The following is a 72,089-nucleotide window of genomic DNA, read 5'->3' as shown; positions in this document are numbered from 1 at the left end:
TCAGGTCCCGTGTTCAATCGTCCAGGCTTTACAACAACTTCAAAATCATACTCTTGGAACAATAAAAGCCATTTACAAATTCACCCCCCAACATAGGCTTATTGACTAGGTACTTCAGCTTAGAGTGGTTCGTATACATCTTAAAGTGGCCTCCTAGTAAGTAGTGTCAATACTTTTGGAGCGCATACACCATAGGTAACCCTTCACGCTCAGTGGTAGAGTAGTTCTTCTCTACTTTGGCCAACTACGTGTCGGGATCATTCTACCCATCGTACTTATTTGTCAGTCACATCTGATGCTTCCCAAACCATGCTCTCATCATTCTCCTACATTCGCGCCAATCGTCAAAGCTTCCCTTGTGCATACCCCACCATCTTGCAGGCGTAGCGTGCAATACCTAGTCCAAGGCCTAGAAGCATTGCTTCTCTGGTACTTCCCTTTCAAGTGCATCCAGAAAGGTATCTACCTCAATTAAAAAATCATAAGTAGGCACATTTATTTCCTCTGATGAGACACAACACAGTGACTGGGTCATCATATTGCAATTCAGCATAGTTACTTCATGTAACCGATTCTACCAGCATTCTATTTCTTCGTCGAAATCCGAAGTGTAGGAACGCTCATGCTCCCATGTAATCCATCCATCCACAGTGGGATTCACCTAGTCTTGGTCTCATGTTATTATCTTATAGATGCAGTCGATATCATCATCACTTTCATAGTCACAGCCTGGTTCCTTATAGCGCGATCCCTGAGTAGGATCCAGGGGTATTATTACGCGTAGTGATTTCTTCTCAAAGATCATATTCTGCTTCTTCATATTGATTGCCCCATTCATATCAGTAGCCCAATCAATTCACAGGAGCGTAGGGTAGGGATTGTTGTCATCCAAAATCTCTATTAATTCAAAATCTGCCAGCACTCTCGCTCCCTCAATATCCATGGTCACCCCTTGCAGCTCCCCATGGGTATAAGTTCTACTGATTCACCATCCTTAGCTGAATCATAGACCATTACAGTGCAGGTCACCCCATTCTCTCTCAAGTCTGCTTTGGTAGTACATTCGCATTTGATCCCAAATCCAGAATGACTTGATCCATTTCATATTCTCTGACCTATGCAGTGAGTCTCATTTCATGCCCCGTACTTGTCTTATGCTTTTTGATCTTGCAGACTACATGTGGTTCACTTAGTGAAGCCCCAATACATCTATTGATAAGTTCCTATAACCCTTTCACAGCCTTACTATCACTTAGTAACTTCATACAGGTTTCTAGGAAAGTAGTGAGCATAGAGGGGTCCATCTCTGGATCTGGTTTATCCTTTCTTCCTAACGTGGAGGCCTCGACAATGCTCTTCTTAGCTTCCATGAATGCTTCATAGGCGCACTCCAAATCGAACTTGGGCTCTTTCACCGAGGCTTTTCAAACCCATGTGTCATCTTCCAGTTGTTTCCCCTTGTCATATCCCATCGTGGTTCCACTTCGGAACACTATATTAATGTTCGGATCTTCCTCGCACAACTGAGACCTCATCATCTACAAGTTTTGAGTTGGGGGAGGTGGTAGAACTCCTTTTTCATGTATCCTAGCTATTAGCGTAGGACAATCTTCTATTTCATTATCAAACAACGTGCAATACTTGCACTACGGGCGCATTGGATTAGTGCAATCATGGGCATAGTGTCCTGGCCCTTTGCAATTGTAAAAAATTAGTTGTCTATGACCTCTACCAGGTCCTCCTCTGCCTCGTCCTTGTCTAGACCCATAAAATCCTATCTGCACCATCCCTGCATTCTGGTCAAGGGGCCGGATTTCAGCCTGAACTTTGTAGGTGGGCGTTCTATCCATCATTAATTCATAGCTCCTACAAGTATTCTCACCATGTCCCACCAATCTACAAAAGTTGTAGAACAACTATTGCAGAGTTTGTATATACTTCTGTAACAAGTGATAGTTGTCCATGGCATGTTTTCCAGCTATTTGACACATAGCGCACCACAAACTAGGCGTCACACTAGGTCCTGCTTGATCTTCCTTCCTTAAAGGCATCAATATTCCTCCTGCAAGGCAATCTGTAAAGACTGGGCAGTGGTCTTTGTCATGACCCTGACTCTTGCATTTCACGCACCATACCTCTTCGCATACCTCTAGCTGAGCTGTCCTATCCTACTTCAAGCTTTGCATATCAAGGCACAAATTCTTTAGGTGCACATGGATCTGTTGAAATCCTAGATTAGGATCTTGCATCGAGGTCTCATGTAGTCTCATGGAAATCTCCAAGGCCTCTGCCGGAATTTTTATTTTCTGCTATGACAATGCACTTCTTGAGTGTGGTAGTAGCGAAGCCACAAACCACTTGCGATGCTCTCCATCTATCAAATTCATGTTGGCTTCAGAGATTGTAAATTTTAGCTTTTCATCTAGTTCACAAGGAATCTCACCTAGTAGCATCATGATCTCTTTGAATCCCATAATCGACTGCGCTTCAGATTTAGGCTTGCTAAATTCCCTATTCAGTGTTGCTTGGATGTCTGCTACTCTAGAATTCTGGTTATTGTTGGAGTACTTAATATACCAGGTTAGTGCGCGATCTTGCACAACACTAACCAGTGTTGCCTTCTTTTTATGATCACCTGTAACACCTTTAGCTTCCCATACATCCCTCACAATGAACCAAAATTGGTCTGGGTTCTCATTTCCCAAGCCTCTGAACAGAGGCAACTTCACCTTGTTTGCCATACTGAATCATGGTGGAGGTGGAGGGGGTACGGGTGAAGTTGGAGGTGATGGTGGTGAAGCTGGTGGTGGTGTGGGTAGAGGTGGTATTCGCGGGAATCCTTGTTTTATCAACTGAATAGCACTTCGCGAAGAGACCTTCGCGATCCCTTCTTCACCTCCTCGTGGAGGTGAAATCAAGGGGCTATGCCCTAGGCCCTAATTTCCTTCATTTCTATAAAATATTCTGCTTTGTGTAGTCCCAAACATTAAGGTAGTTGCATAACCCATTTTTCGCACAACAACATTTTAATCCAAGTATTCAAAGATTTTACGTACTTACCTTGCGGTCCTTTCAAAAAGCATCACTCTGCCTTGCTATAGATGACTGAGGTTTCGACCATGAATTTAGTTACGAATCCTCCTATGATGTGATCGAGCCAATGATCGACAACACTGGAGATCTTATCCTTTGATTCTTCCAACCTTTGCACTAGCTCTGGAGTTCACACAATAGGACCGTCAAGTTTCCACTTTCCTTAGCTATTTGCTAGCTTTGTGATCCACTCGTATAGCTAAGTAGGAAAGGATGTGGAAAATATTTCGTGGATCTCCATATATAGGTATTGGTCCAACCACTGTTCTTTTGACAGTTGTGGGTTTCTGTTTTCTTGTGCCCCGAAATCGTGAATCCTTCTGTCCAAGCAGCCTTCGATTTCTTTTTTAGTTGGATTCTAGTGATATTACATCACACATCTCTATGTAGATTCTGGTCCCAGCAACGGAACCATTTGTTGGCTTATGGGGGCCTGACCCATGTTCAACGTTAGTTAGCTAAACAATCCCTACACTACTGGCCCATTTAGCATCAGCACGTAGAGCGTGGACTAAAGTCTTACCTAAAGCAGTATGGGGAAATGCTAGAACCAAGTTTTTACACCCTTGAGATGGTTGTGATGTCAGTTTATTTCAGCTATACCTGCCTGCGGACAGGTTTCTTAGCCCTTTGTTCCATCCTTTAGTACCCTCACAAAAGGATACAATCGGTTTTTGTATAGCCCTAACCAGGGGCAGATTCACACTGCTAGGGCAGAAAACTGTAATATTTCCTAAACCAGGCTAAGTGTCTTACTTATCTTATTAACAGATCTTAGTTATCTTCGCATAAACGGATGTTCTTACTTGCGTTCACTTAACCAATATATTTACATATATTCATGCACCATATAAGCATTACAAGTAAAATTCATACCCAATATAACAGATACATAAACATTAAATAAAGATGTAGAAATTGTAGAATACTTCTCTTTATTGATAATTCTAAACAATTACAGACTTGACCCGCCCTGTGCACTCAGCTTCCGACTTCTATGCCTCTGCGTACTCAGCTCCAGAGCCTCTACCTACGCTATGACCCAAAACTTAGACTTCCACTTTGGATTTATCTCTCATACATGTTCGATCTTAATTTCTTCCATTTTTCCTCTAACTACTTAGAGATTAGCTCTATTTATACAATCCATGGTCTGCAGACCATGGGTAGATCTTTTACAGCTGACATTACATTTCCAAAATAAGGGCAGACAACCCTATGGCTCTTTAACAACTACGCGCTCTGTGACCACAAAATGCGGAGTCTTTACATTTGGATTAGAAAATTGGACTAAAATATGGGCTTTAAGCCCCAAAACTTCCCTTCAGGGATCCCATGCCCAATAGTGGGGGATTTTGCAATATGTCATATCAGCATAGAATTATGTGATATCGCAATTGGTAGGGACATGTTTATTGCAATCGGCGGGGAAAAGTTTATCATAATCAGCGGGGAGGAACATGCGATATGCAATATCAATGAAGGGGTTCAATCAGTGAGTGAGACGATATTGCAATCGACGAGTGGAAGGGTTCTGTGATATCGGTGGGAGGAGAATTTGCGGTATACGATATTGCAATCACAATCGGGAAGGGTGATGGGTGAAGAATCTATATTTCAAAGGAAAAAGGGGAGGGCCGATAGCGATATGATTTACAGTTTTCAACCTTATAAAAGGATTGTGAAATATTTATAGTGTTTTGAAGTATTACAAAGGAAAATGAGGAAAACATGGCTAGAGTTGGAAATGGGTCTGTGGTTAGAGTTGGAATGGGTGAATGTAGTTAGAGTTAGAAAGGAAAAGGATGAAATGGGATGAGTGAGAGAAAATGATTTTAGGGAATTTCTCCAAAACAAATAAACCGGACTTGTTCCTCCTCCTTAAATCTTCAAATATAAAACACAACAACCTCTTTCAGAAAAATAGCAGATAGATGTAATGATCAGTGGTGGAAAACCTTGACTAATAAAACTAAAAATTATTTTTAGTGGTTATCATGGATAACATTGGCTCCAATGGCGATGTTGTGTCCCTATGGTGTAGCAAAGAACCAACAGACCAGTTGCCTGACCATTAGGCTTATCCTAATCTAAAGACTACATTCAAACACACTTCATGAAACTAAAAAGAAAATTGCATACTGTAACCTAAAACTGAAGGAAATGCTTGTTCAACAAGCTTATTTACGTACCTACTCTAATATTTGAAATTCCACCTGCTTAATTCAAGCAATATAAAATCTCCAGTATAACCACATAAAGAGCTGATCCGACACCTGGGCTTCTTGACTATGTTTGAAAAAAGTAAGTAGTGGATCAAATATGGGCAACTCAGAATAAAAATTGAATCCATCACTTGAGCTTTTAAATGGAAGAAACTTCACCTTCACTTATGACTAGAATAGACTTGCAGTAGAACTCATCTTGAAAATTCTCAAGCTACTGATCTGTAAGCAGTGGAGTCAGCATGAAGCTTTGATCTTTAGAATATTTTAAGAGTGGAGTCACTAGGGTAATGTCACAACCTTCGAAACTTCTAATTTCCTGTTACCCTTAGGAATCACAAAGAAGAGACTCTAAGAGAATCCCAGAAAGAGGAGCTTTTTGGCTCCCAGCAGATGCACCAAAATGTTATCAACCGGGCTGATGGAGATTGGGCTGTGTCAACCCTTCAACCCAACATAACTATTTCAAACCAGCTTTTGATTTGAAGTTAGCCCTTCCAATCTGAGATGGCTCTCTAAATATTTTTTAAAAATTTAGATGGCTAACTATGGTTTTCTAAGTGATTATTCGGGTGAAAGAGTGTGAGAACAAGCACCATTTGGCATGGGGTAAATTAAAGGAAAACAACAACAAACGACATTATTTTATGGACGCTGGGGCATATTTGGTTTACTAATGTTGATAGGACATTCACAGTAATCACAACAAATTGAAGGAATTTGGAGCAATGTAACATTGAAATCCAATTAATCAAATAAGGTATGAAAACTAATAACAACAGACGAGCATAATAGGATGGGACTGAAATGGAAATGAATCTTAGGTTAAAAATAGAGGATTGTTGCAACACTATTTTATATTAACTGAAAACAATACAACAATGGTTTTCTCACATCATCGATCCTTCTGTGAAGAGTCGAGAATCTACATATTTATAGAGAAATATCTCTTTTACAAAATCTACCACCTCGGCAAGATTCCATCGATATCTATGAGATCTAATCCTATCTGATTAATACAACTTTGAGCCTTCATAGGAATTTCTGCTACAATATAATTCGAACAAAAATGGGAGTCATATGAACAAAACCTATCTAATAGTTACAATTAATTACGAAAATCAAATTTTTGTAGCATGGCACTATATTTGTGGAAACTCGAACATCTAGCTCTTCAAAATCTTGTTGTGTTGTTTTTGGTAGAAATGTGCTGAGAGTCCCTTGCTATCCTCTATATTTTTCTTCCCTCTATGTCTTGCTTCCCTCTTTTCTCAGATTTCATTTAAAGACCATGCTAATGAAGAAATGCCAAAAAACACCCTCGCTGTCTCACAGAGCATAAGAGGAATAAATATTTTAATATTCATGATCTGGGCTGTTGATTTGAGTTGATTTAACTTGGGTCATTGATCCAAGCCTTTTTACATCATAATCACAACACAGGAGAAGGTAATTTTAACATTGATTCATGGTAATTCCTTGATTTTCCAGACGTGATGGTTTATAGAATGCATCACATAAAATATTGCATCTGGGAGAGTTCTCGCACATCGCAATGGCAAGTCGGAAAGGACTTTGGGGAGGACAAACTTATGCTTGTGCGTATCACAATAGGCAGAGGAAGGAGCGATCACAATCAACAGAGGAAGGAGTGATCTCAATCAGTGGGCAAAATGGATATTGTGATTAGTGAGATTTATCGCAATAAAAAAGGGAAGAGATATTTACGATATCACAATTGGCGGGGAATTTTGCGATATGAGATATCGGCGTAGACTTATGTGATATCACAATAAGTAGGGACAGTTTTATCGTAATCGGTAGGGATAGGTTTATCGCAATCGGTGTGAAGGAACATGCAATATGCAATATCGGTGAAGGGGGCCAAATAATAAGTAGGATGATATCGCAATAGGTTGGAAGAAGGGTTCTGCGATATTGGTGGGTGGATAATTTGCGGTGTGTGATGTCACAATCAAAATTGGGAAGGGGGATGTGTGGAGATGTATTTCAAAGGAAAAATGGGAGGTCCAATAGCGATATGATCTGCGGGTGTTGGCTTAGTGGTTCCTGACCCAGGTTTAGAGTTAAGTTTGCCAAACAAATCCCTACACTACTGGCTCTTTCGACATCAATCTGTGAAGTGCGGACTGAAGTATCACTCGAAGCAGTATGGGGGGATGTTGGAACCACGTTTCTGGACCCATAGATGACTGTGATGTCATTTTATGCTCTTAATCCTATCTTCGTGCAGGTCATTAAGCCCTTAATTCTTATCGATATTACTTCCTCTTACCAGCCTTTAGACCTTCACGAAGGTCGATGACTATATTTCATGGACCTTAAACAGATGAATCAACCGCTTACGTGCCTCTGTAAGTGTTCCTACCTTTTTATTTACCTAGATCAACCTAATTATTTTATATCTTTAACATGCATTAAGATGATCTTCACATAAATAGATATTAATACTTGTGTTCATATGACAATGTAAACCATGCAGAATCATGCATCAATACAATATTAAATCATAATCCCATCATTTATCATAACATAAATGCAATCATTAATAACAGAAGTAAATGGACAAAACACAGATATTTAGAGAATGATATCTTTATTAATGCTTTTGTTCTTCTTACAGACTCAAGGCTACCCTGTGTACTCAACTGCAGGGGTCCACGCACTCAGCTGCGGACTCTACTCTAGGCCTCTGCGCACATAGTTGCGAAGCCTCTCTCCTACTTTAAGACTCTTTTCTGTTTACTTGACCCATTACATTCATTTATCTCTTCGTTACCATCCTTAGACTTTCTAAGACTCTCCTTTTTATACAATCCCATGGTCCGCGGATGATGGGTAGATATACTAAAGTCGACACAACTTACATAAAAGAAGGGAAAATCGATCTATGAAACTTACTATCTATGCACTCTGCAACCACAAATTGCAGAGACTTTACACTTTACATAACAAAAACTTCGGCTTTCTGCCCCAAAACTTGGTCTTTTTCCCAAAAAATGAACATAGAGGACCCTGTCCCAATAGGCCCCCAATACAAATATCATGACTCACCCTCGAGTTACTTTGCTGGTGTGGAGATCTTCCTACGGAGAACTCCCAGCTCAAGTCACACTACTACTACCTTGGTCGTGTTCTGTGTGGCTGCCTGCTTGATCTACTCCACCAGTTGCTCAGTTGTTGGTCCTACACTATCTTCCTTTACCTTTTGTTGTGTCTCTGTAGGCTCACTAGCTTCTCATCAATGGTGGTAGACATAACATATGCCTCATCCAACCAAGGCCCCAGTCTAGCCTTGAGGACTTCCATTGCGCTACCTCCACTTGTTCAAGCAACTACTTTGCCTCATGTATCTTAGACAATCGCTGTGATATAGCGATGGTGCGTGCCATTGCTTTTGCTTCGTCATATAGCTGGTGTAATTCCTGGGCCTCTGTGTTCAACCTCTACAAGTTAGGATCCTCCTAAATATTCATAACAACCTCCATAGACTGCTCTAAGAGTGCGGTGCAATCTGCTACCATGACATCTACTGTCGCGACTGCATATTTTACAGCTGCCTCACGCTATTCTCTAACCTTTGGTGGAGTTGAAGGCTATGACTTCAACTCAAGCTCTGCGATTTTAAGGTTCAGTTCAAACTAAACCTTGGCCACCTTCATCCTTGTATCACACACACCTGTAGCCAACTTCCTAATCTTGGCCTCCACTAGCGCTTCTTTTAGGATATGGAGTTCTGGAACAATTCTTCATGCTTCGGCTACAATGGCTACGATGTGCTAGTTCTTCTCCTCAACCTTCTTCCATGCTTCTAGCGCGACTGTCTTCTCAATGAATATCTATTCATTGTTGACTTTCTGCTCGCTGATCATGCTCAGTGCACACTGCTCTTGGGCATTAAGCTCTGTAATCACAACTGCTTGTAGCATGTGAAGGAATTCACTAGGGAGCGCAGCCAAGTTCAAACCAATATTATTTAAAGCATTGACAGTAGCCTTGTCAGCTTCCGCCTCCATGCTCAGAGCTCCATCTGGCAGCATGACTACCCAGAGATCCAAGGATTGAACCAACTCTCTGGCTTGAGTGGTCCCTGATGCCAAACTAGTGGATTCTATGCTGCTCTGCCCTGCACCTGCTTGCAATCTAGTTGTTTGGGTCTGCAGCTCGTGCCATCCCGTCTGGATGGAAATTAGTGCCTACTTCTACTGCTACTCAAACTACTACAGAAGTTCTGCTATCATATCCCTTACCTTATCTCCAATATCATCCAAGTCACCCTCCATCAAGGTGATTGGATCTAGCGATGATTTGGAGGCTTTGGTCTTATTTCATTGTCCCTCCTTTTCCTATTCCCTATGTCACTTTACGTGAAAAGGAGTGCTCTCCAGATCTCTGCCACCCTGTTCCAACTATTCTTCTTCCTCCATTTGGGGCGAAGGAGATTTCTGATATCAGAGCCACACTCTTCCTATTCTGATTGTCCCTTTGTAGTGCGCTCCAATTCTGCACATGCCTTCTCCTTAGTCTCCTTCCTCTTTCCTACCAACTGCTGCACCTTTAGTTAGGTCGCTTCCTTTTTCTACTTTTCCATGGACTTGCTAGTCCTGGCAACCAAATCTGATGGTGTGTGCCAATTAGCTAGAAATCGCTTGAGGACCTCTGCGATGGCATCATCCATAGCCAAGTAGGGGAAATCATACCACTTCTAGTCTAGATCCTTCAACGCCTGGATGTAAATGTGGTGGAAGTCTGCTTTGAACTCCACATACCTAGATAACTGCTCAAAAATAGTTGGCGACAACCACGGCTTTCAGTTGATGGCCATATGAATTCTCATCTCCATTAGTAGCCAAAAATATTTAGTTTCTCAAACCCACGCAACATCCTTTGGGCCCATAGTGAAGCAAACTTCGCTATTTCTAGTAAATCCATCTGAATCGGAGGAAACTAGATTTCCTACGACAACTCCCATGTGACCAGCACAATTGATAGTACGATCCATGAGTAATGAAAGGTTTTAATCTGGTCTTGTGCCTCTCTATAGTTCGCGGGGAACTCGCTGCACAGGTAGCATGCCCAGTTGAACTGTATGCCCTCTGTGCACTAAGTCGCTAACGAAACTACTGGTGCCGCACCTCGTACGTGTGACACTTCCTCATCACTTTGCCAGCTAGAATTTGGGTGGCCACCTTCACTGCAGGGTTAGTAATACTGGAAATAGAATACCCATACACTTTCCTGACAAGTTTGAACTTGTCCTTCATCTTCTCAGTGAGGTCACACTCGCCCATCTCGCCATCAAATTCCTTTGCTAGATTCAGTCCTGAGTGAGAGAGTAATGTGATCCTATGGATCAACATATCGGTGATTGGTATCAGCTTAGTCAACCACAACCACCCGTCATGCACAAGACACAACAACTACTTAATGACTATCAAATTTATAGGGGTGCGCATGGGGGCTTCACTCAATGAACCTCTAACATAGCACATGCATTCATGGCATACTAAACAATACCCTTAATTTGATTATATATTGGAAAATACCTCTAAAAATCACATTATTTTACCCCCTACCAATACAAACCCAATACAACTTCTCAATTTAAAAAACCACTACTTTCATTAGATATTGTAGGTTTCAATTTTTTCTTTAGCATTTTTTCTACCCCTTTATATTTTTCATTAACTTTGAGCACCATTTTTTATACCTACCAATATTAAAACCCTTTACCCCTATTATATGCTCAATATATTTTGTCATTTTTCCTTCAATATACATCCCCCAATATGAATCCACGTGGTATCATATTTCTCCCACAGTGATGCCCCCATGGGGGTGTGGTGGTAGTGAGGCACCCATAAGAGGTTCAACAACCTTGCCTTGTTTACCCTGTGAATCCATTCCACCAGCTTCAAGGCGGTGACACCAGATTCCTTGTAAAACACACTTCATAAAGGTATCTGTGGCTAGGTGGGGAAACTTCTCAACATCTCCTAATCTTCAAGTTTTATATGTGGGATGCATGCCAAGCGCAGACCTTCGAAAGTGATTTTTTCTAGTAGTAGGGGTGTGGTCAGGGGGAACTGTCGCTCATATGGGTCCTTCGGGACCTTCACCTTGCCTTGGCATAGAGGGATGTACTTTGGTAGCTTCGAAATAGGGTCTACGCACTCAATATCTATGTCTTTTTTGCCCTTGTTGGCCTCCAGGTCTACCAGTTTTCCTTTCTCCTATGTGGTTGGCTTTTCTTTCCACTACACCTATGTATTGCATGTTTCCTTGGTGACCTACACACTGGCAGTGTCTTCTTTTGTTTATCATTCTTCAGCTTGGGAACCTCTCTTGGTGGCGTAGGCTTCGGCCTAGGTGACCTCAACACCTTAGGCACTACTGTGGGAACCTTCATACTCATGACCTCAGGGGCAGCTCCCTCGGAGGCGACAATGCCCCCAAGACTAGCGGTCTCAGCTGGAGTAGACATGACATTGTTAATGAAGTTCTCATCAGACTCAGACACACGGCCTGCAATCAAATTCTGAGAGAGCTCACGCAACAGACAACAAAACTCAGAAATTCTCAGAATTAAAAGTGTTTCTCGCTAGATGTCCATCTTTAATTTATAGGAAATTTCGAGTTCAAATTCGACCGTTCCCCCAAAATCTTTCCACAAATACGATATTGGTGGCATATTTCCAAAGATTTCACATTTGATTTCAGCCTTAAATTCCTTAACCGTCTTCTGGCAGTCAAATCATGAATAGTGACAGTAACGGTCACTTTGTGGCTACACTACACGGTCTCTCGTCCTATAGCGTAGTTCCCTTCACACTTCTGCTAATACTGTGACACCCTTCTATTCCACGTAGACCCCTCATCATGTAGTTTTACAACCCATGCAGTGTAGTTTATAGTCCTGCGCCTCCTTACAGCTGCTTGGAGTGCTAAGACTGTGATACCATCATATAGTCATCTGCCAGATCCCTAGTGTATGGCTTCAATCAGCTTCCATTTACCTTTCTAAGAAATGGATCTCCATTCAATTTCACAAGCTAAACTATTCCACCATTGATAATCTCCTTGATCACATATGGCCCCAACCAATGCATCTGAAATTTTCCTGGAAATTTATTAAACTTGTTGTCATATAATAAAACTAAATTGTTTACCTTAAAGGTGCGCAGTTTGATGTGCCGATCGTGCCATGCCTTTTCGTTCTCCTTATGAACTTGTTGATGGAATCTAGCCAAGAATATATCTTCCTCTAGCTCTCTTAGCTGCACGAGCATCTCTTCTAAGGCTCTGCGATCTGCCATACCTGTGAACGTCACTATGCATAGACTAGGCATAGTTTATTCCATCATCATCATTGCTTCTATGCCATAGACTAGCCTAAATGGTGTTTGTCCAGTTAGTTTTTTACAAGTAGTTCTATAAGCCCATAGCATTGATGGTATGCGCACGTCCCAATCATTCCTCTGTGCATTGCAAACCTTTGTAAGTGCATTCTCCAATATCTTATTAAACACTTCCATCGTCCCATTAGCCTAAGGATGATATGGCATGCTCTTTTGATGATACACTTGGAAAGAAGAAAATTTTGTGTATCTATGTGTATAGATACCTGTCCAACCACTGTTCTTTCATCAATCATGGATTTTTGTTTAATTGTGCCACGAATTCGTTGATATTTCTGTCCAACCAATCTTCAATTTCCTTCTTTGTTGGATTCTAGTGATGTGACATCACACATCTCTTTATGCAGATCCCAGTCTCGGCAACGGAACCATTTGTTGGCTTAGTGGGTCTTGACCCAAGTTTAGAGTTAATTTTTCCAAACAAATCCCTACACTGCTAGCCCTTTCGGCATCAATCCATGGAGTGCGGACTGAAGTCTGACCCGAAGCAGTATGGGGGGATTTTGGAGCCAAGTTTTCACACCCAGAGATGACTATTATGTCATTTTATGCTCTTAATCATATCTTCGCATAGGTCGATAAGCCCTTAAGGCTTATCGATATTACTTCCTCTTACCAACCTCTAGACCTTCGCGAAAATCGACGACTATCTTTCACAGACCTTAAAGAGGCGAATCAGCTGCTTACATGCCTCTGTAATTGTTCCTATCTCTGTATTTACCCAGATCAACCTAATTATATGATGTATTTAATATGAATTAAATGTAGGTTTTAACCCCATACATAAATTTCCTGCATACGAATTCTAAAACATAGAAAATAAACATTGCGAGAGCATAACACATAAAACACATATACATAGAGATTTTCCCCTGGCTCCTAAAACCGGGACTACCAGCTTGATTTTTCATTATGTTCCTTTCAATGTTACAATACATATTTATACATGCCAAAGCATCCAATACCATGGACCGAAAACCATCACGTCCAAAACCATGTGCAAAAATCATGGAAAAAAACCATAGGTAGGTCCACCGAACCTAATATAGGGTCCAAAAAAAATTTCTTGGGGCACTGCCCCAGACCCCGTAGAGGGGCCCTACCCATCCCCCTCAAACCCCACTATGACCCCCCACCTTTCTGCCCCCCCTCTAACCCCCCGTTAACTATGGAGGCTAGTCATTGAAAGAATAAAACAACCCAAAATTCTCCCATTTGTTGTTTTCTTTCCACAAGGGGCCATAGGAGAGCTTAGTCATTTATCTAGCCTTGCAATGCCCATTGTTTCTTTACACCAAGAGAACTTCTCAGAGTTCACAGATTTTTTCAAGGCATCTGCAGTATTCTTCAAAGTGTCCACCTTTACCAGCAACACCTTTTTGGCTTCTATCATATCCCTCACAAAGTGATACTGAACATCAATATGCTTTTTCTTTGAATGGTAAGCAGGGTTCTCTGCCAACAAAATTGCACTTTGCACGTCACAGTCTATCCTTATAGCTCCTTGTAATAACCCCATACTTGAACACAATCTCTGCAACCAAACAGCTTCCTTGCTTGCATGAGTGGTTACCATGTATTCTTCCTTTATAGTTGATAGTGCCACTATAGATGTTTCTTACTCATCCAACTAAATGCACCTCCAAATAATTTAAACACATAGCCACTTGTAGATCTTCTCTGATCCAGATCTCTAGCCTAGTCTGCATCAACAAAGCCATGAATATCCAAAACTCTATCTAATCCTGGTCTCCCTTGGTAGCACAAACCATAATCACTAGTGCCATGCAAATACTTGAAAATCGGCTTCACTGTTGTCTAATGCTCCTTCCCTATTTTTGATATAAACCTGCTCAATACTCCACTGCATGTGCAATGTTTGATCTAGTACAGATGATTGCATATATTAGGCTACCGACTGCACTTGCATACGGAACATGGGACATGTCCTCTTCCTCTTCTTGTGTCTTGGGACACTGTTCAACAGATAACTTCACACCTACAGGAATAGGAACCTTCACCGATATACTATCCTACATATTAAACCTCTATAGTATTGTCTCAACATACTTCCTTTGGTTTAACAAGAGCTTCCTCTTTGCCTGATCTATTTTAATTTCCATGCCCAAAATATAGTTTGCAGCACTAAGATCTTTCATGTTGAATTTGGAGGACAATTGGGTCTTGTTATGAAACCAGCTCACATAAATATAGAAAAGATAGATCAACGCCTTAGAATTCAGCCTCTTCGAGGGGGAGACCTCCTTTACATTACACAAATGAAAAATTCTTCGATGATACAAATGACAAGACCTCCTTTCTATATATAGGAGTCTAAGGGGTCATAATATAATCAGAGCTGACATAAAATTAATAATGTAAGGGAAAAATAATAACAATAGTGGGCTTCTATGGGGCACAATAATAACAATATGGGGACTACATTGGTAAAACAATATAATAAGGGGGTTGTACTAATAATAATAAGGGGTTACACTAGTAGTATAGGGGTCTAACATGCCCCTCTCCTTCCAAAAGTTTTGTCCTTGACGCTTGAGTAGTTCTTGCTGTTTCTATATAAAATTATTGTCCTCCCATGTGGAATCTTCAGCGGGTAAGTTCTTCCACTTGATGAGATACTCTAAAATTGATCGATTTCATAGCTGTAAGGTTCTTGTTTCTGTGACTGCTTCAAGTTCCAATATGATTTTTCCTTCCTCTTTAAGTTCTGGAAATATTATTTGAACTGGGATATTTTGCAACTTTTCAATGAGTGGCCACACTTCTTTGTCCTTCTTCCATTCATCCCTTACTTCGTTTATCCAATCTGGTTGGATAATAGAAATAGCACAAAACAATTCTTCCACATCGTCATTCTTTCTTGAGAGTGCATCTGCAACAAAAATTTTCTTCCCATCAAACTTCCTCATATCACCTTTTCTTGATTTTAGGAGCTCGATCTTGAAATGACTATAACTCTGTGATTTTGGTTCTTCTAGTTTTGAAATTGCAAACTACAGTAGCCCTCTACATCCTCTTTCTAATGCCACCAGTCTGATCAAATTTATATTTTCCAAGAAAGAGTTAGGAACAATCTCTTAAGATCACCTGATTATATACCTTTTCAGAAGACAAAAATTGTATGAAGTGCCATGTGTCACTGTGTTAACCTTAGGATCTGAAAAATATAAACAGGAAACTACAGTTTGTTCTCTTTCTGCAACTTCTTATGAAATTTCAATCCGATGTTCAAAGAGAAAGTTATGATGATTTTCCCCAGGTCACTTGTTTGGAATGTAATTCAGAAGTCTAAAAGAAGACCAACTTCCTTAGATCATATCTCTGCAAATATAACACGAAAAGCTCTGAAATTTGGACCCAAGGTTCAGTGTGATTTTATCTCAAATGGTTTTTTCTTTTATCTTCTGAAACATTGCATAAAAAAAAGTTATAGCGAAAATGCCACGCTGACCTATTTGGAGTAGCGAAACCCTAGAATCCAAAGCTCTAATACCAAATGTTATGAATCCAACTCACAAAAAGATAGAAAAGATAGATAAATGCCTTAGAATTCAGCCTCTTCGAGGGGGAAACCTCCTTTACATTACCTAAATTAATGATTCTTAGATGATACAAATGAAAAGACCTCCTTTCTATATATAGGAGTCTAAGGGGTCATAATATAATAAGAGCCGACATAACAATAATAATGTAAGAGCACAATAATAACAATAGTGGACTTCTATGGGGCACAATAGTAACAATATGGGCACTACATGGTACATCAATATAATAAGGGGGTTGTACTAATAACAATAAGGGGTTACACTAGTAGTATAGGGGCCTAACATCTTGAACATTTTTCTTCTTGATATGTCCTTCTGTCTTAATAGTTTGAGGAGCGGTAATTCCATCCAATGCATTACAAGATGTGGTTGGATTCATTTCTTCTTTCTCAATGTGATCTTTCACTTCTTGAACATTTTTCTTCTTGATATGTCCTTCTATCTTGAGATTTTGAGGAGTGGTAATTCTTGCCAATGCTTTACAAGATATTTTCAGATTCATTTCTTCTTTCTCTAGGGTTGGGTCCTAGCGTATATCCTCTTCTTTTGATGTTTCTTGATCCTTTTCTTCCTCCTCTTCATACTCTATGTAAAATAATTTCTTCTTAGCACACTTATGACCTTTAGTAAATTTGCTATCACAATTGTAACAAAGTCCTTTTTCTCTTTTTTTCTTCCAATTGTTGTGGTGTAAACCTTGTAGGTTGTGGAAGGCTAGGAGAAGAAACACTTTCATGATTATAGTTGTGAGTGGCGGGATTCATTGTTTCCATAATTTCACTTTTAATTTTTATTGCCCACCTAAATGCCTTATTTAATGAATTAGGTTCCTAAAGAAAAACCTCATGTTGAATGTTATCCTTTAAATTACCTATGAAGACATCAATCCTTTTCTTCTCTGGAATATCATTTACCGTTATATTCAATTTTTGAATGTCCTCAATGTGATTTTCCATTGAACACTCTTGTTTGAGATTTATCAATTGGCTAAAGGAGGTGTTTCTCTTCATATCCTCATAATGTGTTATCATTTCCCCCGTGAAAATTGACCACGTGACAAGCGGTTTATGAGAACAAAGCCCTTTATACCATAAAAATTGATTCAGTTCTAAATAATTAGATGCAATACGTACCTTTTGTAACAGTGGTACACTATGTACATCAAAATATTTTTCCATCTATAGTATCCAATTTACTGGATCCTTGCCATCAAACTTCCTCATCTCACTTTTTCTTGATTTTAGGAGCTCAATCATGAAACTACTGTAACTCTGTAATTTTTTATCTTCTAGTTCTTAAATCAAAATCTGCAGTAGCCCTCTGTGTCCTCTTTCCAATTCCACCAATCTAATCAAAATTGGATTCTCCAAGAAAGAGTTATGCACAATCTCCGAAGATGACCTGATTATATACCTTTTTAGAAGAGTGTACTTGTATGAAGTGCCACTTGTCACTGTTTTTCCCTCTGGATCTCAAAAATATACACAAGAAACTATAGTCCATCCTCCTTCTGTAACTTCTGATGAAATTTCAATCTGATGCTTAGAGAGAGTTATGATGATTTCCCCAAGGTGACCAGTTTGGAATGTAATTAGGGGGTCTGAACAACCCTAACTTCCTCAGACTATATCTTCGAAACTATAGTGAGACAGGATCTAAAATTTGGGGAAGAGGTTCCAACTGAGCTCTCCTCAAATGGGCTTTTGTTTTAGCTTCTGAAACTTTGTAGAAAAAATCCCACGATGACCTGTTTTAATTGAAATTCCGGAGATTGAAAAAACTCTCAAATTATATATCATAAAATATAGCGAGACAAGATCTGAAATTTAGACCTGAGGTTCAACAAGATTTTGTCTGAAATGTGTTTTGTTTTTAGCTTCTAAAAAATCACAGAAATTTTTTTATAGTGAAAAGTCCACGATGACCTATTTGGAGCAATGAAATCCTAGAATCCAAAGCTCTAATACCAAATGTTATGAAACCAACTCACAAAAAGATAGAAAAGATAGATCAACACCTCAGAATTCAGCCTCTTCAAGGGGGCAACCTCCTTTACATTACACAAATGAACAATTCTTTGATGATACAAATGACAAGACCTCCTTTCTATATATAGGAGTCTAAGGGGTCATAATATAATCAGAGCCAACACAAGAATAATAATGTAAGGGCACAATAATAACAATATGGGGACTACATGGGTACAACAATATAATAAGGGGGTTGTACTAATAACAATAAGGGGTTACACTAGTAGTATAGTAGCCTAACAGGTCTTCAAATCCTAGATAATCTCTTTGTCATTTCTAACCAACAACATATCATCCACATACAAGACCAGATAAACAACACAGTCACCAATTAATTTAAAATACACATAGTGATCTTCTTTGCTTCTGGTGAAACCAAGTCCCCATATAAATGTATCAATTCTGATACCACATCCTTGGTGATTGTTTTAACCCATACAAAGACTTCTTTAACTTGCATACTAGTTCTTTCTTACCCTTCACCACAAAGCCTTCAAGTTGCTTCATGTGGATCTCCCCTTCCAGATCCCCGTGAAGAAATGTTGTCTTCACATCCATCTGTTCTACCTCAAAATCAAAAGCAGCAACAATAGATAAAAGTAATCTAATAGAAGCTAGCTTGGCAACAGGAGAAAAAATATCACCAAAATCAATTCACAGCACTTGTGAATAACATTTTGCTACCAACCGAGCTTTGTATTTCTCCACCTTTCCTTCTGCATTTGTCTTATTCTTGAACACCCATTTGCTGCCAATGGGTTTCCTTCTAGACAACTCCACCAGATCCCAAGCCTCATTTTTCTGCAAAGATGCCATTTCATCAACCATGGCCTCTTTCCAAAGTTTGCCATCCTCTAAATCTACTACTTCCTTCAAAGTTATGGGATCATCATCTATAATAGATAAAGAAAAATTTGAACAGAAAGCAGATGGACTATACATTTCTAGTTTCCTTCTTTCTTGAACTGATCTTCTCACACCCAAAGTTTGTGGCTCTTCATCTCTTAATTCCTCTTCTGATGTAGAGTCTGATTCTTTCTCCTTTAGCTCAAACTCTATCTTCTCAGGTTCCTTTGGTTGGACTTCATGTTTAATAACATATTTAACCTCTTTGAACACCACATCTTGGCTATACACATCCTTCCTTGTTACTGGGTTCCAAAGCTTATAACTCTTTAAGCCATCCTTATACCCAATAAAGATGCACTTTTCAAATTTACTATCCAACTTGGTTCTTTTATCCTTTGGAACATGTACATATGCATCACATCCAAATACACACAGATGTGAAAGAGAAGGTTTCTTACCAGTCCATACCTCTTGTGGAGTCTTATCCTCCAATGCTGATGAAGGTGATCTGTTGACCAGGGAACATGTTTTCTCCATCACCTCTGCCCAGAATTCCTGTCCTAACCCGGCACCACTGAGCATGCTTCTTGCCCTTTCCATCAACATGTTGTTCATTCTTTCTACAACTCCATTTTTCTCAGGTGTATGGAGTAGTCTTCTGACATGTGGTGGGCCCCAGTATTGTAGAAATAATGCTACAACTCCTGGAACTCCCTTCTTTAATTTTATCAACCCGGTAGTTCGGAACAAACTTGGAAGCGACGGTGCTGTATGCACAAGTACTAGCTCTTGCCGTAGCTGTCACTTGGTCAGCTGGCACAAGTCTGCTAGGAGCTTAAGCCAACTTCTATGAGCTCTTCGAAGAAGCTTTTTAATTGATGGATGAAATCTAACTCGAAGGAAGCTAATCTAATTGCGAAAAGAAAATGAAAGCCAAAAAGGAACGCAAACCCTAGCAAACCGTAATTCTACCAGCTAGTCCTACTGACGCAAAGGAGAGAATGCAAACTACTGAAAGAGATGCCATTACTTCTAGGAAGGTAAAATGCATGTGTCTAAGTTATCACTATCTGAAGAAAACATCTTTTTTTATTTTTGATTAAGTTATTAGAATTATCATGCATGTGCTTTTAACTAGCTTTTCACTGTGCAGAGGTGGATCAAGGAGGAGAAGCGCTTGGGAAAGGTTGGGAAGGTTCAGAGAGGGTTTAAAGGGTCCCTAACACCCTTCTAGAGAGTCTCACAAAGTTTGGCTGCCAAGAAACCGTGTTTATGAGCTTCTACAGGAAGTCTGCAGGGGTTCTACAGGATGTTCAGGATTTCTACAGGATGTTTTGTAATTCTTCTACAGGATGTTTCGAAATGGGATTTTGGAGCATGGATGGAGGGGAAAAGATGGAGGAATGAGTATGGAGGTGAAATAGGGGTGTGAAGAGGCCTAGGACTTGGTGGATGAGGCTACGGAGTGATTGGATTTGTTCAAGGATGGAGGAAGCGATGATGCACAAGAATGTAGGAATTAGGGCAAGGTGGGGAAAGTATGGCAAATGAAGGGTACGAATCATGGACTAAGGGTTGGAGCAGATTATCAGATGGATTATGGGTAGATAGAGAAGGATAAAAGGTACTCTGCAAGTGGTTTTTCAAACTGAACAAACAAAGACATGCAAGAAAACAAAGATCTAGTTATGCTACCCTAATATGATCTAGCTAACAGTAACAAGAATGGACAACAACTTTATTTATAACAAGAACCACGTACAACACGTGAGCAAGAACATTCCAAAATATATGAATGCATGACTAACTCCTACCAATCTATTCTAAACATAAAAAGCTACTTTAACCATCAAGAGCAACCTAAATAACAAAGCAAGACTTAAATTTAAAGAGAAGATTTTATTTTAAGAACGCAGCAAACACACATAAAGATAAACAAAGGAGGTACTGGGCACTTGAGATGGGCCCAACCCCAAGAGCTACAGCCTCCTAAGAGAGATTTATTGCTGGTGCAAAGCTAGATTCATCTTTATTGATCAAGAAATGAAGAGTTACATCAAAATTGTCCACAAGGAGAGCTTGAGAATGAGCTGAAAGCAAAGCTAATCTATTGCCTAAAAATCAAACTACAAAATGACTACAACAAGACTATGAAATGACTAAATACCAGCTAAAAAATGACTAACCACTAGCTAAACAAAATGAGGCCCTAAGCCTTCTTATTAATACAAATTGAGGACCCCAACAGTCCTCCTAAAATTTAGGGACTCGGCTGCCCAAAACTTGTAGTTAACAGCAGTCCTACTTGACTTGCTTGGCTCCCCTTGTGCTAATTGATTTGGTGGCCTTTGAACTCTGAGCTGATGGTGGAGAATTCGAGGTAAGGGCCCATAAATGAAGGGGACACCTTCCTACAAATCCTCTACCTTGTTCTCCCACGAATTTGGCTGCCAAGTGCTCATTAAGACCTTCAATTTTGTCTCCAAATTGACCAAAAAGGCTACACAAAGCACCCATTAGACTTGTTGGCATAATGACTAACCAAATTCACTCTATTAGCATAAATATAATAAAAAACATGCAATAAACTAATGAGAATGGTGGATTAAGTCAAATTAGGAGGATGAATGAGCCCAAATAATTATCCATTTTTGGGGCTCATCAACATGCTATACCACACTTCTTACAGAATTCTTCAAATTCCTTGCTGCAAAACTCTCCACTGTTATCTGATCTCAACACCTTTATCTTCTTCTCTGTCTGGTTCTAGAGCCTTAAATTCTTTAAACCTAACAAAGACTTCAGATTTCTTCTTAAGGAAATATATCCATGTATTCCTTGAGAAGTCATCTATAAATGGTACATAGTACACAAACTTTCCTAGTGATGGAACCTTCACAGGTCCAAACACATCACTGTGCACAAGTTCTAATATCTGTTTCGCCCTCTTACCACCAGAGGGGAAACTGACCCGATTATACTTCCCATATACACAATTTTCACAGAAATCAAAATCCAGAGAGCTATTAGTCATACCTTCTACCATACCTTTACCATGAAGTATTCGAAGGCCCTTCTCCCCAATATGTCCAAGCCTTTGATGCCACAGCATGGTCTTATCTCTAGAGCCCACTAGATTTTCTACTCCACTTTCAGGAACCACAAAACTGTTGCACCCATCAACAATAGTTCTACCTTGCAGTTTGCACAAACTTCCAATCGAACTCCTCGCATCAATACTAGTGCTCCCCAAACCATCTTGCAGGTATCCTTCTCGAACACTGTTTTTACACTTGCATCATCCAGCTTGCTTACGGAAATAAGATTTGTAGCCAATGGAAGAATATGCATAAGACCTGGAAGTGTTCTAACCCTTCCACCTTGCAACTTCAACTTTACTTTTCCACGACCAATGATTCTAGCCTTCCTATCATCCCCTAAGAAGACATCACCACCATCATATTTCTCATACTCGTAGAACCACTCTCTATGGGGAGTGAAGTGAAAGGATGCACATGAGTCAACCAACCATGCCTCATGATCTACATGTGTACTTGAAGAACACAAGTACACATTCCCAGATTCAACTAAGGTGTTTTTGCCTCTACAAAAGGAGCATCATCAGATCCCTTTCCTTGTCAGGAGCTTTAGATTTACAGTCCCTTTTGTAGTGCCCTTCCTTTTTGCATTTCTAGCCCACCACCTTTACAGGTTTTCCTGGAGATTTAGATCTCCCTCTAGATTTAAATCTCCCACTCGATGACTTATTTTTGTTTCTGTTCTAAGACCATCCTCATACAGACAAGGTATCACAATTTTGGTTCTCCATATTTTTCCTTCTCATCTCCTCTATCAGAAAGGATGAGACTATTTCATCAAAATACAAGGATGTTGCATTGCTACCTATTGCAATAACGAGACTATCCTACGAATCTAGTAGAGAACACAACAAACTGATGCACTTATCTTCATCTGAAATTTTAATATCAATAGATAATAACTAACTTACCATAGTATTAAATGCATTCATATGCTCTGTCACCGAGTCTCCATCTTTCATCCTCACGTTATACAACTTTTTCCGTAGGAATAGTTTATTCCCCAGAGACTTAGATTGGTACAAAATCCCCAACTTGTCCCACAAAGTATTAGCCATAGCTTCCCCTGATACATTCAGCAATACTGAATTTGAGACACACAATCGTATTGTGCTCTTTGCCTTCCGACCCAACTTCTTCCATTCTTCATCGGACACTCTCATTGGTTTAGTACCTGGATCTACAATGATCCACTGATCTTTATCCACCAATAGATCCTCCATCTTGAGTTTCCACAACTCAAAACTTTGACCATTAAATTTCTCGATCTCTATCTTTCCACTGCTTGCCATCTTCTTTCACCACCAGAATCGATCTCATAGATCTCCCACTAAACAGGGTCTACCACAGGCCCGAGCGAAACTCCTCAGCAACAAATGCATCCCCTTAAGCCAAAACTACTCTGGTACCAAATGTAGGTTTTAACCCCATACAGAAATTACTTGCATACGAATTCTAAAACACCGAAAATAAACAACGTGAGAGCATAACACATAAAACACATATACACAGACATTTTCCCTTGGATCCCAAAACCAGGACTACCAGGTTGATTTTTCATTATGTTCCTTTCAATGTTACAATACATATTTATACATGCTGACGCATCCAATACCATCGACCGAAAACCATCGCATCCAAAACCATGGATTGAAAACCATCACGTCCAAAACCATGTGTGAAAATCATGCACAAAACCATAGGTAGGTCTGCCCAATCTAATATAGTGTCCAAAAAAAAATTGCTAGGGCACTGCCCCGAAGCCCATAGAGGGGGCCTACCCGCCCCTCTCAAACCCCCCGAATAGGGGGGCTGCCGCCCCCTTGTGACCCCCCCACTGTGCAATCAAAGCAACGAAGGGGGGGCTCTGCCCCCCCTCTAACCCCCCAGTTAACTACATCAGCTAGTCATGGAAAGAATATAACACAACCCAAAATTAAGATCAGGAAAAATATTAGGGGTTAACATTCGCAGGTGGGCTAATTTTCCATGCTTTTTCGAAAAAAATATTCATCAATTTCCATTTTTTTCTAAAATGATTTGCCCAAATTTTATAGTACACCATTATTTTACCTTAAAAATTGCCAAAATATTATATTGACTAATATAAAATCATTGGAAATCTAAATATTTCTACAAAAATATCACCAAAAATTTTACAATTTGCATATTAGAGGCTGGTAAGATTCACCAAGGTTTCTAAAATTTAAGATAAAATTTCATCCTTAAAATTTTCCCTGATTAAGATGTTCTTCGCATAAACATATATAAATACTTGCATTCATATGACAATGTAAACCATGAAGAATCGCTCATCAATACAATATTAAATCATAAACCCATCATTTATCATAACATAAACACAATTATTCGTAATATAAGTAAATGGACAAAACACAGATATTTCCAGGAAAAACTCTTTGTTAATTCTTATGTTCTTCTCACAGACTCATGACTACCCTACGCACTCAGCTACATGGGTCTGCACACTCAGTTGTGGTCTCTACTCTAGGCCTTTGCGCACACAGCTGCAAATCCTCTATTCTACTCTGAGACTCTTCACTCTTTACTTCTAATGACCCATTACATTTGTTGATCTCTTTGTTACCATCCTTAGACTTTCTAAGACTCTCCTTTTTATACAAGCCCATGGTCTGCGGACCATGGATAGATCTACTAAAGCCGATACAAATTACATAAAGGAAGGGAAAATCCCCTTATGACACTTACTATCTACACACTTTGTGACCACAACTTGTGGAGACTTTACACTTTACACAACAAAAAATTGGGCTTTCTGCCCCAAAACTTGGGCTTTTCCCCCAAAACTGACCGTAGGGGATCCTGTCCCAACAATGGGTTTCAGCCTTATCAAATGACTGTGACATATTTATGGTGTTTTGAAGTATTACAAAGGAAAATGAGGAAAACACGGCTAGAGTTGGAAATGGGTCTGTGGTTAGAGTTGGAATGGGTGAATGCGGTTAGAGTTAGAAAGACAAAGGATGAAATGGGATGAGTGAGAGAAATGGGTTTAGAGAGTTTCTCCAAAACAAATAAAATTGGACCTATTCCTCCTCCTTAAATCTTCAAATATAAAACAAAACAACCTCTTTCAGAAAAACAACAGATAGATGTAAGGATCAGTGGTGGAAAAACTTGACTAATAAAACTAAAAATTATTTTTATTGGTTATCATGGATAACAAGATCTTAAAATTCATTCCAAGTCAATTCTCCCTCAATAATGCCTCTAACATTTTTCAAATCTTCGAACTGTATGTCTGCTTTTCCTTTCAAGTTGTAGGTGGAAATATTAGCTTTCAAATTTTTAGAATAATCATGAATTTTGAAAAACTTCTTAATGCCAAGCAACAAAGGTTTTTCTTCTTTTGATTTCTTCATATTCCCATCAAATATGGGTGGCTTTTCTTTTATGAATTCCTTGGGCATGCAATCCTTTTCCTTTCTTCCCCGATGATGACAGTGATGGTGGTGCCTCCTAGTATTAGGCCTGCTAGAATGGTGCACATAAGTGTTGGTTCTTCCTCTTAGGGTGCTTACTGATTCATTTCCCTACACAATATCCTCACTTTATTGCATATGCCTCTTTTTGGACCTGGTACCATCTACCCCAATAGTTTTCTCTTCTAGATCCCGAAGGCTCCTCCTGTCTCTATGGCTAGCCCTCATCTAAAGTTTCCTTTGTCTCTGTAAACATGAGAGACTTTGCAGGATGACTGCATTTATCTCGGCTTGTTTCTCTTCAGCTCTCACTAATCTCTCATTATCTTCCTTGAAGCTTCTAACTTTAGTGCTTAGGCTTCTCAAAGTATCCATCAAATTTGGAGAGTCATCCCCTCCCCCTTGGTCAATCAATCTTTCTTCTTCATTGGCCCTAACCTATTCACTTCCATTCTTGTGACTGATTGGAACTATATTGCACCATTCTGGTCCTCATTTTTGTGTTTTTCTTTGTCTTATGTTGCTTGTGGTGTGTTTTGAATCACACACATTAGTTAGAATATAATAAATAAATAAACAATAGAACTATACCCATGGTCCTTCTCTCACAGATATGCTATAATGGACTGTCTACAACGAAACAATGCATCAATCATAATATACAGGCATACAAAATTCACATAGGTTTTAACTGTAAATTACAATTGTTAATTCATTCATGACACCAAAATATGTCAACTTCTCAGTTGTTTTGTATTTAAATAAATCAAATTAGCTCAGACCAACTTTTAAAACCTAATTAATTATTTAGTTATTTTTCTAAAAGTCAATGTGAGATTCTCTTGAGGGTATTCCTATCAACGCTTACTCATTATAGAGACCATACATTCCAAGTGTTGAACCTGGATGCTTTGGTACCACCTATAACACCACCTTGCTTACCCCATTCGGGTGGTTACTGCTAATCCTATTCCTCTTTGATGTTAGAAGAATGGGATATTTTTTTTACTCTTTTATCTTTTGTCCCTTCAAGGGTTTGGATTATTTAATTATTATTTCCACTCTTCTTATACTCTCGAGTGTTATAACTCAACTACATGTATGTATAGATAACATAGTATTCATCACCTACATATATATATATATATATATATATATATATATATATATATAGATATATTATCTGGAGTTGTGCCCTTCACAATTTTTTATATTTACCATACTCCTTATTGGTGGTTATAATATGTCCCCATTGTCACCCATGCCGTGCCACAGTTACACCTCATGAAAAATTCACATCAATTGATGACATATGATACACATGCTCTAGATAAATGTAATCTGACAAGCCAACGTGCTTAGATGCTAACAAGGGTAGAGGTGGCACACAAAGTGGTTTATCAAAATTGCCCACGTCCAGATCTATTTTTGGTATCAATTTCGACACACTCCATCGCCTTTTTTGAACCCATTATAGGGGGTATCAGAGAAGGTGGTATTGGGTTTTCAAAAGCCAGTTATGGGTTGCTGGCAGGTGCATAAAGGCAATATGGGCCCCATTGTAGGAATTTACAGGGTAAGTTCCTCAGATAGAACACCAGAGAACACCGCTCAAAAATAGAACAAAGATCAATACACCAATATTCTTGACGTGGTTAAAACCCTCAAAGAGGGAAACATTCCACAGCCTGAACCAACACGGCCACATCAGGCAATTTATTAATTAAAAAATGAAAATTTACATAAGCTTCTCTCATGAATGGTTACCCTACAAATGACCCTCCATGCTCTTTAAATAGAGATCATGGATCAATTGGGTGTTAACCATAGATCAAGTGTCAGTAATACCGAGGAGAGAATGAACCATCAGATCACTACATATCCTGACTGTTGGAATGTAAGTTACAAAAGTACAGAGTAAAGAAACACACTTTGCCTAACTCTACACTAGACCAAGTTATACTTCACTATTTCATATGTGTCGGAATATCCTAACATCCCCCCTTAAGAACAGCCTGGGATAGGATTGAAGGATGTACAAATATGACACAATAGGAGAACGAAGGAGGAATTAGAGACTATCCCCCCTTAGTGGCAACTTCCTGAACTCCAAACATAAATCGAAGTTTAGTAAACTTTGCCTTTGTGAGAGCCTCTGTAAAGATGTCTACAACTTCATCATCTGTTGAACAATATTGCACTTCAAGAACATGGTCATGAATCAGATTTCTGATGAAGTGCATGTGCAGTTCAATGTGTTTGCTATGCTGATGTTGGACTGGATCTTTGCATAGTTGAATGGCACTTTGATTATCACACCAAAGTGTAGTCAGATGATGTTGCTGAAAGCCAAACTCTAACAAGATCTGACGAAGCCACATGGCTTCCTTACTAGCTTCTACGACACCACGATAATCGGCTTCTGCCGAAGAAAGAGAAATGGAACTTTATTTCTTGCAAGCCCATGTAATAGGTCCACATCCAAGAGTGAAGACATAACCTGCAGTAGACTTCTGATCATCAGGGTCACCAGCCCAATCAGAATCAGTGAAACCAACCAATAGAGGAGATGCTTCTGCACTGTAATGAATCCCAAATTGAATTTTACCTCAAACATAATGAAGTGTTCTTTTAGTTTCTTTCTAATGACTTTCATGTCGGTTTTGCATAAACCGAGCAATAAGGCCAACAACAAAGGAAAGGTCAAGAAAGGTATGGATCAGATACAAACGTTTTCCTACAAGTTGATGGTATAAGGTAGCATCAACTTCAGGGGAAGTACAAGTGACTAAAATTTTGGCTCCAGAATAAAAGGGAGAAGGGGCTGGCTTACAGTATTCCATGTGAAAATGGCTTAGAAGATCACAAACATACTTGGACTAGGAAATGGAAATACCTTCCTTTGATTGCAAGACTTGAAGACTGAGAAAATAATGCAAGTGTCCTAAGTCTATCATTTCAAACTTATTTTTAAGGTTGGACTTCACATGGTTTATAAGGTTGGGATCACTACTAGTAAGGATAAGATCATCAACATAAAGAACAAGAATCATAAGAGACTTTTCCACATTCTTGGTGTAGACAATATTGTCAGAATGACACCTAGAAAAGCCAATTTCTAAAAGAAAGCTATCCATTTTTGCATACCAAACCCGAGGGGCTTGCTTGAGACCATAAATGGATTCCTTAAGCTGACATACAAGACTAGAGTCTGTTTGGATAAAGCCAGTAGGTTGTTCCATATAGATTTCTTCATGCAAGTCCCCATGCAACAATATCATCAACATAAAGAACAAGAATCATACGAGACTTTTCCACTTTCTTGGTGTAGACAGTATTGTAAGAATGACACCTAGAAAATCCAGTTTCTAAAAGAAAGCTATCCATTTTGGCATACCAAGCCCGAGGGGCTTGCTTGAGACCATAAAGGGATTTCTTAAGCTGACATACAAGACTAGAGTCTGTTTGAATAAAGCCAGTAGGTTGTTCCATATAGATTTCTTCATGCAAGTCCCCATGCAAGAAGGAAGATTTAACATCCATCTGATGGACTTCCCATTTGAAAGAGGTAGCAAGGGAAATGACAAGGTGGATAGATTTCATTTTGGCAATGTGGGAGAAGGTTTCAGTATAGTCAATGCCTTCAACTTATGAAAATCCCTTAGCAACAAGACGAGCTTTATGTTTATCAACTTTTCCATCTGGTCCATACTTGGTTCTGTAAACCCATTTGTATCTAACAAGTTTTCATCCCTTTGGGAGAGGAACAAGATCCCATGTATCATTTGCCAATAATTAATGATATTCTTCATTCATAGTTGCATCCCAATCTAGATGGCCTGAATCTTCTGCAAAGGTGTCAGGATCATAATTCGCTAAAGCTTGAGCCAGTAAAGAAGAGGCTCTATCGAACTGAGAATGTGTACATCACTAATCTGTAGGATCACCAGCAAGAGCACCTGCTACATCCCGAGTAGCAAGGACCCATTTTGGAAGATGAGGAGCTAAAGGAGGATCCTGAGAAGGTAGGGGAGGATTGTCATCCTCAATGTCATCATCTGAAGAAGAAATATTTTTAGAAGTAGAAGGGATAGAGAGAGGTGGTACATCCGCCGAACTAGGCTCGTAGGCTGATATATTTTTAGAAAATTTTACATCTCTTCTAATGATAACATTTTTGGACTTCAGTGGAATAAGTCTATATCCTTTGACATCTTCAGAATATCCAACAAAAATACATTTTTCACTCTTAGGTTCTAGGGCTTTATGTTTCTCATTTGGAATATGGGCCCATGCTTCACTTCCAAAAACATGGAAGTGACTTACACCTGGTTTAATTGAGCTCCATGCTTCTTCTGGAGTGATATTATTTAAAACCTTAGTAGGAGTACGATTTACTATGTAATTTTCACAGTTAATTGCTTCTGCCCAAAAATTAAGACTAAGTCCTTTAGATTGAATCATACAATTAACCATTTCCTTTAAGGTGTGATTCTTCCTTTCAGCTACACCATTTGGATGTGGAGTATATGGAATAGTATGTTGCATTTGAATTCCATTCTCAGTGCAAAAGTTGATGAATTTGTTGTTAACATATTCTCCGCCATTATCAGATCTTAGCTTAAGTATTTGATGTCTAGATTGTTTTTCAACAAAGGCCTTAAAGGCCAAGAACATGTTAAATACTTCACTCCTGAGTTTTAAGAAGTATACCCAAGTGCGTCTAGAGAAATCATCAATGAAAGTTAAGAAATACTTGCAGCCAAAGAATGAAACAACTGGAAGTGGACCACATAAATCACTATGCACAAGCTGTAAACTGGTTGAGGCGTACCAAGAGGCATGTTTTTTAAAACTGTCCTAATAATTTTTTCTAAGTACACATCCGGAACAAACACCATCTCTACAAGATACCATTGGAAGACTTGTCACCATATTTTCTTTACATAGATTCTGAAGGGAGCGATAGTTTAAGTGACCAAATTGCTCATGCCAAAGTTTGCTCACTTCATCATTATGAGCAACAAATACCGAGGGAATATTTGATGACCCAAATTTGTTAAAATTATACAACCTTGTAGAATCTTCAGTAATTCTAGTAGCTAAAATCTATCTGGGATCTCTTAGGTCCTTAATTACAACACCGTGAGGTGAAAATTCAACGATTTTACGTTCACCTGAATGAGTTATTTGATATACAGATAGAAGTTTGTAGGATAAGGTTGGAACACATAATACATCATTAAATTGACCATTGTCTATATGAATAGTTCCAGTCCCTACAACACTAAGAGATCTATCATCACCAACATATATATTTTTGGTGTTACAATCATTTAAAGAAGAAAACATGGCTTTGTTTTTGGCCATGTGACAAGAAGCTCCAGAATCAATGAGCCACTCATGAGAATGTGAAGAAGAAGATACATTTAGTGTATAACCAGACCGAGATGTTGGACAACCACATGCAGAAAGTGTTATTCCTAAATATGAAGTTGAAGTTGAAGAGTGCTCCAAATTGATGTTATGCTTCTTCATTACTGCTTCCAAGTCTTCCATCTTCTTAAAGCATTTGGATTCTAAGTGGCCATATCGATTACAAAAGTGGCAATGTCTATTAGCTTCTTCCCTTTGTTTTTATTTGCCTTATCATTTTGTTGAAATGATTTTTCATTTTGAGACTGAAATTGCTTAGGACCCTTGTTTGGTTTAGGACCATTCTTTTTAGGATACTGCTTCTTAGGATTCTTTGAATTTGGTTGTTACTGGGTAGCTAAGGCTTTCTTAGAAGAGTTTCCAAGATTAGGAAGACCAAGATATAAGAGATTTTCTTGTTCTCTTATTAAAGAATCACAAAAGGCATCAAAATAGGGGGACTTGTAGTCTTTTCCTTGAGAAATAAAGGCTTCTCTAGTAGAATGGAAGGTGAAAACAAACACAGAGTAGGATGGTCCCAACTTAGTAAGAATAGAATAGATCAGGCTACCATCTTCTTTCTTAACCTTAACACCTTCCAAGAGAAGTTTAAGGCTCTTGAACTTGGACAAAAAATATTCAATGGAAGAAAAATTATTAGGGTCCAATGTAAGCAACTCATTTTTTAGTTGATGCGCTCTAATTTCATTTTAATTCCAAAACCTTTAGTGAGTTGTTTCATTGCTTCATTAGGAGAATCAAGTTCTGTGATATGGAATCTAAGGTTTGGAGAAATAGACATCCCTATCAACCCACATGCTTGATCTTGCCTATTTTCCCATTTGGCTGCCTTATCTTCATCTTGAGGTTTGGTTTCTTGGCCTGAGGTTATTTTGTAAAGGCCTTTACTTCTAAGTATATCCACAATGTAGGACCACCATTGGAAATAGTTGGTGCTATCAAGAATAACTTGGCATGGACTTTCCATTTTAATAGAAACTAAAGCTGTAGATGCTAAAACTAAATGTTCCAATGGAAAGATCTTGAAAAATCAGGTTGATTAAAAAAAATGGCTCTGAAAACGACTTCCGAATGAAGAAGTTATGGCTTTTTGAAGAAAAGTTGTTGAAGATGTCGATGAAGTGTGTGAATATGCAGAAATGAATGATAATGTTATATCTAAAAAAAAAATCCCGCCCCCCCTTCCAAACATAAATCTAATTAGCTCACTTAAAAAAAAAAATTATGTAACTCACTTTTATAAATAAGTGAAAGTCACTTTTACAATGGAACTTTATGAGCCACTCACTAAATTCTAACTTAAATAAAAGATAAAGGGACTTTAGAATTATAAGTGACTCACTTTTTATAATGGGTGAGAACACTTTCACATAAATTAATTTTAAAACACAAGCTACATATGCTTTTTGTAAAAGTAACTCAACAAAAAGAAAGACTTGAACCTAAGACCTCTATTTTCATAAAGTAACTTTGGACCAAGTGAGCTAGTTTAAAAGGTTAGTAATTTTTGGAAAAGAGGAAGGGGTTTCTCTTTTTTTTTTTAGTCATTGAAGCTTTGGGGTGTGTGCTTAATTGAGAAATATTTTTTTTTGCCCAAAAAACAAAAAACAAAAAACCCAACATGGACATACAAAAAAAACAAACCTTACGGCTTGAAGTTAGCTTTACCCGGAAACTAAATATTTTCCTCAATGTTTCTGATTTTCTGAGATCACACTAAGGTGCGGCAAAAAAGAGAATACACATGAGAAAACTCTTTCCTTTTTGTTTCTGATTTGCCTAGATCACACAGAGTTGCGGGGCAAGCATACGCAACAATGAAAGGTATAGATTTGGTAATAAAGAAAATAGAAAGCTAAATAAACCGAAATAAACAAAGAGAAAATAGCTAAAAACTGCAAATAAACATTGTATATCTCCAAATCTTAAAAATGACATAGCTAGGGCTATCAGAAAGCTTTTCACGTCAAACAATAGGGGTTCCTCATTGGAACTTATGCTCTTAACACAGTAGAGTAGTCCTCTCGGCCTGAAAGAAATCAGAAATAATAGATCTAGGAAACGATAGTCAGATGTAGTTCTACCGACTTCGGATTTGGATCACCAACAGATGCAACCCTCAAATAGCTTTGATACCATGTAGGAATTTATAGGGTAAGTTCCTCAGACAGGAACACCAAAGGACACCGCTCACAAACAGATCACAGATCAATACACCAATATTCTTGACGTGGTTAAAACCCTCAAAGAGGGAACAGTCCATGGCCTGAGCCAACGCGGCCACTTTAGGCAATTTATTAATAAAAGAATGAAAATCTACATAAGCTTCTCTCATGAATGGTTACCCTACAAATGACCCTCCATGCTCTTTAAATATAGATCATGGACCAATCGGGTGTTAAGCCATGGATCAAGTGTCGGTAATACCGAGTAGAGAATGAACCATCAGATCACTACATATCATGATCGTTAGAATGTAAGTTACAAAAGTACATAGTAAAGAAACACACTTTACCTAACTCTACACTAGACCAAGTTATACTTAACTATTTCCTATGTGTCGGAATATCCTAACACCCATCTCTTAACATCTTCAATGATACCATCCTACCATGTCATCATGATCCTCCTGCCTCGATCATTCTCCTTACTTGCTCCCTTTTGCACCTTCGAGAGGGGACCTCTGGGACATGCCATCCTATTGCTCTCCTTGAATTCTCCCCTTTTATGCCTTCAACATGGGACCTCTGGGACACATCATCTTGATCTCATCATCTTGATGCTCTCCTTGACTTCTCTGATTTTGCGGCTCTAGGATGGAACCTCTGGAGCACGTCATCCTTGTCCCGCCATCCTGGTGCTCCCCTTGACTTCTCCCCTTTTGTGCCTCTGAGATGGAACCTGTGGTACATGTCATCCTATTTCCTTCATCTTGACACTTCTCCTCCATTTTTCTTTAGCCTCGACCCTATGGGAGACTTCTACATAAGGTTTTTTGAAGGCCAACTAGGATGTAAGGCACCTCCATCATGGATTATGGGGATTAAGCCAAGGTTGACAGCACACACTCAAGAGTATCTGAATTCTTTGTAAAAAAAAAAAAATGCATTCATTATAAATAGGTCCATCCATCTCAAAACCTCAATCATGCTCACAATTTTAAGTGGTACTAAGATATATTTATGAAGGTTTTCCTCTGTAGACCCACTTTACATAGAATTTGCATTAGGCTTAACAATTAAGTCAAGTGTTTAGTCATTCAACAAGGTTATGATGCCTTCATCAATGCTACTCACACTAATTGGAAGGTTTTATACATTCAGTGCCTATGGAACTAATATAAATGTATTCCTCCCTTCATACTAGGCATTATAACAAAATCACAGTCACACGACAAGTTAATAACACAAGTTATACTTATAGATACTTATTTTAGATTGAAAACTGGTGTCTGGGAAACTGAGTCTAAGATAAGGACTCTCTACCCAATAATAGACAGTTGCAACTAGTCCTCATTTACAACTTCCAACCCCAAGCTAGATTCTAGAGAGTAAGGGGCCTTGGTAAAAGAGATAAAACACCATCTGCTAGCTGAAACAATGACTTTGTAGGTTCTCCTTCCTCCAACCACCAACTACTTAACAGTTACCAATGTGCAGGGAATCCAGAGGCTAGTTGCCTCCACCCTCCAGCTATGTAATGATGACTAACTAATAAAAAAATAAATTTAGAGACTTTCTCTCCACCCAAGAATGCCAAGGGAGTCCAAACAAGAAGGTATCCACCCTTTAAACAATAACGCAGTGGTTCCACCAACCTCAGGGAATTCCAGAACCCATTGTAAAAACCACATAGTAAGAAGGATTTAGAAATCCTTCTTTCAAGATTCCAAGGAACAACCCTCCACCCTAGCCATCAAAGGTCTCTAGGGAAAGACCATATCCACCCTTTGGCTATACAGGGAATCAAGAGATCATTGTTCCTCACCTAGGAAATATCTTCTTCCTACCAACCTTACCAACTGAAAATTGATATCTCTATATTTCCTTCTTTTTCTTTGACAAAACTCCCTCTCTCTTGCTCTTCTACCTGTTGCTGAATGATGAACAAAACTCTACTCTTGTCGTAATCCTTTCTCTCCTGCACATGATTGACTTCCACTGTCCTTGCTTCCAACACAGTCCAATTTCATGAATCGCGTCCTTGCTACCTTGTAAGTTTTGTCAAAGTAGCATGGACTTCATCTTTCTTTTTCAGTCCAATTTAATTCAAGGACTAAACCATTTAAGACTCAACAACCAGACTTTAATGACTACCAAAATAGTTCAAATGTCCTACAACAAGGAAACCTTGAATATCCCATGTAAGTAATCTCCCTAGCCTCTAGAATCAATGTCCCTTGACTTACCCCAATTTTATTTTGTAAAAAAATATTCACATTGCATTTCATGAGAGAACCATGGTTGATGCTATCATACCCTCATTATTGATGTCATCTATTACATATGTGAATTTTAGGGTTATAATATCTCTATTAAATCTTGGAGGAAATTGTGTACATACAAAGAATTTTATAATTGATATGCCAATTCACTCATTGTCTTGGAAAGTGGTCTTTCATCAATTAAGATTATAGCAATGATCAAGAATATAATTTCTAAGGATAAGTTAACTACCATGAAAGACAAGAGGATTCCTATGATTGCTTCAATATTTAGTCAAACACATATGTGTCCTAACAGTGGATGACATACAGAGGTTATTCATGTTTAAATTATTTTAGAATAAAAGACGTCACTTTACAAAATATTGGAACCATTTAAAATACTCTCAAGTCTAAATTTAAAGATAAACTATAGTGCAATGAGAAAATATAGGATAAGAGAAACTTAATGTATTAAATAATAAATATCACTAATAATTCAATTTTAAGGTCATGGCCAAGCTAGACACTAAATTAGTATATGAAACCTCTTTTTTATGGGACAAAAGACTCATATCGGTGCAACAATATGACTATTATACTCTACAAAGGTATATATACTCTAACCCTCTATGAATTTGAAATTATGATTTGCAAAGAAAAACACATACTCGTAACCATTAGTCCCACTCAAATTGTATATAAAGTGTTCATTATCCTCAATATAAAATGCAATATTATATTTATGTTACAACTGCTTTGAAAAATAAAATCAGCATTGCTAAAAAAATGTGAGACTTAGTGTTCACAAAATCCTAAAACCTATGTGCATGAGTGTTAAGAAAAAATGATAAGTGTTTTTCTTCGGATTTTTTTTTTAATGAGGAAGATATCATAATAATGATATATTAGAGGGAGAAATATCTTATTCTTTGTATATAATCATTTCATTAAGTCGAAGGCAATATTTGATAAGGGATCAAATAATTATATAGGAAAGATGGCATTAAATCTAATATCGTTATTAGCAAATGAAAAAAGAATTAACAATTCACATGTTATCATCAAATAAGTAAAACATGAACAAAGATACCAAAATGTGTTTTTAATTAAACACTTTTTTTTTTTAGAATAGATCAAAGATTCTAGAGTGTATGCATATAGGGAGAGACATAAGGACGCTAATTCTTTATCCAAAATTAAAATTAAAATTTGGATACAGTGTTGTACCTAGATCATTATCAAGAATAAGAACATGGACATTTCATAATATTCTCACATTTTTTTCATGAATTAGTGGTGGGAGCAAGATATGCTCTAGCATGAGGTATTTATTATATGTGATTACAATTAGATCATTATCAAGAATAAGAACATGGACATTTCATAATATTCTCACATTTTTTTCATGAATTAGTGGTGGGAGCAAGATATGCTCTAGTATGAGGTATTTCTTATATGTGATTACAGTTGAATCTTTAACAATGTTGAATATTTTATTTATAGAAAGTAAAGTCAAATTTTTAACGATGAAAAAATATATTTTGAGCAGATTTGAATGGATAGGTTGGATTTTTTCTTTAACAGAATGGATTTAATGAAGTTGGGAAAGAGCAGTTTCATATCTAGATTATTTTGTTAATTTTTAGTAAGTTTGAGTTCAGTGTGGAAATTTTTTTAAAAATATGTGAAAAATGTAATTTTGTAATTTTTTCAAATAAGTAATAGTATTATAATGTTTTTCTTGAAAAAAAAAAACATCATTATTATTTATTTTATTTTAATAAACTATTTAAATATTTATAGTTTTTTAAGATTTTCAAAAATTATATTAATTTTATAGCAAAATATAAATGTTTCTTCTTATTTTTTTAAATTTAATATTTAAACTTTAATAGATTAAAATAGATTAGAGTATCAAATTAAAATTATTATATGTTAGTTTCCAATCAATAATCCTACTTTTGTAGTCACTTAACTTTAACAAGGTATTATTATTAGAGAAACACATCCTTTAATGATAAATTAAAGTCAAGTTGAGAAATTTAACAATATTGTTATAATTCTTTGACCCATAATTCCCTCGAGAAGTATAATCTTGAAAAAAATAAAATCCACCTATTATGGCTTTCTATAGAGTAAAGGTATTAAGCTAAGATGGATTCCTAGTGATTGATATTATCTCATTTTAAGATAGGGAAACATGATGAATTTATGGTCCCTAGCATATATAATTTGACTTGTGATTAATATGTAGATAAGGTATAAACTCTCTCCTTATATTATAATTCACAAGAAAAAACATTTAGACGATTATATGTGGATGGAAATTTTAGATATTAGTAATAAAATAATTTTATAAATCCTACTTATTATTATAAAAGCATTTTAGAAGAAACTATCTATGAAATCAATTGAAACATGATATTTGAAATTGAATAAATGAAATAAAATTGTTTCTTGGTATCGGTTAAGTTATACATTCAATCTATATTTCCAAGTAACTTCTTAACCTCTATTGCTAGATTAAGACCTAGAATTATCTTTTTGATCAAAAAAATAATCTCTAAAAATTCAAGCCAAATTTTGTTTTTTCCAAACCTAATCAAGCTTTGTAATTTTCAAGACCTAACAATTTTCTATGCCTTAATGATCTCATGAAATTCAAACCATATGAGTTGCATTCATGGGCTCCGTAGTAGTGCTTTAGCTTATATTAGATCTATTATCCTTGTATATAACCAAATTGTTAATTTTGGCATCTTAATTAAGCATAAGCTTAACTTGGATCATAGCTGGAAAAAACTTAATTTTAACTCTAAATCTTGTCATATATAAAAACACCATAGAAGAAAGTTAACTTTATATTCAACAAAAACTATAATGTTTTTATGAAAAGATTTTAAAAAATGGATTAAGTCTCGCTATAAGTGCCAACAATATTGAATACTTGTATCACCACTTTGGAACAATACTTAAAAATTATATCAAGAAGTACTCTCTAGAAGCCTTGTATAAAAATGAAAATTGCATAGCCAACCACTTTTATGTCAAGGATTGTAGCTTCTAACAAGTCCCCAAAATTTAACAAGATAAATAGTTTCAAAACATGAATTAAAAGAATAGATAGATATTATATAAATAGAAAGAGAGAGAAACTTGTACACCTCTCTAAAATTGATCTAAGAAATTCTAACTCATAAACAAAAGAAAATAATGTAATTTCCTTGAGAGATTGGGATCTATAAAAGGAAGAGCTTTATGAATTCCCCAATATTTAGGAGAAAATTCAAACTCTTATTACAAAGAAGAAATTTTTTAGTTTGGAAGACATTGAGTTTGAAACCTATAGACATCAAATATTATCAAGTCAAAATGCTAAAAAATATATGCTCTATTCTAGTCCTTCACATTCATAATCACTTCAATAAAACAATCAATTATGGATTTCCTAAACCCTAAGCTCAAACCTCATAATTTAAATCTCTAAAAAAAAGGACATAAAGAAGCCCTGAAATTAAAGGACCATTATTACTATCCCTCTTTTATCTAAGTTACATGGAATATTCCAAAAAATAGGATTCACACATGGTTAGAAAGTTAGGGTATATGGGATAAAGTACAAGTTTGTTTTAGAAGTTATCATTTAGCCATGAACTTCTTAGTCACTCTTAGGATTATCAAAATAGAAAGTATATAAAATATAATCAATCTCATGTGTGCTTTTTCATATTTACGAAATCTTTTGATGCAGTTCCTAAAAATATCCTTTGAAAAGTATTAGAATAATTAAAGGTTTCTTTCGATTTGAAAGTTGTTGTGATGAGGTTACATGAGAAAGTTATTACAGTGTTAATAACAATGAGTGATATTTACAAAAAAACAATTTTAATATAATGGTTAAGGAAATTTGTCCCTTATGCCTACGCTTTTCGACATTTACATCAACAAGTTTAAGGTCCCGCCTAGAATAGTCATCATGCTTCTTATTTACATTTATAATATCACTCTCAAATGGGAGGAATCCCTATAGTTTCACACTCGAATATTTTCATTGAAGCATGCCTAGGTTAGTAAGCATGACAACCAAATCCAAAAAGAGAACATAATGATATCTTGTGTATGACGATCATAATTTAAGGAGGTTAAATCCTATAGCTATCTTGGAGTTGACCTTCATTGCAAGTCTAAATCAAACTATAGTATTGAGAAAAGCATTAGTGGAGGATGGAAGGACCCTCATTATTGATATTATCTTTTATGGATGTAAAGGTTAGGATTATAGAACCTCTAGAAAATTTTCAAGGAAGTTGTGTACATTTATTCTTTTTATATGATTTATAGTCTTAAAATTGATAAAAATACATCCTATTCAATCCCTATCTTGGAAAGTGGTCTTTCACCAATTGAGATTATGACTATGACTACGTACCTAATTTATAATCACAAAATAACCACCATGAAAGAGAAGAGGATGTCTCTCATTGCTTCAACCTTTATTTGAACACACATGTTCCTTAACAACGGATGTAATAAAAATGTTGATCCTTGGTTAAAGTATTCTAAAATAGAAGAGGCTACTCTATAAAATACTGGTTCACTGAAAACAATATAGTGGTAAAATATAGAATAAGATAAAATTAGTGTAGAGCTCATTAACCCCAATTTAAAATACAATATTACATTTTTAATATAGCTACCTTAAAAAGTAAAATCAACATTACTATTAAAAGGATAGAAAATATGAAACATAGAGTTAAAAAAAATCCTAAAACCTCTTTGGCATAAAAGTTATTATCTTTGGAAAAAAGATGAAAGATAAAAATCATTTTTATATTAAAATATAAATAAATAGATAATATCTCAATTTTGATATATTTTTCACACCAAACATAAGTCACCTTAAAACAAATCAATGAATTCTTTATCTAAAAAATTCTTTATCACTTTTTAGAGTTTCTAACCAAACACAGTTAATGTAGTGGTTTACGAACAAATTTATAAAAGTTGTCCATGGGTCATTTTTTTTTTATGGGGACTCACAAGGGGATCATGCTATATGTGGAGAGGGTCCTAAACTCTATCTTGAATGAGGTCACACAATTGAGAGTGTTTTTTAATCATCTTTCTCTTTAGCATGTGTATAGAGAGATACCTACAGAAGTTGATGGTTTATTCAAAATTAGAATTGTCATGAGTGTGTGTGGTACCACCTTCAGTTTCATGAATTAATGGTGGGAGCAAGACATGTTCATGTCTAAAGTATCTCTTATCTATGATTAAAGCTTACTCTTTTGAATATTTTATTTATAGAAAGTAAAATAGTATCTCCATCCAGAAAAAGATATAAATCCTTTGAACAGATAAAGTTTTTTTTTCTTTTTTAATAATGTAATACATCTCATAAGATTGAAAAAAACAATTTTATATTTAAACTTTTTCTGGGCTAAACTTTCCATATAAATACTAAAATATATAATTAATGTAAATAATATATCAATTATTTTATTTTAAATAACTATTCAAATATAAAAATATAATTAAAATAAATAATATATCAATTATTTTTATTTTAAATAAACTATTCAAATATTGAAATTTTCAAGATATTAATGCTATAACAATGTATAAAGTTGTATTAGTTTAGTAATTTAAAAAATGTAATCATTCAACTTTAATATGGAAATTCCTATATTAATATCTCAGATAGCAGTGATACCACTAAAATTATTATATGTTAGTGTCCAATCATTAAGCCTGCTTTTGTGGTCAGTCAACTTTAATAAGTTATTCTTGCGTTAGTGTGTAATTATTCCTTTCTCTTTGTCATATTGTGTGGTCCAACTAAAGTTATTATATCTTAAGTGTCCACCAAAATCTTGCTTTTGTTCCCGGATTTGCATCAAATCTGGTGTATAAACCAATAAAATCAACAAATTGCATCATTACCAAGGGAAAAAGCAAGAGCATCGATGCACTTGAAGATTAGTTGTACTAATAATCTTTATTTAATATAGTGGGAAAAAAAGTGACCCTCTCTTGTGTGATAATGGACTTGATAAAGCAAAAACAATATCTATCTAAAAGATGTAGGTCCATGTGGAGAAAATGGAAGGTTGATGAGAAATGAACCTTGGAATAAGAGGAATCACATCTATATGCATGGTGAAGAATCTCCATGTATTTCCATCTCTGCCATCTGTAATTCCTTGCCATATCATCAACTATCGAATATCGTAGTTGTTTGGTTTTTGAATTAAAGGAATGGGTAATTTTTTTATTCTTTTATTTGTTTGAAATAGGGTTTTCTAGTCCACTATTATTATAATTTTTAGGTATTTATTTATGTTTTTTCAGACATGGTTATTTGGGAGATTTGAATGCATAACTTCTTGTTATTTATTTTTCACTTCATAGTGATACCAATACACTTAATTTTCATTTTATAATGATTAGCAATTAAAAAACAAAAAAATCTATAACAAACTCTCCACAAATAGATTAGAAAATTTGAACTTCTACTCTATACATAACATTTCATTTTCACAAAAATAACTAATTCATCTACACTGAAATCATTGACATAGCAGTTAATTAACAGTATAGAGTTTAATTTCAGTAACAGTTGCTTACTAACATCGAATAAAATTCCAAAATATCCTGCCGGCTGAAAGTGAGATTCTGGTAGTTGATTGTGGAGTTATTGCTTGCTTAAATTTGAAATGTGTAGAGAACTTGTGGAGTCTCACTTTATCGGGCTGGAAGTCCAGGGAAAGCACAGAAGTTCTTCAATGGAGATAACTACAGCTATACAAATCGATGGCAGTTTGCAGAGAAGTGCAGAAATAGAAGATCCGGATTTCGTGGACTGTCGAGGGAAGCCTTGTGATTCAAACAAGTCCGGTGGCCTGAAGGCTGCTGCTTTTATCCTGGGTATGCATGAATTCATCCTTTCTGTACCTAGTCGAATTCAATAAATGGGTTAAGATGAATATGTTTTGTGTTGCCTTAGTGGGTAGTGGTAGTTTTTATTAAATATAGATTTTAGCAGTGCAGTATATTAGATATTATTTTAATTTAGTATTTTAAATTTTAGTATTTTAAATTTTATTTTCTAAATTTAAATTTATTAAATTGTATCATATTTATATTTATGATTACTATTTTTAATTAATTAAATTTTTTATGATTTTGAATAGTCCACGTAACATTCATTGTTTTCGAGTAATAATTACAATCTCAGTTGAAAATAATACTAGTTACTTGCAAGATGCTCAGAGTGATCAATTAAAAATAATACTCACAACAATTCATTCAAACTATTACTCATAAATATGATTATATTTAATAACTTACTCTATACCATTAATCCCAAAAATAATATCTCTAAGGGTTGATTAATCCTTAAATACCCTAATGAAATCGAGTGCACTTTGTAAAGTGGTGCAGGCGCTCGACGTTATGGCCATGACGGCGGTGCAGAACAATCTGATAAGATATCTTTATAAAGATATGCATTTCTCAGTTGCAGAATCAGCTAATATGGTCACAAGTTACGCTGGAACAGCCTATCTGCTTGCTCTCCCTGGGGGTTTTGTGTCCGATTCCTTTCTTAATCGTTTTACCACCATGGCTATCTTCTCAACTGTAGAATTAATGGTTCATTTCTTTAGCCCTCTTCACAATTTAATGGTTCATTTTTTGCTTTCTACAGATGTTGAAATGTAATTAAACTTACAACTAGTAACTCAATGTTATTTTGTTGTGTGTGTGTTCTCTATAATTTAGTAACTCAATGTTGTTTTATTGTATGTGGGGCTCTAGGGATATATATTGCTCACAGGCCAGGCATATTTCCCTTCCCTAAAGCCACCCAAGTGCTCTAGAGAGAATTCCCTGAGTAACCAATGCCAGAAGGCAAGTGGTAGACAGAAAGCCCTGCTCCTTTTGGTTCTGTACATTATAGCTCTGGGAAGCGGGTTTATGAAGTCCAATTTGCTGGCTCATGGAGCGGACCAGTTTGATCAACGAATCCCGGAGCAGAAGAAAAAATTGTCCAATTTGTTCAACTGGGCTTATTTTGTAGGATGCTTGGGTTCTCTTATTGCCCTCACGCTTGTAGTGTGGGTACAGGACAACGTCGGCAGGTACTGGGGCTTTGGCATTTCTGCGATAGTAATGCTGGTGGCCTGTGTTACTTTCATTTCTGGTAAGTCTCTCTACAGAAATAAGGTACCCAGGGGCAGCCCATTGACTCGTATACTTAAGGTACGTAAATTCTTAATTGTAAATAGATATTTTTATTTTAATGATAGAATATTTTGGAGTTTGATGTTAGAAAAGTTAAATGATCGATCTAGTTATTGTCAGAATATCTTGAAGTTATTAGATTTGGGGAATATTTAAGAAATTTTAACCCTAACAATTAGGTCAAACAAACCTCGCTGCTGTCCATAAAATTCCAAAATTCCAAGATCTCTGGCGCTAATTATATTTTAAAAATATTTAAAAATCCAACATACAACAACCAAGTCAAACAGATCTGGCTGCTGTTAGTAAGATTCTAGGATATTTCCTAATTCTACAATCTTAATAATATAACTTTCAAAATTTAAAATATTTCCTGCAATCGAGTAATTAAAATAAGAATAAAATTGACAAATATATATAGTGACATGATCTGTGTGATGTGAAAATCAGGTCTTGGTGGCAGCGTTCAGGAACCGCGACTCCAAGGCCACAGAACCACAGAAAGGAGAATACGCAGCTCCTCAGCCTAAGGTTATTCTCAGGTGTGGTAATTCCACAAAACTCCATTGTTGTTCGAAATCGTAGATTTGCATTATGAGTAGCACAAACATAGCACCTATATACTCTCAACGAAATATGACAAGCACACAATTCAAATTACAGTCAAACACTGGTCTGCCATTTACAAGGTCGAATATCGCGAGCATTAAAATAACTAGCATAATTTACAAGGTCGAATATCATGAGTATTAAAATAACTAGCATACATTCATTTAATCTGGAGTAAGAGTTCTCACAATGAGATAATTCACATCTTAATGTTGAATATGGATTTATTTTCGGTAGATGCAAAGTAATTTAATTACACTCTTTGTTGTGTGGTTTGAAATATTAATTATGGAAAGGGCCTAGAAGTAGAGTACTTTTAATTTATGGATAAGGGTGTATTTATAGTTGTGTAGTTTTGAGATAATTTTTAACAATAAGGTATATTATATTATTTTTTTATAGATAAAATTGGTATATTTTTTTAAGATTTATAATTTGAGCTAATTGGCAATCGTGGTGTTATGAAGTACTATGTAAATCTTGAGATACAAGATTCGATTTTTCTTGGGTTAAGTTAAATAAAATACAACTAAATAATAAATTAAAAACTTAGCTCATTTGGCAAGAAACCAACAATAATCAAAGCCATAGAACATGCTCAATAAATTCCTTCACTATCCCACCTCTTTCTACGAGGACTTAACACTTATCAAAGTCATGCTAGTTATAGGAAAGTGAATCCAACAATCCTCGAAGGGAGTCTAATTAGACTTATTTTGTGTTAAGATTTGTAGCTTGGGACATACTCGAAACCCTCGGCTAGTGGGTTTTGGAGGAATTGGCACACAAAAGTGACTTGTGGGCTAACAACCCAACCCTGTGGCCTGTGCACCCAAGCATGTGGGTGTGAAACTGTGATGAGGATTAATGGTTTGACCGATGGAGATGATAGAGGATCTCTACAACAGCCAGGTGAAACCAATAACATCGAAATAAAAGGTCTCTATCATGAGATATGAATTTTTATGTATAGTTGGTGCGTTATTTTGTGAACAAGCCAGGTCAGCTTGAGGTAAATAAGCTCACTAGACAGTTCGTTGAAGCCCTTGAGGAAAGGTATAAATATAAGAGAACTTGGAGGTCATTTCTTCACATCTAAGGTGCCTCATCCATTAAAGAAATAACTTCTAATTTAGATAGCAGATTTGAGACAAGTACACATGGGGCAAGGAGCATGAGTTTTGGAGAGGGGTTCTCTATTTTTTAGTGTGGTTTCCTTGAGAGATAGAGCTGCATATCTAAGGGAGCTAGCGTGCTAGTGTGGAGGCAAGGAGGACCTATTTGGTGAGTTTGTCTCTCGGTTTGTGGTGTTGATTACTTGCAGGATTGTTATAGCACCATTTACCACCCTTGGTAGATTTGATGCTCTGTGATATTGCCTAGGGAAACACTTCCTTTCCAGACTTGGTCCAAATTCTAAAAAACCATGTTTTAAATCACATATGATGTTTTTCCTTGTATAAAAGTCGTGTACACATGGGCAGTCTATACCCAAACCATGTATATGTGTTAAAACATTAAAAATATATATAATCTCCTTAAATTCGGACAACTTTTATGGGTTTTACCTGTTACTCACCTAGTGTATCTTGTGGCCCATCTGTTTTCCAACTAAAAAAAGTAATTTGGAGAAGTATAAATACACCTACATGGGAAGGCCTAAGGGAGGAGAAAAGATTAGATATCGATACTCTAGTTGATTACATCCCTGATCAAGTCTAAAGAAATCCATGTGCCTTCTGCACTCCCAAGTCATAGGAAACCTATGTTTCCTTCTTGAGATGTCCTTCATCCCTTCATGACATCCTTGTGTATACCTATGGAGGAGGATTGCTGAGGCCTGGGAAGGACGGATTCGGAGGATGGTTTCGCTTGCAACTAGTGGATGACTCAGGTCGTAGTTCTTTCATACTTTCTTTAGTTTACATCAATAAAGAGGTGGTGTCTTCTTCTTGATGTTTATGGTCCTTATGCATTAATCTATTGTATGATTTGCTTATAAAATCTTATGTTAATGCTTATTTTCTTACATGCATATAGAGCTAACACCTATATCATAAGCATGCTTTCTATTACTGTTGTTGTATATGCTTTTCTTGAATGAGTTGCAGGTTCTAAAGCATTGGAAGAAGCAGAGGGTTTGGACCCTACGGGAACAACCTCAAACGTAGGACCTCTGGGTAATACCTTTTCTTCCTACTTCAATAGTTTAAGTATTAGGACAACCTGTTTGGATGTCTCTTTATGTCGTATGCCCTCTTCTTTGTTGTGGTCCTCAACCCAAGACCTTAAGGTGATTCTACCCATAACAGAATTGACAACTCTAGGGGAAAACACATTCTTGTTTTTCCTGGATTGGGTTGTTTCTTCTTGATCAGGGCCTATTTGATTGGTTTCTTTCTTTTATAGTATATGTAACCTGTTTGCTTCCTAGGCATCAAGTCTGATCTTTTGGATCAGGCTTGGATTTTTTGTTTTCTTGATTGATCTTTGTATACGCATTTCTCAGAGGATACAGTAGTGTATGCACGCTAGTTTCTTCAAATAGACTCACGTATACATGAGTTTCCTCTGTTTTAGTTGTGTATACACGCTTCTGTGTCTTTACACAGTCGTGTATACCTTATTTTGAATTAATTTTTCAAAATCTTTGGCCCAGTTAAGATTGTTGCCTACTACTTTTTGCCATTTTCTGGTCATTCACTATCAGTGAAGCTTTTCTTTCTTGCAAGTTTTCAATTTCTAATCTTCTTCTTGTTGAAAAACCTAGTTAACCTAGGGTTTTCTTTTTTAGTAAGGTTTCAGTTTGGGTCTTGGGTTCAAGGCTTCTTGTGGAAGTTCTTGGTTGTTCTGACTTTACGAAATAGGAAACTAATTGTAGTTTTGTTCATAACCCAATTTCAGATTGCTTTACTTTCCTTTCCTTTTTTGGTTGACCTGTTTTGTTTTTCATGGTTTTTGAGTGCCTCTTTGGCAATCTTGAAAGTCTTTATTAACGTTCTTTTGGTTTGTTGAAGTCCTTTATTCTATTGTTCAAATCAATCTAAGAAAGTCTGTAGTCCTTTATTGTTTCAAGTTTCATTATATTAATGATGTGCATAACTTGCGAATTTTGGGACTCTTTATGCTTTTTTTTTGTTTTTGAAGTTTAGTAGTCTTTTTTAGTCTCATACCCCCTCTCCTACTTGTTGGATCCCACCCTGATATTGTTCCACTCGGCTTTTGATACGAACTGGTGTCCATAATTGTTATTCCTTGGGACCACATAGGTCGTTGTAGAGGGAAATCCCGCGACACTTGAGGAAGATGTTGCATCATGTTCATTAGTACTTCTGGAGGGTTCCCTTGCAAAGCTTAGGTGCTTGCACCAGCAAAGGCTTTTGTTTTGAGGCCAGTGTAACTATTTCCATCATCTTTGCTGGTATTCCTGGGTCGTTATTACCCCAGACTATTTTTGGAAGGTCCTTGATTCTGCTTTCTTGTATTTTGGTGTCCGGTCCTCATCACCCGGAGCAAACATAATTGGAAGTTGGTTGATTGACTGTATATTCTAGGTACTTTGTTAGAAAGTGCTCCTTTCTCCTAATTGGCCTAGCTTTATAATTTTTTTTGAGTCTTTAATTAGATCTCTTAAAATAATTAAAAGTGGTTGATCGACTACTTCGTCGGTCTAGGAGGCTTTGTGGGCTTTCATCTACGAGTGTTTAGCCTTCTTTCAGAAGGTGTAGGAGCAATTCTTCCGGTGATTTCTAATCAGTGGCAGTAGACGCAATGAAGATTGATCCTCCGGTTCAAGCTATTGATTCACATAATAGACCTAATGTCAGTTGAGATTTGGAGAGGAACACTCTAGTCCTTTCTAGAGTTCTCTTCCAATTGGAAGACATTATAGAGGTTGAAGAACTCCCTAGTCTCCTTTGACTCCTTTGTCTCCTCTGCCTCCCGATTATATGAACATTCTATTATACGTTGGGACTCCAACCCACAGGCCTTCGAGCCCTCGTCTATATCAATATTTTCCTTCGATGGCCACTGCTAGGAGCATGGTTTCAACTATGAGTGCTACTAGTGTACAAACTCCTTTATCAGTACAAGGAGGAGGTACAATTTCCATACCTTCAATCACTCCTAGCACTGCAATTTTTGGCTCTACCTCCATTCCATCTTCGAGTGGGGGCACCCAAGCTTTTTCCTCCAACACTGGTTCTTTTCCCTTTGGAATGCCTACCAGCACAATTCCTTCGGTTCCGTTAAGTTTTCCATCCACTACTTCCATGTTTATGACTTCCACGGCAAGTGGCTAGCTTCTTTTAAGGGTTTTCCTTTTGGGAGTAGTCATATACCACATTCTGACCCATATTTAGGATCAATACCTTTTCCCTCCATTGGTCAAAGTTATAATCCTTTCCAAGGATGGACTAACCTAGTTGTTAGCAACTTGGGAGCTAGGAATCAATTCTCTTTCAGCCAACAACGAAATATGTCGTACTCCTCTGTGAGTTAATTTCAGAGTTTTTCTCCCTTTGCTAATACATGGAACCCTTACCAAGGGCTCTCTAGTTCGTTTAGTACCTCTCTAGGGGGCAATTTCACTAGATATAGAAATTTTTCGATAGGATTTGGACAATCTCAGATTTTTTCTGGGCCACAAGGTTTTTCTTATGGTTTAAGTATTTCTACGAATTACTTTAGGCAATCTAGTTCCTTCACAAATCCAGGGTATTCCTTTCAGAATGTCAGAAATTCTTCCAAGAATGGGTGGAATCGCCAATGTCCTACACGCTTACCTTTCCTGGTAACTTTAAACTTGCTAAATCTATCAAAGTTGACTAATTATCTGATCCACTACAACCCAGCTTGGCCTTCGTTTCCAACCAAAATTCCATCGGACATACCCAAATTTGAAGGGAAGACTGGTGAAGATTCAAGTGACCATATAAACACTTTCCATTTATGGTGTTCATCGAACTCCCTGATAGATGATTCAATCAGGTAGAGCTTATTTCAATGTACCCTAACTGGGAATGCGGCTAAATGATATATTGCACTCCGATGGGGCACCTTCGCTTAGTTGGGTGACTTGGCTACCATATTTTAAAACCATTTTCAATTGCTTGTTCGTAATGATGCTAGAACTAAGCTCCTAGCTAATTTCCACCAAGACCAGGAAACCCACATTTCTGATCACATCTAGGAATGGAGATGAAGGAAGAGACTTATTAAATCTGATATTCCACAATAATTCCTTCTTGAGTGGTTTCTCAAATATTTGCAACCTAAAATATCTAAGGATGTATCACTTTCTAGTGTATTCACCGAAGAACGGGCTATTTTTAGAGCCCAACAAATAGAACTCATATATTCTCTATTTAGGATTCTTGAGAAAAATTTTCCTCATGCTCCTAGATCTAAGGTTGATCTAGCCAAGCCGAAGCCAGGTCCCCATGTCGATGAGCTAGTCATATCAATTGATAATAGCATGACTAACCTGCTAAATCAATTGCCACAATTGTCTTTACAAACTACTTCTTCTATTCAAGCATCGCCATCAGTGCTCATGCCTGCTCAACCTTCGTTTATCAATGTCATTCAAACTTCTAATCCAAAAGGAAACCAACAATCCGATGGGAAGAGGAAAGGACGTGGTAGGAAAAAGAATAAAGATGGGAAGGGTAATGCAAATAAGTCTGGTAGTGATGCTGGGGGGGGGGGTAAAAAGGAGTCCAAAAATAGAGTAAATTTTTCATGCAAGTTATGCAATGGTGACCATTTGAGTCATATTTTCCCTAAGATTCAAGATTCTTACTGCTTGTTGGTTCAGCAAGGATCTTCTAGCTCCCAGGATATACTAACTAACCCATTTTCCCAAGGGTAGCAGTTGTTTGCTGGCGCAAATGCTACTACTGGTACCCCCATAGGGGGCAACCAAGAAGTGGAAAGTCCATAAAATGTTTATATTATGAGTTCACATATTAACGTTGCTACAAGGTCACGTGATTATGGTGAACCAGAATCGTCTAAGGCTAAGAATACTCATGGTGTTTCAGAGCCACTCCATATCGAGAGGCCCGCAATTGAGTCTATATCTCGGATGCCGAAAGGCTCTGCAAAATGTTCGACAATTAACCCCAATGCCAAGGTAGCTCAGAACTACTCTATTGTAGAAGATTTGGCTCAGAGTCATTGTGCCATGTTAGCATTAGAGGTACTCCAGTCATGCCCAACACAAAGGAGTGCATTACTCATTGCGACCGGAGAGGTTGATCCAAAGAACAATCTTGTTCTTACATTTGACATGTCAAATATCAAGAAGAGACTCCCACATCATATGGATTTTCAAATCAAGTCTACATACCGAAAGACCAATATCTTTCGAACCGTAGTTGATGAGGGAGCTTCCACATGTGTAATGTCCATATCATGTTGGAAGGCTATTGGATCACCTCAGGCTGTTCCATCACCTACTCTCTTAACAACATTTGATGGTCATTCTCATAGGCCACATGGGATTATTCCAGCCTTTCCCATCTGTGTTGGGGGTAAGGTTGTAAATATTGAAGTAGAAATAGTTGATGCAAATTTGGATTACAATATCCTTTTGGGAAGAAATTGGATTTATGAGATGGATGCTATTGTATCATCGTTATTCTGCATCCTTTGTTTTCCTCATGAAGGGAGAATTGTAACGGTTGATCAGATGGATTATTCTCTGAGTGAATCCAATGCATCTTCTGAATCTACTATTCCCTTAGTGAACAATCCGAAGCAACCTATTGAGAATATAGGAGTTGGAATGTACTCTTCCTTAATGGGTACCTTTGATTTTCCTACTCCTATTGCTAGAATTAATGCTATTTCATCTTCCAAGGCACCTTCTCGAAGAAAGTTCTTTAGAAATCGTTATTTTTGGGATCCTTGGCCCTTACCCTCTTCTACCACCACATTAAATGAGGGGCAAGTGGGTGGAATGGAATTTCCTATGTCTGTAACTAAAATTTCTTACCAATCTATAGTTAATGCTGTAGACTCCAATCCTACTCCTTTTTCACCAGAGGAGCTGGAAGGAGATGTGGCTCCAGCTTGTACTCTAGATTTAACTTCTTTATGGATTGCCTAGATGCTATTTTTCCATCCAAAGAAGCAACTCTAGAAGAAATGATGGGTGTTGAGAGACCATGGGATGATTTGCATCATCGGTCATATTTCCTCCCTAATTTGCAAGAAGTAGAATCAATCTTGTCCAGTCCTTTATCTACTAGCAATGTTCACATAGTTTTAAATACTTTCGCTCTAAAATAGTTTTCGGCCAAAGGTAAGATGTCTATCATTTCACAAACTATTCCAGTGAATATCTCTAGGGATCCCAATGTTATAAAAAATTTCTTCGTTGGAGCTGATTGTTCCCCTGAATATATTCAAACTTATACTGATCTATTTCAAGAGTTTCGAGACATGTTCACTTGGTCTTATGAGGAAATGCCTGGGATAGGTCCATCTATAGTCCAGCATGAGATCAAGACTTATGAAAATGAAAAACCTATTCGTCAGAAGCTTCAGCAGGTAAACTATAGAAAAGTAGAAGTTATCAAAGATGAGGTGGAAAAGTTGTTGAAGGCGGATTTTATATACCCCATTCCTTTAACTGAGTGGGTCTTGAATCTATTCCCTGTTGACAAGAAGCAAGGAACGATCCATGTATGCATTGAATTTAGGGACTTAAACAAGGCTTGTCCTAAAGATAATTACCCCAAACCCTTTATTGATCAAATTATCGATGAATGTGTGGGTAATGATATTTTCTCATTTATGGACAGATTTTTTGGTTATAATCAAATCATTATTCATCCAGAAGATCAACATAAGACAACTTTTATTTGCCCCTGGCATACATTTGCATATAAGAAGATGCCTTTTGCCCTTAAAAATGCTAAAGCTACCTTTCAATGGGCCATGTCATATGATTTTCGTGATATCAAGCATGTTATCGAAGCTTACTTGGATGATTTAACTGCTCATTTTCGAAAGAGAATAGATCATCCTGAACATATTCGATTAATTTTTTAACAATGTCACTTTTATAAAATTAGTTGAATCTAAATAAGTGTGTTTTCACCGTCACGTCTGGTCGGTTGTTGGGGTTCATCATTTCTACTGAAGGGATTCGAGTATATCCTTTCAAGGTTGAGGAAATACATCAGTTGCCTCCCGCATCCTCTATTCGCCAACTTTAGAGTCTTCAAGGAAAATCCAATTCCTTAAGGAGATTTATAGCTAATTATGCCGAGATTACTAAAGGATTTATGAGATTTCTTAAGAAAGGGGTCCCATTTCTATGGGATGATTTCACACAATGCTCATTTGATTCTTTGAAAAAATCATTAACCTTTGCTCCTTTGTTGAGTCCACTTGATTATAACAGGGACTTCCTTTTATATCTCGTAGCCGTAGAATCAACTATTGGTATGGTTCTGGTTCAGGAAGATGATTCTTTTGGTGAGCACATAATCTTTTGGTGAGCCCTGAATTGTGTTATTCTCCCATTGAGAAATTAGATTTGGTAGTTTTCCATGTTGTCCAGTGACTTAGACATTATATTCTGCTTCAAAAAACTTTCATCTTAGCATTCGTCAATCCATTTCAACTTTTTCTCAGCCGGAGAGTGATTGTGGGAAAATACAATAGATGGATTTTCATTTTACAAGAGTTTGATCTCGAATTCATGTCAGCTAAGTCTAAGAAATCCTTAATATTTGCAGAATTGATCTCAGAATTGCCTTGTGAGGAAGAAATAGTTTATGAGGAATCTTTTCCTGATGAACATCTTTTCCTTATTTCCTCACAAGATCCTTGGTATGGAGATAGCATTATATATCTCCAAACTTTGAAGTTTTTGCTCACCTTTTTGAATGATGAACATAGAAAGTTATGTCACGTGGCTAAAATCTATGTTATTATAGGTGACACTTTATAGAGTCATAGGGTTGATTCAATCCTTAGATGTTTTTTAACCTTAGAAGAAGTTGAGTATGTGCTTAGTGATTGCCACAATGGAGCTTTTGGTGGTCATCTATCTGGGCTTGCAATAACCCAAAATATTTTGCGTGCAGGCTACTTTTGGCCTTCGATCTTCATGGATTGTATTGAAGTGGTCAAGGGATGCCACACTTCTCAATTTTATACTTAGAAAATATGTGTGCATCCAGCTCTAGTATTCCCTGTGATCACTGTCGGTCCACTCACGAAGTGGGGTCTTGATTTCACTACTTGCAATCCACCTTCGGCGGGAAATCACAAGTATATCATCATAGTTGTCGACTACTTTACTAAGTGGGCCAAGGCTATGCCTACTTTCAAGAATGATGGTGAAATAGTAGCCTTGTTTCTCTTCAATCAAGTCATTTCCCAGTTTGGTAGTCCTAGAGAGATTTTCACTCACCATGGGAGTCATTTCTAGTTTCAGATGATGTTTGAATTGCCTCTTAAGTTGGGTTTCCAGTAGAAGCATTCATCTCTTTATTATACTCAGGCCAATGGGCAAGTTGAAGCCGTGAATAAATCCCTAAAAATAATCATGCAAGGGATGATTAACAAAGCTCGATCCAATTGGCACATTATGTTATATCTGGCACTTTGGGCATATCGAATGTCAGTTAATACTACTATTGGTTTTACTCCTTTTCAACTAGTTTATGGGTTGGAATCAATTTTTCCTATGGAATCAATTTTCAAGAGATGCCACCCTTTTCAATTTTATACTCAGAAAATGCATATGCATCCAGCTCCGCTCTTCATTGTGATCATCGTCGGTCCATCCAGAAAGTGGGGTATTGATTTCACTAATTGAAATCTGCCTTCGGCAGAAAATGACAAGTATATCATCGTAGTTGTCGACTACTTTACTAAGTGGCCTGAGGCTATGCCTACTTTCAAGAATGATGGTGAAACAACAACCCTATTTTTCTTCAATCAAGTCATTTCCCAGTTTGGTATTCCTAAAGAGATTTTCATTGACCATGGCAGTCATTTCCAAAATCAGATGATGTCCGAATTGGCTCTTAAGTTGGGTTTTCTGTAGGAGAATTGATCTCCTTATTATCCTTGGGCCAATGGGTAGGTTGCAGCCGTGAATAGATCCCTAAAAATCATCCTGAAAAGGATGATTAACAAAGATCGATCGAATTGGCACATTATGTTATATCCAACACTTTGGGCATACCGAATGTCAGCTAAGACTGCTACTGGTTTTAATCCTTTTCAACTAGTTTATGGGTTGGAATCAATTTTTCCTGTGGAATGTGAAATTCCTTCCCTTAAATTAGCTTTTCAACTTCTTTTAGATACTTCTAGTATCGAATAACGCTTCATTCAATTGGAACATCTTGATGAGCAGTGTCAAGATGAAACCATAATCAACCAAGCCCATAAAAAGGGAGTAAAAACCCAGTATGATAAGGTTGTCCGTCCTAGAGTTTTCTCTTCAGGCCACCTTGTCCTTGTCTATGACTAAGACAAAGACGCCTTGGGGGTAGGAAAATTTAAATCTATGTGGTACGGTCCCTTCATTATCAAAAAGGTTTTGAAAGACGGAGCTTATGAGTTAATTTATTTTGAGGGAAATGAGTTGGCGGAGCCTAGAAATGGGCTCTATCTTAAAAAATATTTTTCTTAGGCTTCAACCTAGCATTTTCTTGTTTGTAATTATTGTATAGTTGTGCATATCTATCTATTGGTTCCGTAGTGATGTCAATATTTTTTGATCTGCTTTAGCAGATTTTAATGGATGATTTGATATATCTAGGGTTCATCAATGGTGCTAGTAGACACACCCGGAACCTTGGTTGCATGGATTAGGTGATTTATTATCCATCTGGCTAGCTGTTGGTTTAAAGAGGCGTATGTACCAGTCCTGCTTCAAATAATGTTGTCGAATATACTATTGTCATTAATTTACTATCTAAGGCAATATCTCTTGGTATTGATTCATCAATAGTTTACTTGGATTCACAATTGGTGGTATCTCAATTAAATAACATCTATGGTGTGAGAGATCCTGATTTATATTGCCAATTTCTGAGAGTGCATTTATTATAGCAATCATTTATTTATATCACATTTATTCATATTCCACGATCAGAAAATTCATTTGCATATTATATCGCTAATCAAGCATTATATTGGCACATAAATCATTCATCACATTAAAAATAAAAAATAATTGAAGAGTCATCTATATATATATATGATCATCATAGTAAACCGTTGATACATACATAGAGTTTTATATTCAAAATAATATACAATATTGGGACAAAAATGTCCTACAAAATTAGGGTTTATGCCCATAATCATGTTTAATAAAAAAGATTTGGTCATCCATCTACGGGTCCTGCCCAGGGTGAGCAGCACGGAAGAAGATGATGGAATTTTCCACCCATCGGAATAACTGCACCCAATCGCGTGGCACTCCTACGACACATCTTTGCATCTCCTCTGGAAGGTCTTCTATAGCTACCATAGGTATCTGGTGAGTCACCCTCACCAAGTTTCTCTAGACAGAATGGATGGTCCTCTCAGTGTCTATTTTAGCTCCCTTTACACCTCTTCTATGACGCCTGTGTCGCGGTAGACCCTCAGGTCTTACTAGTCCAAAATATGTGTCATGATCAAACAATTTTTTAAGTATTTGTCTCAAAAAAGATATTTTTAGTTCATTTATACTTAAAATCCAAAAAATATTAAAATCTAAAAAATTAAAAACATTTGTACCTATTTCTCCTCATGCTACATCACGTGGCAACATTGGATATGGATCTCCTCTGAAGTCCATGCTAGCATAGGGGTATTCCTCGATTGCTATAACTTGTTGTTCCCACCAGGAGAAGACCTTGTCATGAAAAGTATTTCTAGGGACCTCACTGCCCCCTAGTACCTTCATTAGATAAGCCCATTTTCCCATACATGGATCCCTTGGGCTGTTGATGGTGGGCAATACCTTGGGTCGAAGCCCTGGTACTCTCTCAAAGAAAAAGGAGCACAATATGGTTCCACATCCAAAGTTCTTTGTCTGACCCTTTTAAATAAATGTAAGTTGTTTTTTCATATTGGCTAAGAGGGGTGTGCACCAATCAAAAACTGTCGTGAGACACTCCACTGCTAGACTCATCGAAACTCTGGAAGGCTGATGTAGAGAAGCTGAACCATTTACTCTGGAAATGGTATATAGAAGGATTCTCAGGGCTAAGCTCTCTACATGTTTGATTGGAATTTGGGTTCCAATATTCTCAATGTTTCCTGGGTAGTAGATGCATATGTAGTCCTCCACAGTGAGGCTACCTCTTGTTTTTCCTGTTGAGTTGACCCTCTCTCCTCTCTACTGAAGACCAGTGACGATTTATATATCCTCTATTTCTATCCTCAGATGCATTTGGTGAATAATAAAAGCATCTTCTTCTGGATCCCAGTAGTGGATAAACATCTCAAGCAATTTAGTATTTGCCTTCATATTTGGCATTTTGAAAAATTTTAATAATCCACATCCTTGTAAGGAATCTAATGCATTTGGATCTTCCATCACTTCATTATTAATCACACTATTCTTACTTTCTCGCCAAGTAATTGACATTCTGTAAAAAAAATGTGTTTAAGATCATTAAAAACCGTGTTTCAAATTTTAAATTCGCACACATGCGGGTTTGGTATTCACATAGTCACATGTAGGGATTTTCTATACGTGGTTCAGATGTGTCCAACCCACATGTATGTAGAGAATAATTTTTAAACTAATTTCCCATGGTGAATTTCTCGACAAAAACATTTAAAAGGTAGTAAAACTTATCAAAAAATTAGTTAAAAGGTTACCTAGAGGATTGAAAGCTGAATGAATGGATGAATTTGATGGATTAATCTTTCTTGGTTTTTTCTCTAGAGCTCCTTCACTCACTTGATCATAGCACAAATGAAGAATTGGGAGTCAAAAATCCTTTATATAAGTTGACATATGAAAATCACTTTTTCTAAAGTTCATTTTTTCTTTTTAAAGCTTTATGAGATTTATGACCTTTTTGGCTTGGAGTGTTGGGATGGGTCATTTTTTTAGGATACTTTGGATATTTTGAGAGATTTCTTCAATTCCATGACTGTAGACCCACCATGGTAGGTATCGTTTTTTCACTGGAATAGACATTAGGGAATATCATTTTCCACTGCATTTTGCATACTAACTACCATAATGCGATATTTTTGGCCATAGGGTCGACCCCATCATGTCTTGGTTCTTAAACCATTTTCACTCGCGGACTTATAAAATCATGACATGATGGTAGATCCAAGCTTTACATGGGCATCTTAGTTAGATCCTTGCTAGCATATGTTTCCCATGTTGCTATATTATATAGGATCGGGAGTCCTATTTAGTCCCAACATGAATTGTACGTTGAAGATTCATTCTCTTACTTCTTCACTATTTTTCGAGCTTTATACCCTAGAGGTTCCTTTGTGTTGAGTTTTACTACTGCATTTCATATATACCATTTGCACCTTTTGGCCTTAAGCCAGCTTCACTTGGACTCATGTTTAAGCCACCTTTTCACCATGTCTTTTGCGAAATCAACCTTGCAATCACTTAGCCTCTGAAACTTGACACATTTTTACCCATGGAAAGAACATTCTTTTGAGTCTCATTGATCAGTTTCGCCACCCTGCATTGAGAATAGGAACGTTCCCCTCCTAGGAACTAGCACGTTTATGTTTGGACACTCGTTCTTTCCATTGTACCATAGGCATTCTTTTATTCCTTTTTCATACTTTCTAAATATAAAAAAGAAAAAAAAAATATTCCAGAAAGAGTGGGAATATGTTATGAAACCAACTCACAAAAAGATAGAAAATATAGATCAACGCCTTAGAATTCAGCCTCTTCGAGGGGGCAACCTCCTTTACATTATATAAATGAACAATTCTTGGATGATTCAAATGACAAAACCTACTTTCTATATATAGGAGTCTAAGGGGCCACAATATAACCAAGCCGACCTAACAACAATAATATAAGGGCACAAAAATAACAATAGAGGGATTCTATGGGGCATAGTAATAACAATATGGGGACAATAGGGGCAAAACAATATTAATAAGGGATACAACTACAATATTAATGGGGGCATCACTAGTATTATAGAGGCCTAACATGCCCCTCTCCTTCAAAAAAGTGTTGTCCTCAATGCTTGAGTAGTTCTAGATGCTTCTATATAAAATTCTCATCCTCCCATGTGGAATCTTCAGCAAATAAGTTCTTCCACTTGATGAGATACTCTGAAATGGATTGATTTTGTAGTTGTCAAGTTCTTATTTTTATGACTGCTTCCAGTTCCAATATAATTTTTCCTTCCTCGTCAAGTTCTGCCAATATTGTTTGAACTGGGAGCACTTGAGAAGCTGCAGGAAGCTCCAATTTGTATGCCATAGTACCAATCTTTTGCAACACCTTGTATGGACCATAATACTTTGGTGACAATTTGTTATCCTTCTTAGCTTGCTTAAGGGACATTTGTTGATATGGTTGTAGCCGTAGGAATACCCAATCACCTACATCAAAACTTCTTTCACTGTGATGTTGATCTACCTGTTGTTTCATTCTATTCTGCGCCAACACGAGGTTATCCTTTAAGAGTTGGAGAACTTGTTGTTGATGCTCGATGTGATGTTCCACTTCTTGAACCTTAGAATTTTCTCTTAAATATGATGTGATGGATGGTGGCTGATATCCATAAAGTGCCATAAATTGGGTCATTTTTGTTTCAGTATGGAAGGAAGTGTTATACCACCACTCAGCCAAAGGAAACCATTTGACCCATTGTGTTTGTTTATTAGATACAAAGCAATGAAGATATCCTTCCAAACATTTGTTTACTATCTCCATTTTCCCATCAGATTGAGGATGATAAGATGAGCTATGAGCTAATTGAGTACCAAGACAAGGAAATAATTCTGTCCAAAAATTTCCTGTAAAAATGGGATCTTTGTCACTTACAATAAATTTTGGGTTTCCATGTAGCTTTTGAATTCTTTCCATAAATGTCGTAGAAACTGTACTGGCTTTAAATGGATGTGATAATGCACAAAAGTGTGAATACTTGGTAAGTCTATCCACTACCACCATGATGACACTCTTTCCCTCAGACTTGGGTAAACTTGTGATAAAATCCATTGAAACCTCCTCCCAACGTTGGCTTGGAATGGATAAAGTTTGTAATAGACCCGGTGTCTTAATTGTTTCATCTTTATTTTGTTGGCATACCAAACATTCTACCACAAACTTTTGAATATCCGATTTAAGGCCATCCCAAAAAAATTCCTTCTTAACCCTGTGGTAAGTTTTTAAAAATCCTGAGTGCCCTCCTAAGGGAGAAGCGTGCAATTCCAGAAGAATATTTTGTTTGAGTTGGGAATTCTTACAGAGGTAAAAGCGATCTTTGTACCATAACGAATCATTTTTCTAGATAAATGTATCAGATGTACTGTAATCATGTTGTAACTTTCGAATAAGTTCCCACACTTCTTCGTCATTCTTCCATTCCTCCCTTGCTTCATTTATCCAATCTAGTTGGATAATAGAAATGGCGCACAAGAATGCTTCCACATCCTCATCCTTTCTTGAGAGTGCATCTGCCACAACATTTTTCTTCCCCTTTTTGTATATGATTTCAAAGTCATAACCCAACATCTTTGTGACCCATTTTTGTTGTTCTTCAGAGGATAATCTTTGTTCTAAAAAGTATTTAAGGCTATCATGATCGATTTTTACCTTGAAGTGTCTTCGTATTAGGTAGGGTCACCATTTCTTAAGTGCATGTAGTATTGCCAACATTTCCTTCTCATAAATAGCTTTGTGTAAATACTTTCCCTTGATTGGAAAAATTTCGAAAGTAATGGGTCTTTCATCTTGCATTAAAACACCGCCAATTCCATTTCCAAAAGCATCACATTCCACAATAAAGGTTTTTGTGAAGTCTGGTGTAGTTAAAATCGGTGCTTGGCACATTGCCTCTTTAAGATCTTCGAAGGCCTTTGTTGCTTTTGGAGTCCATGAAAATGCATCTTTCTTCAAAAATGTTGTTAGAGGTGATGATATTTTCCCATAATTCTTAACAAACTTGCGATAATACCCTGTCAACCCGAGAAATCCTCGCAAATGCTTTATGGATGTGGGGATTTCCCATTCCTTAATGGATTTAATTTTGCTAGGGTCTACCTTAACTCCTTCATGAGATACAATATGACCCAGATATTCCACCTCTTGTACTCCAAAGAAACATTAGGATATTTTTGCATATAATTGTTTCTCCTCCAATAGTTGTAGCACCCTGTCAATGTGTTCAACATGATCCTTCCAGGACTTGTTGTAGATTAGTATATCATCAAAAAATACTAACACAAATTTTCTAAGGAAGGGTTTGAAATGGAATTCATCAAACCTTGAAATGTAGAAGGTGCATTGGTAAGGCCAAAGGGCATGACCAAAAAATCATAGTGACGCTCATGCGTTCTAAATGCTGTTTTCGGAATGTCTTGAGTCTTCATTCTAATTTGATGATATCCTGAACGAAGATCTAACTTGGTGAAGTAAATTGATCCATGCAATTGATCCAATAATTCATTAATGACAGGAATGGGAAACTTATCTTTAATAGTGAGCTTGTTGAGCTCCCTATAATTCGGACACATCCGCCATGATCCATCCTTCTTGTGCACCAATACTACTGGAGCAGAGAAAGAACTTGTATGAAGTGCCACATGTCACTGTTTCGACCTTTGGATCTAAAAAATATATAATAGAAACTACTTTCCTTCCTCTTTCTATACCTTCTTACAAAATTTCAATCTGATGCTCAGAGAGAAAGTTATGACGATTTTCCCCACGTCACTTGTTTGGAATGTAATTCAGGAGTCTGCAAAAAGACCAACTTCCTAAGATCATATCTCCGTAAATATAGCTCAAAAAGCTCTGAAATTCAAACCCAAGGTTCAGTGCGATTTCATCTCAAATGGGTTTTATTTTTCACTTCTGAAACATCCAGAAAAAAAGTTATAGTGAAAATTCCACGATGACCCATTTTGAGCAGCGAAACCCTAGAATCCAAAGCTTTGATACCAAATGTTATGAAACCAGCTCACAAAAAGATAGAAAAGATAGATCAAAATCTTAGAATTCAGCCTCTTCGAGGGGACAACCTCCTTTACATTATATATATGAACAATTCTTTGATGATTCAAATGACAAAACCTCCGTTCTATATATAGGAGTCTAAGGGGTAACAATATAACCAAGCCAACCTAACAATAATAATATAAGGGCACACGAATAACAATAGAGGGATTCTATGGGGCATAGTAATAACAATATGGGGACAATAGGGGCACAACAATATAAATAAGGGATACAACTATAATATTAATGGGGGAATCACTAGTATTATAGGTACCTAACAGAATGGGACATTACTTCCATGATTGATGGCAACTAGAGTCAGTTGTGTTGCCATTGAACAAAGCACTCAAAATGAAGTCTTTCCTCCATTGGGATGGGCTTTAATTTGACTTAGGAGAGCCTTAAACTTGTTATTGAGTTAGTACTCCTCCCGTTGGTTATCTCTTCTAATCATATGGAGAGTTTGTTTGTGCCTCTTGCATGACAAACTTATACAAAGTTGTCATATGATGTCGTATTGTCACATTTGAGTCATGATTTTGTTCAAGGGAAGTAAACCTGAGTTGGCCTTTCCCAGTGTCTCTTGACTTATTTTCAATCGACCATCCTTGGTTGTTAGAGTCATATTCACTATCACATAAGCTATTTGGTCCTTCACTCGTGATGATTTGAGAAGGTCTCCATTGATTTCCTGCGGGCGAGTCTTTCTCTTATCGACTACGACAAATTTCTCTAAGAGTAGACCTAGAGCCACACCCTAGCCCTATTTTCATTATTGATAGGTCACCTTGTGCCCAACATCGATCAGTATCATGGGTTTTTGACTAAGTGGTTTCCCTTGTGTTCGACGTTAGATTTCATTTTCACACATTGGGATTCGTGCATTACCTTGGTTTCCATTTGACCCTATTGGTGGATTCCTCACCTTTGTGTCATCTTTCATTCTTGGTTGGTTCAGAGGGTTTCTATCATGCACTAGCTACATCTTGCGTATGCCAGAAATGTGCTTCGATTTGGTTACTACATATTTCTTCGTCTGATTCCTTCCACATTATTGGCCTACGGGTTACACTCATGCTAGATTGATGAGGGATGCCTTAATGCCTTCCTTCCAGCAGATCTTTTCCCATCAACATTTTTGAATGAATTTATTCAAGTGTTGTGCTCCTCCAATTAAACTCCTAACTTTAGATACATTTTAAGACACTAGCTACTTCATGTTTCCATTGATATTTGTAGGATCTATCTTATGCTCCCATCCACAAATCACATATCCTAAATACACTAATGACAAGTTGTACCAGAGCATAGAACTCCTTGTAAAAGGTAGGGAAGTTGAGAATTTCCCCATGAAATATTTGTAAATTGTATCATATAGTACTTCCTCCTTGCATTAAGAATGCTACCATGGCATACCCACTCACCCATATCCATTTCAAATGGATGTTGCAAGTTGGTGAGGAAAGAATTGGTGCTTGGATATTTTTTCTCTTCAACTCATCAAAATCCTTATGCTAAATCTTTCCCCACTAAAACTTCTTGCGACTCGCTATTATAGTGTGAAGTGGTGTAGCTATTGTTGAATGAATTTCTTTAAGCGTTGTGCTTCTCCAATTTGACTCCTAACTTTAGATACATTTTGAGACACTATATACTTCACGATGGCCTTGATATTTGTAGGATCTATCTTAAGCTCCCCTCCACCAATAACATACCCTAAATACACTATTGAATAACCTGAAAAATCATTTTTTTTGAGCTTTTATAGTAGTTGGTGATTTTCCCAAGTCTCTAAGGCTTGTATCAAGTTTGATATGTTGTCCTCCTAAGTATAATTGGCATCTACTATATAATCCAAATAAAAAATAATAAATGAATATAGATAAGGGCATAGTACATCATCCATTAGTCTCATCATTCTCATGGAAATAGTTGGTGCATTTCATAAACCAAAAGGAATGTCTAAACACTCTTACAAACCTTGTCTATATTTGAAGGTGGTATTCTGAATGTCTTCTTCTTCAACTTGAACCTAGTGATACACTTATTTTAAATATATATTGGTGAAGTATTTCACTTTCTAAAACTACTATATCATCACTTATGTGTGGAGAGGAAAAGTTATTAAGTGTAATATTGTTTAATTTTCTATAATCGATGAACATTCACCAAGTGCCATCCTTATTTGGAACAACTTTGATGGGTGACCCACAAGGTGAGGTACTTGGTGAAATCACATCCTACTCAAGTAGTTGATATAACTTCTTATTCACTTCACTTGAGTCCAAAATGGAATATATGTACAACCCAAATTTGGTAATGGAAAGTCTGGCAATAATTGATTTTTTTCTCCACCTCCTTCTTGGGCGAAACCCCCTTTGTCTCCCGAAACAATCCCATTTATTCATGTATTAACTCTTTCAATTGTTGTTTCTGATCTTTATTACACACATAAAAGGGTAATTTTCCCTTATTAACTACTCACTATATTAATTTTCTCTTAAGCATAATAAAACTTTCTTACTACAACTAATTTATTTCTTGTCTTGGTTGGCACTTACCAGTGAAAACTTGGGCTTAGCTTCTATGCATTGATGATGAATAATTTTACATACTTGATGAGGTAGTATTATTTGGCTCTCCACATTAAGATTTCATATCACATGTAGATGTAGGAACTCCCAAATATGTATCCACATACATCAAGTGGTACTACATTCAATTCTACTTCATTGCTATAATCAACACTAATATAAAATTTTGTTCTACATTGTTTTGTTTCATTGAATTCACATCCTTATTTACCCATCCCAATGGATATGGGATAAGATGGCCATGAACCTCCAACCTAAGATTATTGACTAGATATGTTATGATGATATTATCTCCTAAACCTAAGTTGAAAATGACATCGATCACGGTCTTATTTCATGGGTGTTAATTTCGAAGAGTTTGGTCATCTCATTCTCTTCCTAGTGATAAATACTACTTAGATTCACCTCCTTTTTCACTTAGATGTAAACAATATTCTTACCCACATCATAGATTCTTTCTGCCTAATTGCTCAAATATGTGACAAGAATATTCCTCTTATTCCCATCATTCTTATGGTTCTTTGGGTTTAGTTATGGATGTAATTCCAATAATTCTCCTCAATGTGACCATCAATTTTGCAATGGTTGAAATTATTACTAAGATCCTTGCATTAATGTGTAGTGGATTAATGCAACTTAATTGCACAATTATGCTCACTATAGGTTTAAGCATTGAAATCATATATTTCTCCATATCTCTAAAAAGTCTTGGACAATCATTCCAAGGTATCTGAGACTCCCAAAGGCCTCCCACCTATTCATGATCATGATCACGCTATTCATTTGAATCCATGAAGTGTTCCTCCGAACATTAGACCTTACCGATATTCGTATGCCCAAAAGAGTGAAATTGAATGGATAGTTGCAGAAATGCTAGAGGCTAATATAATTCAACCAGGGAAAATTTTAAGAACCCCCCCTAAATTTATAAATATAATAAATGGGCGAATCTCCATGGTATATAGGAAAAATGAAAGGCGATTTTATCAATAATATAATATGTATATATAATTTTTTGGCGAATCTCTCACCAGTCATGGCGAATATTTTACTCCATTATAAAATCTTGTAAGATCTTGGCGAGTCTTTCACTAAATAATAAAACTTTGTAAAGTCCTAGTGAATCTTAGCATAGGCTACATGATGGTTTAATTCCCCCATTTAAATAGCCTACATTCCAGGTGAATACCATGGGTCAATACCATGTGCCATTTTGGTGAATACCATGGGTCAATACCATGTGCCATTTTTATTTTTATTAATTCTAATATTAGGGTTAATAATGGTTTTTTGCATGGTATTAATAACAATCTAGTCCATGGTATTTGTCCCATAGTATTTTGGCCATAGGTTTCACCTCAATATAACCCATTGTTTGAGTGTTCGTAAATATAAGGTGACTTATGGAGTAAATATAAAAAAATGTTTTATTTGTTTACCTTAAGAAATTTACTGCATAACATAAATAAATATTGAGAGGAATAAATATAAAATTAACCAGCAATAACCATAAACACATAAATACACATGTTTATCCAGGAAAACCCCAAATCCGGGGTAAAATCCAACCTAATAAGATTTCATTAGCATTGGCCAAAACGAACCTACACCACTCACCTCCAGGTCTTGCATTACAATGAAGTCCTTCCAGCCTTTTATAAGCTTCATTACATAGAATATCATGGGCAAAATACCATGGGTGCACAATACCATGTGCCCCAAAACCATCACTATTTAACCTGGTCAACTTTGACTCTATCCTGAGTCAAGTTTACCTAACAATATTTCCCCCTTAAACTTGACTTGGGGTTCCTTGACTAACTCCATGGGTGCACAATACCATGTGCCCAAAACCATCACTGTTTAACCTGATCAACTTTGACTCTATCCTGAGTCAAGTTTACCTAACAATATTCCCCTCTTAAACTTGACTTGGGGTTCCTTGACTAACTCCAACCTGCTAAGTGAGACAATCCCGCTCACTCTAGCTCTTACCCCCCTCAGAGTTTTTACCTGGGGTATTGTTAACCCGACATCCCCTCTATCACCTAGGTTTAACCCAGACTTTACCGGTGATCACCGAGGGGTACACATGCCTTATCAGGTCTTACAGTAGTATGCCCATTTACATGCAATAATTTTGACTTCATTAATTTTTTTCTTTTGTTTATTGATGCTTTGGTCCATCCTCTTTCAATTTGATTTGCTCAAAAAATTCTATCAAACCACTCCAATTGGGAGAACCTCATAGACTCCAGCATTGGTGGCGCCTCACGTAGCAGAAAACGAACAATTTTCGAAGTTGCGTGAACAATTTTCTTCTGATGACCTGCATGCAGCCCACACCTACTCCATCTTTCAACACAGCATAGAACACATAGGGAATATCCCTTATCGGTTCTCTATGAAAAAGCTCCCTACAAAATCAGCCTTGAATTTTAATATCACCAAAGGTATTTCTCAACCTTCCTTAAATAGCCGCATGAATCCCGAACAATTCGTCAACATGTTCCAAACCAGTAAATATCGCAAATTCTCCTCGAGGTTCTTCCACGTACAATTGTTCCACCATTATTTTCTAGACCTAGATCTGTAAAATGGCTGCATTGATCTCATCAGCCACTATAAACCCCTGGCATCAAAGAATCCCTTTGAAGCCAATATCTGGGTCTGATACCAGTTGTTAAGAAATTTACTGCATGACATAAATAATTACTGAGAGGAATAAATATAAGAAAAAAACAGCAACAACCATAAACACATAAACACGCATGTTTATTCGGGAAAACCCCAAATCCAGGGAAAAACCCAACCTAATAAGATCTCATTAGCAGTGGCCAAAACCCTGGCCAATCTGACCAAGTGAGCCTTCACCACTCACCTCCAGGCCTTTCCTTACAATGAAGTCCTTCCAGCTTTTTATAAGCTCCATTACATATAATACCACGGGCAGAATACCATGGGTGCACAATACCATGTGCCCCAAAACCATCACTATTTAACTTGGTCAATTTTGACTCTATCTCAAGTCAAGTTTACCTAACAATTTATATTTTTATTAATTTACCATACCTCTTTTACAAATATGGTATTTGGCCCATAGGATTCACTTAAATAAAACCTCTTTCTTGAGCCTTCATAAATAGAACGAGGGTTATGGACTAAATATAAAAAGAGGTTTTATTTATTTACGATACGTCTAGTTTATTTATATTTTTATTTATTTACCATACCTTTTGAGTAAGTATAAAAAGACGTTTTATTTATTTACCATACCTCCACTTTACTTATCTTTTTATTTGTTTACACCCTTACATGTATATTAGGTGACTTATGGAGTAAATATAAAAAATGTTTTATTTATTTACCATACCTCTCATTTATTTATATTTTTATTAATTTACCATACCTCTTTTATAAATATGGTATTTGGCCCATAGGATTCACTTAAATAAAACCTATTCTTGAAAATGGGCGAATGGAAGGTTGTAAGTCCTAATTTCAAGGGCTAAATTTACCTTTTTTACCCTCTCCCTTAAAATAAGGTGGGCTATTTGAGGTGATTTGTAAAAATGTACTATGATACAAAATATTTGCCCACTAAAAATTTAAAACCCCTTAATTTCGCCAAAGGGCGAACATTCGCCCCTAAAATTATCTTTGAATTCAACCTAGTCAAAGTTCTTTCTCTGCTACTGTAGTATTGGTGCACAAGAAGGATGGATCATGGCATATGTGTCTGGATTATAGGGAGCTCAACTAGTTCATTATTAAATATAAATTTCCCATTCCTATCATTGATGAATTTTTGGATGAATTAAATGGATCAATTTACTTCATCAAGATGGTTCTTCACTCATGATACCATCAAATTAGAATGAAGACTAAAGACATTCTGAAAACAACATTTAGAAATCATGAGGGTCATTATAAATTTTTAGTCATGTGTTTTGACCAAACCGCCTTCAACATTTCAAGGTTTGATGAATTCCATCTTCAAACCCTTAGAATTTTTTTTTAGTATTTTTTGATGATATACTAATCTACAACAAGTCTTGGAAATATCATGTTGAACATGTTGATAGGGTGCTCAAGCTATTAGAGGAGAAACAATTATATGCAAAAACCTCCAAATGTTTCTTCAGAGTACAAAAGGTGGAATATTTGGGTCATATTGTATCTCACGGCAGTGTTAAAGTAGACCCTAACAAAATTAAATCCATTAAGGAATGGAAAATCCCCACAACCATAAAGAATCTTCAAGGATTTCTCAGGTTAACAGGGTATTATCCCAATTTTGTTAAGAATTATGGGATAATAGCAGCACCTCTAACAACATTGTTGAAGAAAGATGCATTTTCTTGGACTCCAGAAGTAACTAAAGCCTTTGAACATCTTAAAGAGGCAATGTGCCAAGCACCATCCTTAGTTATGCCAGACTTCACAAAAACCTTTATTGTGGAATGTGATGCCTCAAGAAATGAAATTAGTGTTTTTTTAATGTAAGAAGGAAGACCCATTGCTTTTGAAAGTCATCCAATCAATGGAAAGTATTTACACAAAACTATTTATGAGAAGGAAAAATTGGCAATACTACATGCATTAAAGAAATTGCTACCTTACATAATGGGAAGACACTTCAAGGTAAAAATAGATCATGATAGTCTTAAATACTTTTTGGAACAAATATTATCTTCAGAAGAGAACCAAAAATGGGGAACAAATATGTTGGGTTATAACTTTGAAATAATATACATGGAAACCCAAAGATTATTGTAGCTGACAGAGATCCCATTTTCACTAGAATTTTTTGGACGAAATTATTTTCTTGTCTTGGTACTCAATTAGCTCATAACTCATCTTACCATCCTCAATTTTACGGGAAGATTGAGATAGTTAAAAAATGTTTGGATGGATATATTCATTTCTTTGTATTTGATAAAAAAGAAAAATGGGTCAAGTGGTTACCTCTAGCTGAATAGTGGTATAACACTTCCTTCCATACTTCAGCAAAAATGAGCCTATTTATGGCACTTTATGGATATCATTCGCCATTCATCACATCATCTTTATGAGAAAATTCTAAGGTTCAAGCAGTGGAATATCACGATGAGCATCAAGAACAAGTTCTCCAACTCTTAAAGGAAAACCTCACTCTGGCACGGAATCGAATGAAATAACAAGCAGATCAACATCACAGTGAAATAAGTTTTGATATTGGTGACTGTGTACTTTTATGGATACAACCATACAAACATATTTCCCTCAACCAAGCTAAGAAGAATAATAAATTATCACCCAAGTACTATGGTCCTTACAAGGTGTTGGAAAATATTGGCACTATGGCGCACAAATTGGAGTTTCTAGCATCTTCCTGAGTACACCTAGTTTTCCATGTTTCATGCTTAAAGAAGGCTATTAGTGATAAGCTCTAAGTTCAAATAGTGTTTCTAGAACTTGAGAAACAAGGAAAAATCATATTTTAACATGAAACAGTTACAAAAATAAGAACTTGACAATTACAAAATTGATTCATTTTAGAGTATCTCATTAAGTGGAAGAACTTATCCGCTAAAGATTCCACATGGGAGGATTATAATTTTATACAGAAGCATCTGGAACTACTCAAGTGTTGAGGACAACATGTTTTTTAAGGAGAGGGGCATGTAAGGTCCCTATAATACTAGTGTATCCCCCTTATTTTTATTGTTAGTGTAGCCCCCTATTGTTATTGTTGTGCCTAGGTATCTCCCATGTGGTTATTGTTATGCCACATAGAAGCCCACTATTTTTATTGTTGTTCCCTTACATTATTATTGTTATGTAGGCTCTGATTATATTGTGACCCCTTAGACTCCTATATATACCAAGGAGGTCTTATCATTTGAATCATCCAAGAATTGTTCATTTATGTAATATAAACGAGGCTTCCCCCTTGAAGAGGATAATTTTTAAGTCGTTGATCTATGTTTTCTTCTGTTTTATGAGTTGGTTACATAACAATTGTACATTTTTTCTTTTATTAATATTTTATATTTCAATATTTTATTTTTATGCTGAAAATATGTTAAATGTTTTTCAATTATGAAAATGATTTATATTATTGTGTCGAGAGGTACTCTATAGTTGAGTATGGGGAAGATGTTTTCATGTAATGTGACTTTTAAAATTAATAAAATAATATTTACATTAACAAATTAAAAAATAGTAATAAGAAAAAAACCTTTCAATGTCGACCATAAGTAAAATACTTCAATTTCCATTCTAATTTTACATAAATTTTATATAAAAAAATAAAGCTCAAATCTATCAATCATTGGGAAGGATCAAATCTTCTGAAACGAAAACCTTTTATTAGAGTGCAAAAATTTAAAAGAAATGGTTTATAGATATATATGTGTCATTTCTTTCTTTAGTTACAAATTTAATTACAAAAACGATTCTTATTTTGTTAATGTAATTTTTTTCTACACTCTAATCGAAGTTTGTAGTTTCTTTTTTATTATTGTAATTTTTTGCTAGTTATTTATTTTTACATAAACTATATTATTATAACAAGATATCTAAAAACATCACAAACCGATTTTATCAAATAAATAAAATATCCTTTTATTATAATTTATTTCAATAATCTATGACTTACATTTTTAATGTTGAATGTGTTAGATTTTATTTTTAGTCCCTACCGCAGGGACTATAGTAATGCAGATGGTGGCTTTAACATGAGTTTACACTGGTTGGTCCTCCTCCTGTCATGTACCGAGCATAGCTTAGACCATAGATTTCCAGTTTCATAGTCTTATTTGGCCTCTTCTTGAGGTGGACTATATATTATATGTATTCTTTTATTCATATTGTTCACTAGTGTAAATGAATGCTAGCATTACTTTACAGTATTAAATGTTATTACGTTGAGAAACCAAGCTTTTCTCCTCTTCGTATATGTAAATTTTTGGTCACTGCTTGTATTTACATGATCCAGCTGGTGTATTCAAATCCACCTTGTCTGACGTTTAGAAATTTGTTCACAGCGGATTCATGTAGTTGTGTGGGATGACACTATTTATTATAGCCATGCACGAGTAAACAAACAAATATGTTAAGAGGACAGGATAAACCGTATGTAAATAATATCTACCTTCCACAAAAACACTTAGCCATGGCCATCAACATGGTATTGATTGGTGCTTTAAGGCTTGAACGATTAACTCTTCCTCAAGTAGAGAAACTACTCTAAACTATCAAGATAGTGAAATATTGATTCTTAACTTTCTAGAGACTAACCTTCTTACAATCGAATCAGTTATTCTCTTCAAGGGTTATAAGTGCACTAAGTGAGCAACTACCTCATAAGACCACTAAAGAGGTATGTTTTTCTTTCTTATTTCTTAGCTCTAAGATCTGTTTTCCTGCTTTTGTGTTTCAAAATAGGAAAAAGGGAAGTCAGTACTTGCTATGTGACTGATTTAAACTCCTGACCTCAAGTAACTACAAATAACTCCTTTCTCAAATCCAAAAAAAACAGAATAGAAAGCCATATTCCTATAAAAAAATTACCAATCTTGCTTCATGCTTTATAGCATGGAAAGGTATGGACTTTCCTGGAAGCTAAACTACATGTTTCCACCTGCACGACCTATAGAGGACTGGGAGGTCTCGGCATCTAACTCTTCAACAATTCCTGCAGGAATTCGAGATTGTGCACAACAATGAGACTGCCTATTGATTGGGGCTTTGTTTGAACCCCACCTATATTGGAGTACCTATGGATTGATATCGGGTTGGCTTTGACCATTTCTCCCACTTT

At 36.7% G+C, this 72,089-nt stretch overlaps 1 protein-coding gene across 1 annotated transcript; it reads left to right on the top strand.

Annotated features, from left to right (window-relative positions):
- Nucleotides 1–42,311: 42,311 nt before the first annotated feature.
- On the top strand, nucleotides 42,312–44,597 carry LOC149206637 (protein NRT1/ PTR FAMILY 4.3-like). The gene is made up of 4 exons (XM_089393757.1): nucleotides 42,312–42,556; nucleotides 43,065–43,282; nucleotides 43,448–43,891; nucleotides 44,324–44,597. The coding sequence occupies exons 1-4, from the start codon at nucleotides 42,346–42,348 to the stop codon at nucleotides 44,456–44,458; spliced, it is 1,008 nt and encodes a 335-aa protein (XP_089249883.1). The 5' UTR covers nucleotides 42,312–42,345; the 3' UTR covers nucleotides 44,459–44,597.
- Nucleotides 44,598–72,089: the final 27,492 nt, after the last annotated feature.

Source organism: Pinus tabuliformis, chromosome 1_2, assembly GCF_031772625.1.
Source record: "Pinus tabuliformis cultivar Carrire ecotype Pingquan chromosome 1_2, CPIR1, whole genome shotgun sequence".
In the NCBI taxonomy this organism is placed as follows: domain Eukaryota; kingdom Viridiplantae; phylum Streptophyta; class Pinopsida; order Pinales; family Pinaceae; genus Pinus; species Pinus tabuliformis.
This window is presented reverse-complemented; position numbering and strand designations above follow the sequence as displayed.

What these genes read in the sequence shown, in the direction of transcription:
- LOC149206637 (XM_089393757.1), top strand. Translation starts at nt 42,346, where the DNA reads ATGTGTAGAGAACTTGTGGAGTCTCACTTTATCGGGCTGGAAGTCCAG. An exon ending in GGCTGCTGCTTTTATCCTGG is followed by an intron (nt 42,557 to 43,064) that starts GTATGCATGAAT and finishes CACTTTGTAAAG; the next exon opens with TGGTGCAGGCGCTCGACGTT. An exon ending in TCTCAACTGTAGAATTAATG is followed by an intron (nt 43,283 to 43,447) that starts GTTCATTTCTTT and finishes GTGGGGCTCTAG; the next exon opens with GGATATATATTGCTCACAGG.